General features: G+C 49.1%; 4 protein-coding genes and 1 long non-coding RNA gene across 6 annotated transcripts in view; 4 read left to right on the top strand and 1 right to left on the bottom strand.

Moving 5' to 3' along the window:
• Positions 1-17,153: 17,153 nt before the first annotated feature.
• Positions 17,154-30,754, top strand: PRDM12 (PR/SET domain 12; the record flags this gene model as incomplete). The annotated part of the gene is made up of 5 exons (XM_079111965.1): positions 17,154-17,376; positions 19,073-19,263; positions 20,701-20,856; positions 28,884-28,995; positions 30,342-30,754. The coding sequence occupies 5 exons, from the start codon at positions 17,154-17,156 to the stop codon at positions 30,752-30,754; spliced, it is 1,095 nt and encodes a 364-aa protein (XP_078968091.1).
• A 6,869-nt stretch (positions 30,755-37,623) lies between these two features.
• Positions 37,624-46,966, top strand: EXOSC2 (exosome component 2). Of its 2 annotated transcripts, XM_079111780.1 has the most exons (9): positions 37,624-37,780; positions 38,961-39,062; positions 40,773-40,818; positions 40,987-41,076; positions 42,113-42,178; positions 42,808-42,876; positions 44,658-44,834; positions 45,511-45,639; positions 46,514-46,966. In XM_079111780.1, the coding sequence occupies exons 1-9, from the start codon at positions 37,659-37,661 to the stop codon at positions 46,592-46,594; spliced, it is 882 nt and encodes a 293-aa protein (XP_078967906.1). In that variant the 5' UTR covers positions 37,624-37,658; the 3' UTR covers positions 46,595-46,966. The 2 variants fall into 2 exon arrangements, with proteins under 2 accessions (XP_078967906.1, XP_078967907.1); XM_079111781.1 differs by lacking the exons at positions 42,113-42,178; positions 42,808-42,876.
• A 4,040-nt stretch (positions 46,967-51,006) lies between these two features.
• LOC306644649 (uncharacterized protein) lies at positions 51,007-51,105 on the top strand (the record flags this gene model as incomplete). Its single annotated transcript, XM_079111790.1, has 1 exon — positions 51,007-51,105. The coding sequence occupies one exon, from the start codon at positions 51,007-51,009 to the stop codon at positions 51,103-51,105; it is 99 nt and encodes a 32-aa protein (XP_078967916.1).
• Positions 51,106-51,129: 24 nt separating this feature from the next.
• ABL1 (ABL proto-oncogene 1, non-receptor tyrosine kinase) overlaps positions 51,130-69,865 on the top strand; it is a 136,314-nt gene continuing 117,578 nt past the window's right edge. Inside the window, exon 1 of the mRNA XM_079111695.1 lies at positions 51,130-51,810. Coding sequence (XP_078967821.1) covers positions 51,675-51,810 — 136 coding nt within the window. The 5' untranslated portion in view covers positions 51,130-51,674. The remainder of the gene's footprint in view (positions 51,811-69,865) is intronic.
• On the bottom strand, positions 61,787-67,514 carry LOC306645145. The gene is made up of 2 exons (XR_013759552.1): positions 66,585-67,514; positions 61,787-66,482 (listed from the first exon to the last, which is right to left on the bottom strand). It is a non-coding gene; the product is annotated as an uncharacterized lncRNA (long non-coding RNA).

Below are 69,865 nucleotides of genomic sequence, written 5' to 3' on the forward strand. Positions count from 1 at the left end.
CGGTTTGTGCCAAGAGTCGTAAATGGTGCAGGCTTGCGGGAGGATGCATTTTCTTAAATGTATCGGTAAGTACAGATTAGCGCTTGTCCCCAGTGAAATGCCCATACTATAAATTATGGAAATCTCTCTCCCTTTCTCTCTGATGCAATCTTTTATTGGGGGGGTACAGCAGGAGGCAGGGGGAGTCTGCAAGCCTATGAAATTCGGCCTCTCATTAACATGGCGCCCGCCCGCAGAAGATGGTTTTCATCAGCAGTCTGCTGTCCTGGAAGGCTAAAGTGCTTGAATGTACCAAGTTCAGCGATTGTGTTCCATTAAGAAAGCTGCATGGTCATCACGGAAAGGGCAGTCTGTGCTCAGGGAGGCAGGGGCGGGGCGGGTGCCCAGTCTGTCTTCAGAACACTTGCGCCACCCCTGCCCTCCACCTCACATGCACTTGGTCTCTACCAGGCGCCAAGTTCAGTATGCACTGAGGGCCCTGCTGAGCTGCCCCATCCCCACCTAAAAGCTGGGGCTGGGGGTGGAGAGCTCTGGCTAACATGCCTCCATCAACACCTGTGGCCTCTCATCTGGTATCTTGCCGGTGTCCCTCAAAACTGGTGACCATCTGAGATGTTCCGTAGCCCCCACGGCAGGGTTGACCAGGGACACAGATGGATTGCCATGCCAGATCCAAGAGGGTGTTGGATACCCTGGAGCCCCAGCTTCCAGCTGGCTAGGGCCCCACTCTCCCAAGCCCCACTCACGGCCCACTGGGGCCCAGCTGGGGTCTTTGAAGATGGGCTAATGCAAATGGTCCTGATAGACTCTTAGATATTAATGGCCCGAAAGTGGCTTGGCAATTCCGCAGGGGTCTGCTGGCCCAGGGTCCACATCGTGTGTGGAGTGGAAGAGGAAGCAAAGACAGCCCTCATCACACTTGAAACAATGGTCCGGCGTGCTTTGTCTTCAGGGCTGGCTATAACAGCTACCAAGGGGTCCTGGACCTTTCCAGGCATCTCCTTTGATGGTGGAGCTGCACCCGAGGTAGACCGGACTGTTCTATCCATTTTACAGATGAGGGCTTAAGAGTCCAGAGGCTCAGTGACCCGCCCTTATTCGCTCAAGCATGGAGGGGCTAGTTCTGTGCTGAATCCCCTGCTGCACTTCCTCTGGGGCTTCAGTGGAGAGCATGGTTGCGTGACAAGGAGCTCATGGTGTCTCGTTGCCAGCACGTGAAGTAGCTGCTGTGATGGGGAAGCAGTCCTAGGAGTGAGTGGCAGCCCTGGGCCGAGCTCTGGGATGCGGCACAGTCGTCATTTTCAATTGCATGATTGCAAATTCACCGACTCACTAAGATTTTTTCCATATTTTTTAATTGGTGCATTATAGTTGTACACAATGGTGGGATTTGTTGCATACAATATAATAATGAAACGTGACCAGTATCATTCCTCGGCATTTCTCCTTTCCCTTTCCTCCTCCCTCCCCCTGATTTTCATGAGAGCTCCCACCTTCCTTTTCCTTTTATTCCTCCAGCTTCCACATATGAGAGAAAGCATGACCCTTGACCTTCTGAGTTTGGCTTATTTCACTTAACATATTCTCAATTTCCTGCAAATGATATAATATCATTTTTGATGGCTGAATAAAACTCCGTTGTTAGTAAAATTTATTTCTAACCTTGGGGTACTCAAGTTGTTTCGGCAGTCCTTTGAAACCAAAAATTTGAGTTATTCCATGCACGTTCCCAGCTGAGGCCAAACAAGACAATGCTCTGCCTGCCAATTTGGCTCATAGGGTCAACCTGCCGTGGTTTGAATACGATTTGTCCCCACTGAAACTCATGGAAGCTCATGGAAATGCAACTGCCTCATGGCAGTGTTGGGAAGTGGGGCCTTTCTGAAGTGACCAGGTCATTAAGAGACTGAAATCACTCCTGGGGGCGTGGGTTCCTTCTCTCCACAGGAGGTGAGGCAGCCCCCGACCCTACTTTGTTCCTCCCACAGTTGCCCAGTTGCCCTTTGACTCCGAGACCCTCACCAGAGGCCAGTGCCATGCCCTTGGACTTCCCAGCCTCCAGAACCATAAGCCAGAATGAACCTCTTCTTTCTAGCGGACCCAGCCTCAGTATTCCATCATAGCAACGGACAGTGGGCAAAGACTCTCCCCCAGGAGCCAACGTGCCCCGCGGATGATGCAGTGTCACCGAGACTTCACCGTCCCTGCTGTGAATGGGGGTCCAGGTCTCTGCCTTCCCTTTGAGGAACATGCTTTTCTTATCCCTATAGAGGTGAGAAACGAGGTGGCTGACAGGTCTTTTCCTTTGTGGTGCTGAGACTTGAACCCAGGAGCACTTCACCAGCAAGTTACATCCCAGACTCTCATTCTGAGACAGGGTCTTGCTACGTCGCCAGGCTGGCCTCAAGCTTGCCATCCTGAGTTGCAGGATTACAGGTGTGCACCACTGTGCCCGCCCTGCAGTGGCTTTTTCTGCTCCATTTGAGCATCAGGGACAAACTAACTCTGAAAATGATGTCAACCTCACCACTGACCCACTGGGCTCTCCTGCGCCTCCTCAGGTCCCAGGCCCAGCTCATCGACCCCAAGTGACAGCAGCCAAGGCACTGGGGAAGAGCAGCCCTCCAAGAAGCAAGCAAGGAACTCTGAGGAGCCACAACCGCCCCACATACTTGGTGTGTGACAGATGTGTGGGCCACTGCAGCCAGTGGTGGGATGAACCAGGCAGCTGAAGTCCGGCCCACAAGATGATACTTGAGAAACTCCTATTGCAAGCACACTGGAAACGTCTGAGAGCCTTCGGGTCACCATTCATCAGCCTCTAGTCTTGACTTCCCTGAGAAGCAGGGGCCTGGGCCCTCCAACAGCCCCGCTGTCACTCACCACCAGCCGTTCTGCAGAGTTCCCAGCGAGCCTCAGAAATCCTGGTATCTTCCACCCACTGGGTGCAGTCAGGCATTGGAAGCTGCAGCTATGTGTCTGGGAGGAAGAGGACAATGAAGACGCATGGTCCTGGGAAGGGGAGGAGGCCTCTGCCCTCGGGGATTGAACCAGGGGTGCTCGATCATTGGCTCCATCCTCGGTCCTTTTATATTTTTTTTATTTTGAGAGCGCCGAATCCTAACCACTAGACCACCAGGAAACTTTATATTTTTTTTAATTTTGAGACACAATCTCCCTAAGTTGCTTAGGGCCTAAGCTGCTGAGGCTGGCCTCGGACTTGTGATCCTCCTGCCTCAGCCTCCCACATTACTGGGGTCGCAGGTGTGTGCCACTGCACCCAATGAACAGGTCACATCACTTGATGTTAGTTTCCCTCCCTTGAAATTGGGTCACACCAGTGGTTCCAAATCGTGCTAGGCCAGGTCTGGTGTTCTACGATTGATTCAATGTTTAATAAAAGATTCGTTATTAAATGTGTTTAAACATTCTAAATCATATTTCATAACCACGCGTGTGCAGCTTAGTGGTGGAACATGTGCTTCATGCGTGCAAGGCCCTGACCCCAGCTCCAGGGGAGGCACTGGACTGCCGTGGGTGCTGTGCTTCATCTCACCCATTTGGCCTACCCTTGTGCCAATTTCATGTCACTTTATTTTATTTCATTAATTTGGGGGGGCACTACTGGGGATTGAGTCCGGGGGTGCTTAACCGCTGAGCCACATCCCTAGCCCTTTTTCTGTTTTATTTAGAGACAGGGCCTCGCTGAGATGCTGAGGCTTTTTCTTTTCCATTTGTTCTGATGAGTTGTACAAGGCAGCGGAATGCATCGCGACTCGCTGTATACACGTGGAGCACAACCGCTCATTTCTCTGGTTGTACATGCTGTAGTCACCCATTCATGCAACCAAATGTGTACACAGGGTACTAACATCTGTCTCATTCCACCATCCTTCCTGCCCCTGTGTCCCCTCCCCTCCCCGTGGCCCAATCCAGAGTTCTTCCATTCTTCCCTTGCCGCCCCACCCCAATATGGATCAATAGCCACATATCAGAGAAAACATTTGGCCTTCAGTTTTGGGGGACTGGTTTATTTTGCTTAGCATGATATTCCCCAACTCCATCCATTTACCTGCAAATGCCATCGTTTTACTCTTCTTTAAGGCTGAGTAATAATACCATAGTTTCTTTATTCATTCATCAATTGAAAGGCAACTAGGTTGATTCCACACTTTGGGTACTGTGAATCAAGCTGCTATAAACATTGATGTGACTGTGTCACTGTGGTATGTGGATTTTAAGTCCTTTGGGTATAAAACAAAGAGTGGGATAGCTGGGTCAAATGGTGGTCAGTTCCAAGTTTTCTAGCCGATTCTCAATAGCCTCAAAAAAAAAAAAAAAAATGCTCGGGAATCAATCTAACAAAAGAGGTAAAAACCTCTACAATGAAAACTACAGACACTAAAGAAAGAAATTGAAGACCTTAGAAGATGGAAAGACCTCCCATGTTCTTGAGTAGACAGAATTAACATCGTCAAAATGGCCATACTACCAAAAGCATTATACAGATTTAATGCAATTCCAATTAAAATACCAATGACCTTCCTCATAGAAATAGAAAAAGCAATCGTGAAATTTATTTGGAAAAAATAAGAGACCCAGAATAGCCAAGGCAATCCTTAGCAAGAAGAGTGAAGCAGGAGGCATCACAACACCAGACCTTAAACTACACTGCAGAGCAACTCTAACAAAAATGGTGTGGTATTGGCACCAAAGTAAACATGTAGACCAATGGTGCAGAATAGAAGACACAGAGACAAACCCACACAAATACAGTTATCTCATATTGAGGCTGGTTTTGAACTTTTAATCCTCCTACCTTGGCCTCCCAAACCACTGGGATCACAAGCATTGCCATGGCACCTGGCTGGCATTTTAATTACTTTAACTTTATAGTAGATACAAATCGACGTCACTGATTTTTATAAGATGACCTGGACTGCCCTCTGCCCTTTGCATTTGTATATAGATCTTAGGGTCAGCTTGTCAATCTCTTGCCCCCCACCATAATTTTTAAAACTTTCAGGGATTTTTGACTGTGAACACATCAAATCTACGGATCTATTTGGAGCAAATCGACACTCTTTAACAAAACTGAGCTTTCCAGTCCGTGGGCATGCAAGATCTCTTCTTTTGCTTACTTCTTTGATTCATCTCTATAATTTTAGTACTTTTTGGTAAAAAAAATCTTACACACCTTTCTTTTCACTTATTCTAGATTTTTTTTATGTTCTGCTTATTGGAAATGGTATTTTTATTTCAGTTTTTATCCCTTGGCTGCTAGTTCTAGAAATGCAATTTATTTTTACGCATTGCTTTGGATTCCAACAACCTTGCTTAAGTTCACTTATTAATGATAATAGCTTATAAATCTGACCTTTCTACACTCACAATCATATCATCCAAGAATAGTGATGGCGTTGCTTTTCCCCTCTCGCTCCTTGTGCCCTCTGTTTCTTCTGGTTGCTGACTGTCCTGGTTGAGACCTCCAGGACATCGTTGGTTGGGGGCAGGGAGGATGGGCGCCCTGGTCCTGTTCCTAATCTCAGAGGGAATGTTCTCACTAGCTGACTATTCACTGCGCCTGCTGAGTTGTTGGTCGCACACACTTGTATTCGACCAGGAAGTTCCCTTCTGTCTTTAGTTTGCTAAGAGCTTCATCATGAATCAATGTTTTCAAATGCCTTCTCTACATCTATCAGGAACACCAGCTGGCAGTGCAGTCCTGTGCTATAGCCTTTGCCTGGCAAGCATGAGGCCCTAGTTTCCAACCTCAGCACCGAGAAATCTAGAGAACACCACATGGTGTATCTCCTTGTTCACTTTAATACAGTGAATTACACTGACTGGCTTTCAAGCGTTAAGCCAGCCTTGCGTTCCTAGAATAAACCTCATAATGGCCATAACGTATTATCTATCCTTTTTCTTTATATAAATGGTTTGATTTGCTGCAATTTTTGCTTAGGGTCGTACATTCATGAGAATCACTGGTCTGTGATGTGTATCAGACTTAACCCCCTCAAGATCCAGAAGGCATGGGCTTGGGCTATGAGCTAACGGGTCCCTTGCAGGCCACTACGGATGGGGAACGTGCTGACGCTGGACCGGTCTTAAATTCAGGCCTGTGAGCATCTGCCTGGCAAAAGTGCACCAAAAGGTCCGTTACTCGTTTCACGGCTGAGTTCCGTGCTCAGTTCGACGCCAGGCAAGGCTCCAGCAAGCAGAGCAGCCCGCAGAGCACCCGCTGTCTTCCAGACCCAGGGCTCGGCCTGGGTCACAGACCAGGCAAGGCCACTTCTCCCACCACAGAGCTGGCCAGAGAGCGACTCTGATACAAAACGTTCTTCCCACACAGTTGAACCTTCTGGGTCAGTTTTTTAAAAATATTTTTTTAGTTGCCGATGGACCTTTATTTATTTATATGTGGTGCTGAGGACCGAACCCAGGGCCTCACACATGCCAAGCAAGCACTCTACTCACTGAGCCACAACCCCGGCCCCTGAACCAGTTTCATTAAAGAGTATCCAAACCAGGTGAAGCGGCACGTCCCTGTAATCTCGGGAAGCCAGGAGGCTGAGGCAGGAAGATTACAAGGTCGATGCCAGCCTCAGCAATTTAGTGAGGCCCTAAGCAACTTAGTGAAACTGTCTCAAGATAAAAAACAAAAAGTGCTGGGGGTGTGGCTCTTGGTCAAGCACCCCTGGGTTCAATCCCCAGCACCAAATCTTTTTGGAGTACCCAGGACAACAAGTTGAGCAGTTCAGAAACTGCCGTTGACACCTGCTTGTTTGTCTGAATCGGGCTCCTACCCACATGGGGTGACCAATCCAGGAGCGACTTGGATACCAAGGCTCAGGTGACACTGCCATCCAGAATCCCTTTGTTTTGAATCTGTCACCAACAAAACAGCTTCACTGTCTCCACCATGGTGGAAAATGGCAAGTGACAGCTCTAAGTGTGAATTTAAATATCTATTGTTGTCTAAATGCCACTCATATCTTTCTTTGGTTTGGGGCGATTGGAAGGTGTTGTGCTGGGTGTGTGTGTGTGTGTGTGTTGTTTTGGGTTTTTCTCTGTGTGGTGTTCTCTCAACTCCCTGGATCTGGGCTTCGCTGCCTGCCATTAATTTAAGGTTCTCAGCCATCTCTCTTGGGCTCCATCTCCTTCTGATACTCCGACTGTGCGTGTGCTATACTCGCTGAGATCCTCCCGCTGTTCTTGGATATCCTGCTCCGTTTCTTTCATTCATTTTCTCTTTACCATTCTGTTCTGGAAGTTTCTCCTGATCTATCTTTAAAGCCACTGATTCACAGGCCGCCCAGGATCCTGCACTTTTTTTTTTTTTTTTAGATGTTGATAGGCCTTTACTTTTTATTCATTTAGTTCTATGTGGTGCTGAGAATTGGACCCAGTGCCTCACACATGCCAGGCAAGAGCCCTACCACCGAGCCACAGCCCAGCCCCAGGATCCTTCCAATTTCTGATGTCCAGCGTTTGCTTTGGATGCCTCTGAGGGTGCCCATGTCCCTGCTCCCACAGCTGGCTACTCCTGCCTGCCTCCGCCTTTTCCTATCCCAGCCCCTAACACATCTGTCACGGTCACTTTCAGTTCCCTGTCTGATACCTCCAGCCTCTGTCACGTCTGAGTCTGATTCCCGTCCTGGGTTTGTCTCTGGATTGTTGTTGACATCCCTTGCAGTTTGGGGCTAAAAACTAGACGTGTGGTGTCAGGTGACCGGGACTGAGGTCAGGAGTCCTGGAGCGCAGCCTCCCGCCCCCGGAAGCTGGGCATGCTCTGTGTTGTGGTAGCTCTGGGCACCAGAAGCTTCGGTATTCTGCTGTCCTCGGTTTCACCTCATGACATGCCACTCCTCCTCCTCGGAGAGCCCACCTGGAGCTCTTCTGGCTGTTTCCCACCCCGGGATGACACTGCGCCCGAGGGCCTGCGGAGGTGGGAAGGTGGTGGGTCCCTCTCTGTGGATGCAGTATCCATCTTTTCTGGGCCTCAGGCTGGGACCTTCCCAGCGTCGCTGCAGAGGTGATACTCTCCCCTGCCTGGTCCTCCTTCTCCATGCCCCACGCCCCTGCAGAGCCTGCGGAGACTTTCTCTGGCGGGACCTGGCAGGGCTCCCACAGGGAAGCGGTGGAAGCTGACCCTCTCCTGGAGGCCCCAGGACTTTCTTACTTAGACGCCAGTCCACACTCAGCCTCCAGCAAGTGGTCAAAGTCACCCACCTTCGAAGTGTTCCCACGGCCTATGGCCCCGGGGACCTCGGCCCAGGCTGCGACTCTGGGCAGCCTGTCTGCCTTTCGGGCACCAGTCTGCCCACAATCTCGTTTCTCTGCTGGGCTCGAGAAAAGTTTGCTCAGCTTTCTCTTTGTGGCGAGGACGTGAACGATGACCTCCTGTCCTCTACCTGTCAGAGCTGAAACAGAACGTCAGCGTCTGTCCTGATGTGGTTCCTTTGTGAGCCGTCACCTGCAGGAAGCAGTTCACTGCCCAGATGCCACTGCACCCGCCTCCTCACCCACCCCCAGGACGTTATGGGGAACAGCTGAGCACAGTGTGAAGATGGCTTTAGGTAGCCCTGTGAGTGTTGAGGGCACCAGAGGACATTCGGTCAAGGACAAATGACTCTTTTTGAAACCCCACAGAGGATTCTAACCCTGGGCGAGCATTCCTCAAAACAGCCTGGTCTGACATGTGCCCACTCGCTTTGGAACATGAGCCTGCCACAGACCTAACCATCGGTCTTCTTTGTCCTCTTGTCTTGGAAGAGGGCCAGCACAACGCGAGTCCTCAGAGGGTGCTGGCTGAACCGGCTCACCTTTCCCGAGCGTCTCCAGGAATCGGAAGCTGCCAGGGCTGAGCCGACGTTGCTGGAAATGCTTTGCCCTGGCCTGGTGCCCCCAGATGCCAGGTCCAGCCTGACACACTGTGGGTATGCACCAACTATCTCTATGACAAAAATTTTAAAATGAGCTGGGCATGGTGGCACATACCCGTGATCTCAAGTCTGGAAAAGCATGGGTTCAAGGCCAGCCTCAGCAGGGTCCTAAGGAGACCTTGTCTCAGAATAGAGATGAAAAAAGAGCTGGGGTATAGCTCAGTGGTAGAGTGCCCCTGGAAAGAAAGGAGAGAGAGAGAGAGAGAGAGAGAGAGGTGTGTGTGGACTGAGATTCCAGAGTGTCCAGAAGTTTCTGAAATAAATACAACTGTAACTTGCCGGATAGTTGGAGCAGCAAATGTCCCCTTCATTGCAACTACAACTAATTGAACTGGTCTCTGGAGACGTCTGTTATCCCTGACTGCCCAGGGTGTGGATCCAGACAGGAGGGGAGAGTCGGGAAGCAGAAAAGGCAGAAAAATCATTCTAAAAGTTCCACTCTCAGGTTAGAGGTGCAGCTCAGTAGTAGCACATGTGCATGAAGCCCTGGGTTGAAGCCCGCCTTGCGATCAGTTAGTAAATAGCAGTCTTCATCAGGCCAGATCGCCACCCTTTCTTTCTCTTTTCCTTTCTTTTTGAGGTGCTGGAGACGGAACCCAGGGCCTGGTGCACAGTGGGCAAGGACTCTGCCATGGAGCCACAACCTAGCCCTTGACACGTGTTCTCTGGCACATGGATAGTTAAGAACACAGGACTGGCATGGGGCCCAGTAAGGTGAAGATGCCACCCAAGAAGGTTTACCCCCTGGGCTGTGGAGAGCACGTGAGGTCCTGAGGAGGAGGGCACAGGCTTGGGGGACATTCATTACCCTGCTGAACCCGCTTCCTCCTCCATAAAAACGACGACCGTGGACTCTACCTCTGAGGGTGGTTCAGAGCTGTCACAGCCTCGCCAACGTGCTTCACCCAGTGCTTGGCACAGGAACAAAACAGAGGTCGCGGAGAGCAGAACCCTGTAGCCACCAGGAGGCCAGTCCTAGCGCTGGGGTGGTAGGGATGGTAACGGTGCTCTGGGAAGAGGTTCCTCGTGGTGTGGGTGGGATTGAGGTCCAAGGAAGAAGTTTGGGGAGGTCTGAGACCCCGGTTGCAGAGGGAGAGAAGCCACGGTCGTTCGAAGGATACTTCAGTGGGCACCTCTGGCTCTGGCTCCTAAGTCTGTCCCCTCAGGTTGGGGCATTTGTGCCTGGGCCTCAGATCTCTCCCACATCCTGGCTGTGACCAGGGCTCGGGGTTTGGAGGATCTGGGCGCCCTGGCCTGCCACTCTGCCAGGAGGTGCTGTGTTTTCCAAGACTGTGGAATCTCCTTGTTGGGCACCGAGACTTCACAGGCCAGCCAGGAGAGGCAGGCCAGACTGGAGGCCTCGCTGTCCTGGAACGCTCCACCACCACAGCCCCCTCTCCCCCATCAGGCCCTCGCTGGCAGAGCACCCCCCAGTGTGCACCCCGGAACTGGCCGTGGGACCACTGGGACCAAGGGACAAGACCCTTGGCCTAGAGGTGCTCTCAGCCTTGAGAAGGGACCACAGAGATACCCACCATTGAACTTCCATGCTTCCCAAAACTCCAAGCGTGGCCAGGTGTTGTTGGCTTTTGGTTTTGGTTTTTCCTTTCCTTCACTTTTCTGTACCGGGCATTGAACCCAGGGGTGCTTTTCCACTGAGCTACATCCCCAGATCTTGTATTTTTTTTCCTGAGACAGGGTCTCACTAAATGACTGAGGTTGGCCTTGAACTTGCAACCCTCCTGACCCAGCCAAATCGCTGGGTCAAAGGCCTGCATCACCATGCCCAGCTCATGTGTTTTTTAAACGTAACTAAGTTGCCAATCCATCTTCTATCCTATGAACTTCCGCCTCCACCCATACTGGGAATTGAACCCAGGGGGCACTCCACCGCTCAGCTGTACCCCCAGTCCTTTTTATTTTGAGATAAAGTCTCCCTAAGTTGCCCAAGCTGGCCTTAAGCCTGCCATCCTCCCGCCTCAGCCTCCGGAATGGCTGGGATGACAGTCTTATGAGCTTTTCATGCTGTCATTTGTCCCTCACAACAGCCCAATGGAGGTTCTATTGTTGTCCCCATTTTGAAGATAAAGAAACTAAAGCTTGGAGAGGGGAAGGGGCACCTCTGTTCCAAGGCACATGTGAAGACCTCTGGGGCCCTGGGCATTTGCTTATGGGCCAAGTGAACACCGAGGAGGGGATAACTGGCAGCAATGGCAGCCTCCCACACACTCCAGGGTCCACTGCGTGGTTCAGCTCGTGCAAGCTCCATTGCAGGGCTGGTTCTTATTCCCACTTTGCAGATGAAGAATAAGGTGCAGGGATGGGAGCCCTCCCAGAGAGCCGTCTGTCACTGGCAGAGCACGCATTATGTCCAGGCCCGCGTAGTTGCCCAAGAGACCAAGGTCAGGTGGTGTAAGACAAGTTGTCACCACCTCTGGCTCACCAGGGTGCACCCTGGCAGAAGCTGGGCAGAGAGATCAAGGACTGGGTTTGCCCTGGTCACATGGTGCCCAGGGTCCTGTAGAGGAGGTGGCACACATTAGGTACTCAGTAAGCATTTATAGGACAAAGAAGTGACCGGAAGCCTCCAGGACTTGGGGTGAGGCAGGGGGTGGTCCATATCACAGCAGTAAGGGCACCATGATCGCCCCCAAACCCCTCTGCTGCCCAAAAAACTTCAGAAAGGCATTCCAGGCAGAAGGAAGGACAGGCCTGAGGACCAAGAAGCAGGAAACCTTGGGGGCCCAGGAGGTCACTGAGGAAGCAAGGAGACTGTGCAGGTGGGAGGGGCTCTGGTGGAGGAAGGGGTGTGATGGTGGGAGAAGCTCCTCTGGCCACCCCTAGACTCTCAGGAGCAGCAGGCAGCTGGGCAGGTGAGCCTGCAGCTGGGATGCAAGGCTGGGAGGCCTGTGGCTGATCCCTCTTCCTCCCTGTCCTCCCTAACTTCAGTCTCCCAGGCTCTTCTGCAATCCCCCTGCCTCAGCCCCTTCGTCTATCTTCCTCCCTCCTCTTCTCATATTTTGACTGTATCCGATCTTTCCACGTTGGCCTCTATTTAAGTCTCTCCACCTCCGGCCCCTCCGCCTCTTGCCTCGACTCTTCTCTCCAGACGTCCAAGCCTGACCCAGCGCCCCTTCCCTTGGTCAGGGCAGGGCTGTGGCACTGACCTCCGCCGGCCTGGGGAATGGGGCATAGGCGATAGTGGCGAGGGGGATGTTTCGAAAGGCACAGGGGAAAAGCCACCCTCCCTGGGTGCCCAGGAAGTCTCGTGTGCCATTCACCTGCCGGCCCGGGCCGCCAGCTCAGAGGTCGTAGGCTCGACGTGGGCGCCCCGGGCCGCGCCTTTGTCTCTCCCTAGGCCTCCAAGGCTAATTAGATAGGGTAAGAGTGAGGCTGCGGGAAAGCGGGGACCGCTGTTCCTATTCATCGCTTCACCGCCGAGACTCAGCCGGGCAGCCCGGTCGCAGGCTTGGCTGTTCCCATGTCACGTCTATTGAAGCCCGTCCAGCCGCCCAAGGTCCCGCACCACTTCCGCAGCTCTGTCCTAGCTGGCGGGAGCGTTCTGGAGCCTTGCATCGTCCTACGGGAACCCGGGAAGGATGGGACCGGACACATGGGCCCAATCAAGGAGAGAATTTCCCGGGGCCACCGCGGGAATGGAGAGGAAAAAGACTGAGACTCGTCAAGGGAGGGACGTGGGAGGAGGAAGCCGTAAACGTGTGAGAGAGCAGGAGAGGATCATGAAGCGCCGGCGAAAGAGGACATCGCAGAGGAAAGAACCAGAAGAGGAGACGGGGGTAGGGTGGGGAGCGGGGGACAAACGGGGTTGGGACAGCGCGATGGCAGCAAGCGCATCTGGAGCGCCGGGAGCAGACGGAAACCCGCTCCAGAAAGGACCCAGTCGCGGGAGGGGCTGCCGAGAAGCCACCAAAGGGGGCGGGACGCGCGGATGGCGCAGGGGGGCGCGGGGGCCCCAAACCCGCCGCAGGGCTGAGGCGCAGGGGCTTGGGGACCCGAGTGGGGGTTCCGGGCGCGGCGCAGCCACATTCTTCGCCTTTTTTCCTCGGGCTCATTCCGGTCGATCGATACCTGCGCGGGACCTGCCCCCGTCGCTAATATCTTTTTAATGAGTTCGCGGGGCTTAAAGCCAGAGAGATCTGCCCTCCAGGGTGGATTTTCCCCCGGCAGATGTTTCGGGAGGAGGAGGCTCGCGGAGTCCCCGGGAGGGAGGGGACAAATCTCTCCCTCGGAGGGGCGAGGGCCGGAGACTTTCTTCTAAAGTTCAAAAGAAAGGGGCTTTCACTCAGCCCCCAAAAATGTATTTCTCCTCGGACAATGGGCTTCTTTCTGCGCCTCCCAAGGCCGGCGGGCGGTAGGGGCGGGATCCGTGCGCTTTGGCCCAGCCTGGTCGCCTCGCGCCCCCCAGCCCCCGCACCCGGCCCGGCCGCCCTGCGCGGGCGCAGGAGCCGGGAACCGGGCCTCCCCTCCAGACGTCCTGAAGCGTGCGTGCGGGGCTGAGCCGACCAGAACCAAAGTGCCCCGCCGGCTGATCTGCCGAGACTGGGGGCCTCGGGCTGCTCCCCGTCTCGTGGGCTGACCCCGGCCTGAATGGGTGCGCGCTGGGGCCTCTACGGGAGGCAGGACGCGTCTCTGAACTGGGGCCACCGGCCGGTCCCCTCGGCACTCCTCCCTGCGCTAAGCAACAAGTAGAAATTAGCGGGCGCCGGGCGGCTGCGGGGCCCTGAGCCCTGCCATCCCTTTTGGTCGCCCCGGCTCGTTTCCACACCCGCTCCCGGGTGTCCCTCAGTCCCTGGGTCTGTCGGCCTGCCTCTGCCTCCCTCTCTCCACTCCCGTGGGCTCGGGGGGAAGGGGAACCGGGCGGTGAGGATGACCTCCGAAGAGCCGCGGCCGATTGATTCGTTCCGCTCGGAGCCGGGACCGGGGCCGGGCGGCGGCGGCGGCGGCGGGGATAAAGATGTTCTCCCTGAAAGGGGGAGGGGGCTCGGAGCGGGAAGCGGGGCCATTCACTCCTGGCCCGGCCCCTCGGGAAGCCGTGCCGAAGAAAGGGGGCCGAGGCCTATTCAAGCCCTACGAGCCGCCCACAATGGACCGATATACTGGGGGCCTCTCTATTAACGCCCATGAATATTAAAGAGATCGCGGGGCGGCGGCCCGTGGGCGCGAGGGTGGGGGGCGCCTGCGAGCTCCGGCCGGCCGGCCCAAGGGAGGGGTCTTCTGCGCGGGCACACACTGCGCCTGGGCGGCTCATTCGCTGGAACCATCGGAACATGCGTTTTCTCCCCTCCACATCCCCAGGCAGGGAGCTGCGACCTCAGGGGTCTTGCGCCCCAATCCCAGTGGACCCCGAGCTAGGAGCTCCCTTTCTGGGGGGCGCCCAGGTGGATGTACTCTTAGGCCAGAAACTCAAAATGCCGAAGCGCGGCAGAGACCCGGCATGCCTGCTGGAAGGTTGTTCTGACCCTTGCTCCTGGCCCTCCCTCACCGCCAGGTTCGCTGATTCCGAGGAGAGCAAGGGAATGGGGCTCCCTTGCCACTGCGGAGCCCTGGGTCCTTGCACCTTCTGACCCTAAAGCTGGGGTCTGGGACCCAAATACTATGCCACAGAATGGAAGGATACACAGAGACCCAAGGGCTTTTCTCAGTGGGGAGCGTCATGGGAATTGTCAAAACTCCTCAGGATTTAGGGGAGGGGAAGTGACCCGATCCAAAGAGAAACAAGGTGGGAAGAAATCTCAAAGTCCAGCCCAAACCATCACACAGACAGGAACACGGAAGCCTAGAGAGAGAACTGCAGCTCTTGGGGTGGGTTTTTGGGCTTGAGAGCCGAGAACAGATTGGTGGCACTGCTCCCCGCCTAATCTCCTCTCCTCAGGCGCATTCTCCTCTCCATTTAGTCTGGTTTCTACCAAGGCCCAAGCGCCGGTCAGGTTTCCTTGCCGTGGACCATTGGATTCCCATCACCCCCTCAGACTTGAGCCCTCAGGAGTGAGCTAGCTAGGGAGTCCTGCTGGCGGCATCTGGAAGGGAGTGGAGGTTCTGGGACCCTACCTTGCCAGCTTCCATTGCTCCTCCGCAGGGCTGCCCTCTGCTGGCGCCCAGCCCGATGGTTCTGCTTTCTGCCTGGTGCACCCTACCCTGGACGCCAGGGTGGAGAGGATCTGGGTGCAGGGTCTGAAGACTGGTCACCTTCCTTGCTCTGCATTCCCAGGCAGGACTGGAGATGTCAGAGATCACTGACCAAAACTGGAGTGTATAGTCCTAGGATCCATGGCTGCCAGGTGTGAGGCAGATTAGTCACGGCCCAGGCGGGTTATTTTCCAAAAGGCATGGAGACGGGGCCTTGCTTATGGGAGTACAGCCAGGTCCCCAGATTTCAGAGAAGGCCTGAGCTGTCGGTCATGTCCAGTAGAGACCTATCCATGAGACCAAACTAGCCGGGAGGGTGCAGAACACTTTCCTCAGCAGCATCTGAAATGAACCTTCACAGGTGGGGAGGGTCAGTTGTGGGAGATGTTCCTAGCGTCCCCCCAAACACCATGACGAGGTGTGTCTGGAGCTGGGCTGGGGGATTGAGGCTAACCCCAGAGGCACCAAGCCTCCAAGAAGCTGTGGCTTTCCCACCTTGGTTTGGGCTCAGTAACTCCGGTTTCAGGAGAGGTGATCCAAAGTACCACAGAACCATGGAGCCAGAAAGTCTACGAGTGGGGAGTGGGTGAAGTAGGAGAGGGGGAAGAGAGGAAGGAAAAATGGAGTGGGCCGAGGAGAAAGCGCTAGGAGGCAAGAGGGAGAAAGGACGCAGTCGGCTTCCCTAGGAGGTAGCCGGAGAGGCTGGAGTCGCCAGCGAAGCCGGCACGGCCACCCGTTGCCCGGCCGCTGGAGATTTCAGAGGGCGTTCGCTCGGAGGCACTGCGATTCCCACCCGAGATTAGTCCAGGAACCCCTTTGGGACTCCTGGTATCCCACAGGAAAGCCTTTTGCAAGCAACTGGCAGCCAGTATGAATTTTGGTTTACCGTACCAGACCCCCAACCTAGCCCTTCTAGGGCAGGAACCCAGGCCCGACGGCAGCAAGGGCCCGGCCCGGCAGCCCTCAGTGTCGGGGATGTTTTGTACCCGGCTGCGTGCACCTCGCAGGGCAGTTGGTGCGGCCGGCCCGTTTGAAGCGAAACGCAGGCTTCTGCAGCGCGGTGTGCGCAGATCAGCGCGGTCCGAGTAGGAGCTGCGGGCTGCCGGGCGACTATTGCAGCCTGGGGCGTGGAGCCCCGCGGAGTATAGGGTCTGGGAGAAAGGCGAAGCCCGGGTCCTGGCCAGGGAGGGGAACGCGGTGCTGGCTGAGCCGCAAGGGAAGGGCAGCGGAGGGAAGGTGAATGCCGGGCGGGATGGCGCGCAGGGATCTTGCCTGGACAGGAGGTGAGCGCTGGGCCCGCGGGGCCGAGGCCGTGCGTCCCCTCCTGTCCTGTCCAGTCCCTGGAGTCCCTGAGAGCCTCGCCGCGTCCCCTCCCCTGCTCCTACCCCTCCTCCGCTCCCTAAGGGCTGAGCCTCCCTCCCGGCCCGGCGCTTCCCACGGGGAGAGGAGGAGGAAGAGGAGGGGGAGCAGGACCTGGAGGGGAGGGAGATGCGGAGGGAACAGTTCGGAGCAGTCCTCGAGCCCCCGCCCCTCGCGCTCTCGCGGCGAAAGCTCCTCAGAGCCAGGCCGGGTACAACAAGTCTGTCCTCCGACGTCAGGGGGTCATTAATAACCAATTAGGAGGGTCACTGCGGCTCCTATAAAGGCTCTGAGATTTTGCCAAGGGGAAGACGGTCCTGGCTGGGTGTGCAGAGGCGAGCGCGCGTCCGAGAGCCCCTCGCCGGCATTTCTCTGCATCCATCCCTCCCGCCTACCCCGCACCCCCAGCACCCGCCTCTCCCTCCACCCGCGTCTCTCCAGCCCTCCGCACCGCCTCTGCCATCTCTGCAGATTTCTCTATCTCTCTGCCTCTCTGCCTGTCTCCCCCTCGTTCACTTTCCTCCCAGCCACCCCCTCGCCACCCACTCCCTCCTGCGTCCTCCTCCTCCACATCCTCCCCCTGCTCCTCTTCCTTCTCCTTCTCCATCTCAGCTCTTTCCTCTGCTCCCCTCTCCACCGCCCACCTCCGCGCATCTGTCCGACTGCCCTTCACCGGCGCCGGCGAGCCCCGGGCCGCCCATGATGGGCTCCGTGCTCCCGGCCGAGGCCCTGGTGCTCAAGACGGGGCTGAAAGCACCGGGGCTGGCACTGGCCGAGGTCATCACCTCCGACATCCTGCACAGTTTCCTCTACGGCCGATGGCGCAACGTGCTGGGCGAACAGCTCCTGGAGGACAAGAGTCACCATGCCAGCCCCAAGACGGCCTTCACTGCCGAAGTCCTGGCGCAGTCCTTCTCTGGAGGTAAGTCCAGCCGTCGAGGCTAGTCCCGTGCCCTCCTCCGGGGGACCCCCAATTCCCAGGATGGCCAACCCGGGAAGACAGTGGGGACAGCGAACCTGGTGGCAGCTGGAACAACCTGGGTGCTGCCGCCACTTAGTTTCCCCCGGTCAAACCAGGGCTCGAGCAGCGACGCCAGGGCGGGGCTGGGGTCAGTCCAGAGCCCGGCGCTCTCAAGGACCGAATCCCAGCCGACCGGCCCCACCGCTCCCCTGCCCTTCTCTCCTCACCCCACCCTCCGCCTTGAGCGGGCGGGTTCCCGGCATTTAAAGCCTTACTAGGCGTGTAATAGCAGTTGACTCAAAAAGAAGGGGTTTTAAATTCATTTAGTTAACTTGGGCTTGACCCCCGAAAGTTCCCACTTAAACCAAGAACTTTAAAAGGCAGCGGGGGCCCGGGAGGGGGAGGAGGGCGGGCGGGCCGGGAGAAAAAGCCGCAGAGAGCGAGAGAAAGAGAGCGAGAAAAGTTTCTTTTCTTTAAGATGTCTCAAGTTCTTATTCCTCATTCATCAACCCACAAACAATATCTTTCCCCGGCGCTGGCATCTCTGCGCGTCGCCCTCTCTTCCCCCTTTACGATTTCTGTTCCTCTCTTAATTTACCGTGAAGACTAATTCCACTTCCATTCACGCTATGTCAACCATCTAATCCCCCCTTTTTGTAAGGGGAATTCCTCGGCCCCTTTTAAACAAGTCCCCTCCGCATTGAGCTACAATTTACTGCTACAGCATTCTTCCAGGGCTAATGAATTTAGAATTAGCAATTTCTTTCGAATGGAGCCGAATGAATGCGATCACTTTAACAGCGTGACAAATTGCCAGCCGCGCCGCAATGGACACCGTTTAACCCCCCCTTTCAGCCGGTCCGCTCTCCGGGTATTTTCCCAGGTAGCTTAGAGGGGAACCTTGTAAGACACGGAGGCCGCCCCTGTGTGCCTCTCCGCTCCCATCCCAGCCGCAGAGGCCCGACAGGGGGACCCTCAGGAGGTTGGGGGCCGCCGGCTCTTCCCTGCCCGAAGAGATGACTTCAGAGCCCGCCTGGGCCGGGCGCCGCCCTCCCAGGCACCCTGGAGCCTGGGAGCAGGGAGGGGCCCAGGCTTGCTCGGGGTCACACAGCTAGAGCCCAGGCCAGCCCCTCGCTGCCGCCGTTTCTTTTGCGCTTCTGCGGTCTTGGAGATCTGTCCTCAGTGCTGACCACGTCTGGGCTGCTCCGCGGGTTACGCGCACTGAGCGCGAACTGACCGGCGGCAACGCCTGGAGCAGGACCCGGCGAGAGTCCCGGATTGGTCGTTAACTCTTCGAGGGACTAGGCCACGGTTTTCTCGTCTGTAGATCCGAGCTCTGCAGTCGGCACAGTAGTTCTTAAACCTTTTCGAGTAGGAAATGTTTTGAGAATAAGTGGAGACTAAAATCCTCTCCTAGAAATGAACCCCGACGCACCAGTTGCTTTCGAGGGCACGAAGGATCCTGGGTTGCAAGCAGAGGAGACTGATCGCTGAGCCTCTGCACTGCCCCCTCCTCCATCACTGGAGAGATTTCTCCGCAGTTGCCGCGGCTTGGGGTTGGCGGGGTTGGGCAGGTCCGGGACTGGGGTCCTCAGCCTGGAAGGGCTGGGCCTCCCCTGCGAAGGCTTTGACCAGATTCCCCTGCATCCGGCTGCAGAGGTACAGAAACTGTCCAGCCTGGTGCTACCGGTGGAGGTGATCATCGCCCAGAGTTCCATCCCTGGAGAGGGCCTCGGCATCTTCTCCAAGACGTGGATCAAAGCAGGCACCGAGATGGGCCCCTTCACCGGCCGAGTCATCGCCCCAGAGCACGTGGATATCTGCAAGAACAACAACCTGATGTGGGAGGTAAGAGTGGACGGGGTAGAGGGCCAGCGGTAGGCAAGGGTCGCTGTCCACTGTTAGGAACCTAGCGTTTGACCCGGCTGCCACCAGTGTTCTTGCTGGAAGCTGAGGTCGCTGGCAGGTGGGAGGCCCCTGAAGAGGACTTTAACCCCCCTACTCCCCCCCCTGCGTACAAGAAGCTTTCTCCTCTTGGAGGTCGGTCCCTGGCACCGTCCTGGGTAGGCCATGGTGGGGAAAAATCTCACCCTCCTTCCTGGCTAGCCAGGAGCTCCAGGACGTTGGCTCCATTTCACAGGCGAGAGCGCTGAGATGGATCCATGTGGCTCACCCAGGGTCCTGAGGCCTGGGGAGGACCTCCCCACCACCACATTCCTTCTCTGGCTACAGAAGTAGCAAGGGAAGACCCACAAGGCCAGCCCAGGCCTGGGGTAAGGTGTGTCTGGAACAGAGAATGATGGAAGTCCCTACTTCTTGAGACTGGACTTCCCCTCTCCAGGCAGAACAACATCCAAAATGATCATCGCTGGTTGGCATTGAGTCAGGGTCTGAATCCCCAGCCAGCAGTTGGTGGAGTATCTCAGCAGCCCTGTGAGTTATTATCTCCATTTTACTAAAGGCAACTGAGGCTCAGAGAGGCTTCCATTGCAGTCCTGACCCTACCCCACCCTCACAGTGCTAGATGCCGGGAGGGCACCCTTAGGACAAAGCCACTCCTGCAGTGATGCCTCTTCTGGGACCCTTACCTGGTAGAAATGGTGCACTCCTCCCCTAGCCTACGGCTCCCCGAAAGCCCACCTGGCAGATCCTGGAGGAGCCCAATGTGGCAATCCCGTAGCTGGTCACAGGAGCAGGAGGAAGAGCAGGGGCGTGACCCAGAGACCTCTCCTCACTTAACTCCTTTCCTCTTGAGGCCTGGGCTGGTGCTTATCTTTTCCAGTTGTTGCCGGGTCAGAAAACCGAGGTGTAGTTTGACCTCCGAGTGCTCTTGGCAGCTCCCACAAAAAAGCTGAGGCCAAGCAGTGCCACAGTGAGCCAGCCTTCCCCTCCAGACTCCTGTGTCCTCCTCCAAGGTCCTGGCCAATGCTCTGGGGAGTACCTCCACGTCCCCAGGAGAGCCCTTGGAATGACATCTTGGAGACCCCCTTTTTTCTGGGGGTGGGGTGCGCCTGGCTGCAGGAGCATGTGGTGGTCAGCCCGTAGAGCCCTGGAGACTGAATCCATGTTGACCACTTCTAGCCAGTGAGACTCAGGCAGATCACTGTGCCCTCGCCTCCCTTTCCTCAGCTGGAAACAAGCTGATGTCTGCTTTATCCACTTCCTGGGGCCACTGTAAGAGTGGAGAGCGTGTGTGCATATACTGGCCTAGGGTTTGTCCTTGACCACAAACCACACATGTGGCACAGCTCTGCCTCACCTACTCCCCACTTCACCTGTGCCCAGGTATTCAATGAGGACGGCACAGTGCGCTACTTCATTGATGCCAGCCAGGAGGACCACCGAAGCTGGATGACCTACATCAAGTGTGCCCGGAACGAGCAGGAGCAGAACCTGGAGGTGGTCCAGATCGGCACCAGCATCTTTTACAAGGCCATCGAGGTGTGTGTACTGTAGTGTAGGGACCCTGTGGGGGAGTGCCAGGCGGTTGCCTCCTGAGACCACAGAGGACTGAGGGGCAACAACACAGGCCCAGCTGGTCCCGCCTGGCTGGAGGGCTGAAGTTCATGCACCATGGTCTTCAGGAGCATATTCTGATGGGGGGCTTTTTGCTGCAAATCAGAAAGAATAGAGATTTGAATGTTACGAATGTCCCAATGATCTCAATAGTGAGGTCTTGGGAATCAGTGGAGGGTGCGCTGGGCTTCAGCAGTCACAGAGCTACAGAGAGCAAGATCCAGAGGGGAAGGCAGGGAATGCATTTGGGTGGGAGGGGGTATGTGTGCCCAGCATTTAGCTGTGCATCGCCCCTCCTCCTGCATGCACCGGGCGATGACGACAGTGGATCATGACTCTAGTGTCAGCAATAGCTCGCTGTGTCAGGCTTCTCCCAGACGCTGGATATGCATTATCACATCTAATCCTCACATGACCCTGCCGGGAGACTTGAGATTAGTAGAGTTTACAGACACAGAAACCAGGTCTCACTTGGTGGCAGGCAGAGCTGGGGGCTCTCGCAGGGACTCTGGGGGAAATGGCAGCACTAATGACTGTGCCGTGAGCCTTTTCAGAGAAGCGAAGAAGGTGGCAGATGGACAGATGCCGCTTCCCATGGTGTTCTGGGGGCGTCTGAAGGGGGCGAGGGCTAAGCCAGGGGCAGGCAGCACCTGGGAATGTCAGGAGGAGGATGGGAAAGGAGGTACTCCTGGCAGTGGGAGACGCTTGGCAGAGGAAGGAAAGCTCAGGGCTCGAGGGTGAGGAGCAGCAATGCTTATGGCAGAGCAGGCAGAAGGGTAGCAGCCGAGGTGGGTTGTGCCGGGCATTCTCCCTGGTCAGTGTCCCTGGTGGGGAATTTGGCTGTCTGGCCCCGAGTGCCGGGTGTGCCTGAGTACTATGTGGCAGAGTGGGGCTGTCCTCCGACTCTTCTCTGCACCTCATGCTTCTGTTCCCACGTGAGGGGCAACAGCCTTGTGATAGGGCTGAGGCTTGGCTGAGTTTTCAAAGTGGTCTGGAAGAACCAGAGAAAGACTTCCCTTAAATCCTCCTTCCTTTGCTCCCTGGGACTCAGAGCCTCAAGTTTTGTTTTTTTTTTTTAAGGATACCCAGGGCTCTCAGGCCCAGTAGTTTCTGGACTCATTGCCCCTAAATAACCAATCCCGGGGACTCTCCCAAGGATGGTAGCAGGACAGCCTTTGCCTGGGCCTGATGTGACCAGGAACTGGGTTCCAGCTGAGGAGTGACCCCAGAGGACCTGGAAGTGGAGGGTAAAGAAAGATGAGCGGGTCCTCCACAGAGCCCTGAGAGCCAGGATGACGGGGGTGGCCTGGGAGGCCCAGAGAGGCTGAGGCAGGGCCGGGTTGCCCCTGTGACCATCCTGCTGCGCCACTACCTTCTAGCCTTGGGATCAGGAGCAGCTGAACCCCACTTTTGCAGAGTGTATCCTCCTAGTGATCACCCCCTCCCAAGGCTCTCTCTTACTCAAATACACTGCCACCGTCACCTGTCTCCCAGCCACGACAACAGAGGGTGCAGTCATCCCGCCCCTCCCACGCAGACACATGCTTGTGAACCCAGGAGACTAGCCAGCAGTGCCCGTGCCATTTTGGCAAGAGGACTCCCGGCTGGTGCAGACGTGGGGGGCTGACTCTCACGTTGCCATGCAGAAGCAGGAGATTCAGACGGGGCCTGGACACGTGAATAGATATTTATACGGAAACGCAGAGTCCGGGGACTAAGTGGCTGGCAATGTCTCCAGGGAGGGATTGGAATTCATATGACGGGGGAAAGTTCATCTACATTTAACCAGAAATTTAAGGCGATGGAGGATAAGATGGATAAATTCAGATGTACGATATGTATGCTACAGAGAGATTCCTCTGACATGGCTGTTAATGCTTTAGAGTCAGACAGCCTGCTCAGAAGAAGGAACTGTTTGAGTGAGGGACAAGGAAATACAGAATGCCCCCAAATTACTTTTCATGAGTGAAGTTGGCCACTTTTTTCACGGTAGCAATTTTCTCAAACCATTTTGTCAAATTGTCTACCAGATGAATTGTGTGTCGGGACACACATGACCACCACCCGGGCAGGGCCAAGGTGCGGAGCTCACGCTGCCCTTCTGAGCTACATCAGACACATTGCTGCTCACTCGGGCCACTCCTCAGACGTCTCTGGAATAAATCGGCTGTTTGTTCTGTGCATGTGGGGGGTTAGCCAAGGAGAGGGACCTTTGCTGTGATCTGTTTTCTTAATCTTTCTGCCACTCAGAAGTGCTATTTATATTTCATAACAGTAACCCGCTACTTGCCAAAAAAGGGGAAGGACATCTTTATTCAATAAGCAGAATATATTATTGCTATGCTAAAACTTTCCCAACACAAAGTCGCAGCCCTCCAGAAGGAGACAAAGGCTGTGGGGTTTCCAAGTGCAGGTGAATCTGTGGGAAAATTTTGCATCTGACTGGATCTACTCCCACGTTATCCCTGCCTGGCCACCCCCTTGGCTTACTTCAGTTATAGAAACTTACCCCAGCCTCAGGTGCCTAAAAGGGCCTTTCTAGAAAGTGCCCAGCACATAGCAAGGGGTACTAAATATTGAATATCTTTCTATAGGTGATGGGGGTCAAGTCAAAAGAGGTACCCCCAAGAACCCCATTCTTCCAGAACAAGACCATTGACCCAACAAGCAAGACTAACCTCAAAAGTCAGCACTAGGAAAGGATTTAGGAATAAGTTGTAACCATTTTGGATTTTGTCACTGGGAAGAAAATTCTGGGTCTTTTCCCTCCCTACTTTTTGGCAAATTAATGTGTCCTGAAATGTAGGTTTTTCCCTTCTGCCATTTTCCTTCTCATCTCAGGCAGCTGACCTTTTAATTTCCTCCTAGAGCCCCATCTTTCTTTTCTTGGCTCTATGGGGACAAATACCATTTTCCTTTTGACCTTGCTCATTGGTGGGTGCACTTAAATTGCTCTGATTAGTAATAGTTAGCATCACTAATAATGTTACCATCTGTGGAGCATTTACCATGTGCTGGCACTGTGCGAAGTCCTTTTTAAAAGGTCTTAGCAAAGTGTTTTTTTTTTGTTGTTGTTGTTGTTGTTTTTTTTTTTTTTTGGTGCTGTGGACTGAACCCAGGGCCTTGTGCAGTCTACTCCTGAATCTGCTCATCTCTGCAAAGGGCTGTTACCACCCCGGTTTCATTTCGTTTTATTTCTTTTCATTTATTTTGCAGTACTAGGGATCAAACCCAGGGCTTTGCCCGTGCTAATCAAGCACTCTACCCCTGAGATATACCACAGCCCACTCTCCCCATTTTAATGACATGAAACTAAGGTTTGGAGATGCTGGCGCCGGCTGTGCTGTGATTTGAACCGGGGCGCTCTGGCTGCAGAGCTGGAGTGCTTGGTTGCCTGGCCGTGTGGCCTCCCTGGCCAATATCTATTTGCTGGAACTCTATTAATTGGTGTGTCAGGACATCTGTGTACAATGGAAATTGATGTTCAGCCAGATGACACTGAGATCCTTGTACGCCAGAGCTTCTGCCCATGCGGGGACGGGGAGGGCCTCGGAGCCTCCTGGGAGCGTGTTCAATGGTGTGTCATGAATTTGTATTAGGAAAACAATTTAAGATAAAAATGCAGAAAGTGGAGCAGGATAGAACTGGACTGATCAAGAAGGTTCTTGAGAACGGGCTGAGAGGTCTTAGAATTTATCAAAAAAAGATTCGGGTGCAGATAGTTCCCCAAAAGTTTTTCGATGTTGGATTTTTATGGCACAGGAACTGGTTCTTTTGGGGATTGTTTTATTCATGGTGTGTCTGAGCCAATCTCTGCTTCCCAGAAAGGCGAATGAGCAGCTGGTTCTGGTTCTCTGAGCCCTAGTGCAGAACCTGACCTGGACCAGCCTGTTAGCAGTGACAGCACTCACAGGGGCCTACAGGGAACCACGGGCCCTCCCTGCACTTAGACAGTAGGTTGGCGGGATACCGAAGGCCTCTGGACTGTGGTTTCAGCATCTCAGAGAAGCTGCAGGTTCCACGGCCTCCTGGGCTTGATCACAGGAGTTTGTTGGACCACAGGATACCTGGAAGCAGTTGGAGCCCAGAGGCAGGGTCCAGGGCTCTGAAGGGCAGAGGACCCCTGATCCCCTTCTCTGTGCAGATAGGGCTGCCTCCCCCTCCCCCAATTCTCCACAGATATCTTGCCGTTACCTGGAAGTATGTGTCTTGCTCAGTGCCTGTAGGTTCTTTGTGATAGATTTTCCTTCTTTTAAAATTGTTGTTTTGTTGTGTGTGTGTGTGTGTGTGTGTGTGTGTGTGTGTGTAAGAAATATGTGCTCATTGCTTTTTAAAAAATCAGATGAATCAAGTAAAAGTGAAATCACTCTGTCCCAAGATGCTTCTCTGCTCCAACCTCAAATCAGCATTTTTTCATAACAAATCCTTCTGGGGAAAGAAACCTAGAGAACCAGCGGCAGCAGCTGGGCATCCAGAGTGGGAGTTACTTTTTGTATCTACCCTGTTGTACACTTATACATTTATGCCCAAGTGCTTTTAATTGTTAAGTTAATGAGTAAAATTAATTTTAGTACATTAAAAAATCCTAGTAAACATATGAGTCACCTTATATTACAACAGTCACCATTGAAGTGCTTATTTTAAAAATAATATTCCAAACAATCATTTTGAATAAGAATACTCAACACTTCAACTGAGCACTATGGGGCATGCCTGTCATCCCAGTGAATTGGGAGGCTAACACAGGAGGAGTGCAAGCTCAAGACCAGCCTGGGAAACAGCAAGACCCTGTTTTTTAATATACTCCCCCCAAAATTGATTAGGATATAAAATATTTACTAATACTTTCGTAGAAAGTGGGAAACATATATTTTCCTTCCCATTTTACAAAATGGTTTTAAATCAGTATCTGAGAAGGTCCCGACTACAAAACCTCTATTTTAGTTAGAAATAGAATTTATCCTTCCATTAAGAAAAATACAAAAATGACTTCACAAGTTAAACTATGTCACTTAAATAGTATTCTTGGGTTTTGGAGGTAGTTGTTTTGGTTGTTGTTGTTTTACTCTTTTAAAGGGCCAAATTTCCTTGTCAACATGCTTACTTTCCTAAATATGAGGATTATATGGTTTTTAGCAAGTAAAATTTTATCTAACAATAGTACAAACTATTCCTCCAAACAAAAAAAACAATTGAAGGTAAATGAAGCTAAAAAAAAAAAGGAGGAGGAGGAGGAGGAGGAGGAGGAGGAGGAGGAGGAGGAGGAGGAGGAGAAGAAGAAGAAGAGGAAAGGAAAAAAGAAAGGTGGGTGGGTTGTGCTAGGGATGTTGCTGACATGAGTAGGTACTCCTGGGTTCAATTCCCAGTGCTGAAAAAAAAATGAAGATTTGGTCAAGATGTTCTGGCTCTGATCTTCATTCGTCATTCCATTGTCATTATTATTACATTTATTTTGCTTTTAATAACAGTCTTTATTTTCAATTAAAACGAAAAGGCCAGTGTCAGCTTAGTAAGTGATTCCCAGATCCTAGGTCTGGAGGTCGCGATGTCACTCGCTGGAGGATGGGCTTCTCGCCCTGGGAGATGGAGCCAGGAACCAAGGCACTGGTGCGGGGGCACTGGTGTTCTTAGGGCATTTGGGCACATGGAAAGCAAAGTCCCCAGTTACCCTGGGCTTTCACTGTGCCAATAGCCCCATGCCGTGCTGCAGGCTCTGGAGGCACCACTATAGGGACTCGAGGTGCCAGATCACCGCCAGCCTCTGAGACTGGCCAGCCAGAGGAGATGATAACCGGCCCTCACACGTCTTCATTGTGCAGGGCTTCACTGTGAGTGGCTCTGTTGCCCCAGCAACCACGCAGGGAGACTGGGCAACGTGACTGTCCCTATTTTACAGTTGAGGAAACTGATACCCCACGACGCGAAGCTACCTGCCCAAGCTCACTTACTTAGCAGGTGGGGAGCCGAGTGGACCCCGCCAGGCCTGGCTCCAGGGCTGAGCCCAAGTCCAGTGGAGTGTTGTCTCGGGAGGGTGCGTGCAGGTGGTCTGAGGGGCTGACTGTCTGGAGGAACCGTGAGGCAGTGGGGTCTGATTTCGGCTGAGAGTCAAAGCCGGGGGGTGGGACAATGTTGGAGGTGACTTACTATCAGAGTTATAGGGTTGGGGGACCTAAGGCCCGTGTTCCTTGACACCCTCATTTTAGGAGACAAACTTAGAAAGGCAGAGTGACTTGCCTGATGTCGTGCAGGGACCCAGGGACCTAGAGCCCATCTACACATCCAGTAGAATAGCTTCTTACACAGAGTATCTTCATCATTTGGGGTCTATCATCCACTTTTCTGAGGGGTTCAAAAACCTCTTCCTTTCTTGTTCTTTTTCCATCAGGGGCCTCCAAATCTGACCCTCTGGTCTCTTGGACAGCGGCCATGGCCAGAGAGGCCATAGGGACTCTGGCTGTGGTGCCAAATTCTAATCTGCCGGCTTCCTTTGAAGCACTGTGTAATTTCCCTCAGGTTCAACACTGGGCTTTTCCACATTTAAATCCGAGCAACCACAGTTGGTGTGGTGCTCTCTGCTGGTGTCTTGTCACTCACTGGTCATGGGCAGGGAGCCCTGTGGGTCACAGGTTGAGTGGGAAGGGGCATGGTGACCCTGGGCTGAGTCTCAGGAGGATGACATTTGCCAAGGCCCTTATGCCTCCCTGCCCCCACTGCTCCTCTCCTGGCTCTCCCCTTTCAAGGTCAAGCACAGAGCTTGCAGTGATGGTCTGAGTGTGGCAGGCTCTGGAGGCTGGACCCAGACAGAAGAGGAGGGGGCCTACTCCCAGGCCATGAAGACCAAGGGGGACTTCAGACACCCCTATGTGGAACTTCAGGTGACATTTTTGTGCTTCAACGAGAAGAGGACCAGGCAGGAGAACAACACAGCTGTTGCCTGGGGGCATCTGGGTTTCCCTGGGCACCTCAATAGGGAATCCCAGGGCAGGTGCTGCAGCCAGCATTTCTGGGACCAGTCCTGAGGAGAGTGACCAGTCCTGAGGAGAGTGACCAGTCCTGAGGAGAGTGACCAGTCCTGAGGAGAGTGATGGGCTGCCCTCCTCTTGTGTGTCTGGCCTAAAGGGGCTGAAGGTTCACCGCTTGGGAAAGGTAACTGGCTTTCACTAAAGGCCAAGAGGGCCCCTTGGGATGTACCGTGTGCTGACTCAGGAGCAGGCCTCCTGGCTTCCCTGGCTGGTCACTGTGGCTGACTAACAGCCACTATCCCGGTTCTGGTCCTCCCCCGGGAGCAGCTGAGTCCTATTATCATCAGTTGTGGGGTTCTTGGTCATGGACCTAGGACATGCTGAAATAAGGTTGTGTAAGGTTGTATGTACCCCAGTATTTCCTGCAGTGGAGGCGTTTGTCAACCTGAGAGTTGCTTTTTTAGCATCTGCCAAGTGCATGGAATCATGCAGGGCCCTGTGCTGGGCTGGGAAAGTACGTGTGGTATGGTACTGTGAGTGTTTGGGATTAGAGATGTTTCCAGAACATTATCAGGCAGGGTGTAACCAAGCACCACGGGTGCCCTCCAGCCCACGCTCCTCCTCCAAAACATCTGGCTTAGCCCTGCAGCCCTGGGCTGGCCAATTTTGGTTTCCCTGGATAAGAAATGAACTTTTCTGGCTTCCATCTTCCGTTACTTCTGCTTGCCGCGAGGCCTCTGTTGCTGTTAGCTTGAACGCTCTGGTGTGGTGGCGTTAGGACAGAGATGTCCAGGAGGCTTGGGCAGGGAGAGGGGAGAAGAGTGGCCCCACGTCCTGGGACCTGCCAAATCTGTGTAGCTTGCTGGGGCAGATCAGTGGACATGGACGCAAGTGTGGCTTTCTCAGGCTGAGGCTGGATGCACATTTCCTGGCCGTGAGGGGATGTTTAGAGACCCCTGCCTCCCTGACCTCTCACCTCCATCCCTGCAGATGATCCCTCCGGATCAGGAGTTGCTGGTGTGGTATGGAAACTCGCACAACACCTTCCTGGGCATCCCAGGTGTGCCAGGGCTGGAGGAGGAGCAGAAAAAGAACAAGCATGGTAGGTATTCCCCATGGGTCCACAGAGACAAAGACCATTAGAACACCTCACATTGCGGGGGAGGGGGCAGGGAGAGCTTCCCGGGAACTGGCTTAACCTCCACCAGCATCAAACAGATGGGATCTGCTGATCTAATGAGGCTGATGCCCCTGGAGTGCCCACCATGGTCCAAGTATGGGTAGAAGACAGTCCTCTTGCTTTCTGACCAGGACAGGTAGTCTGTGCAAGAGACCCCCAGAGAAGCAATGGGATGTGGCAGGAGCAATTGACAGGGCAGCAGGAGCCTGTACTGAATTCTAGTTCTGCTGTTCAACCTTGGGAATGGCTCTGTGCCTCATTCTCCTCATCTGTAAAGAAAAGGTGGGCAAGGAGCTCTCTAAGTTCCCTTCCAACCCTGCACATGTCCTGTCCTGCCTGGTTCCCGGTCCAGGACCGGGAACAGAGTAGCTGCTCAGTATGAACTGCTGGAATGAGGGCAGAGCAAACAGCCTGTGTCTGGGGACACTGCTCATCACAATAGAGATCATTTGCTTGAGATTTGTGTTGTGCTAAGCTTTGGACCAGTCCCGGTTTCCTTGGGTCAGAAATGAAAATCTCTGATGAGCATCATTCCACTGGGGCCTTACAAAACTTGTGAAATCTGATTGTCCCTAATTTTAGACGACGAACCTAAGGCTCATGAACTACTGTTTATGGAACAATTGTTCTGCAGCTAATGTTTTACAAACATTCATTTCTGATCCTTACCACCAACTTAATGTGGGAACGCTATTACTATTTCCATTTCAGGGTGGCAAAACTGAGGAGCAGTTCATGGGTACAGAGGGCACTCAGCAAATATTTGTGAGATGAATAAATGAAAGATTTTTTTTTTTTTTTTTTTTGGTGGGGTGTGGCATAGTTGCTACCCTTTATGGACGGCCTACTATGAACAGGTCACACGTGGGCTGAGGCAGAGAGAACTTAGCAGAGAAAACTTAATAGACGTCAGTTTTCCTGCTCATTTCAGGAAATCCCGCCTAGCTGTAGAGACAGTACCAGGTTTCCATATTAGGGATGAGTAAGTTGAGGTTTAGTGAGGCTGAGTCGCTAAGTCAGCCTGGTCTCCCAGCATGATCTGAAATCCAGCTCCTATTTGACAAAAGCCATGCCCTTCGCTGGCCCTTCGTCGGTCCGCAGCGCAGGGCTCCATCCGTCCGACCCATGCTGCATCGGAGGCGCGGGCCGTGGCTGGGGAGCGCGCGGGGAGCGCAGGGCAGGGGCGGGAGCGGATTCTAACAGGGCTGCTTCTCTCCTCTCCCCTCCCCGCCCGCCCCGTCGGACCCGCGCCCCGCTCGCGCGGCCAGAGGACTTCCACCCGGCGGACTCAGCGGCGGGCACCGCGGGCCGCATGCGCTGCGTCATCTGCCACCGCGGCTTCAACTCGCGCAGCAACCTGCGCTCGCACATGCGCATCCACACGCTGGACAAGCCCTTCGTGTGCCGCTTCTGCAACCGCCGCTTCAGCCAGTCGTCCACGCTGCGCAACCACGTGCGCCTGCACACGGGCGAGCGCCCCTACAAGTGCCAGGTGTGCCAGAGCGCCTACTCGCAGCTGGCCGGCTTGCGTGCCCACCAGAAGAGCGCGCGCCACCGGCCGCCCAGCGCGGCGTTGCAGGCGCACTCGCCCGCGCTGCCTGCGCCGCACGCGCACGCGCCCGCGCTCGCCGCCGCCGCCGCCGCCGCCGCCGCGCACCACCTGCCGGCCATGGTGCTGTGAGCGCCGCGCCCGCGTCCTCCCCGCGCACCCGGGGGCCCCCGCCGGGCGGGCCTCCGGCTCTGCAGACTTGACCCCCGCCGCGCGCCGCCGCAGACACATCCGTGCCGTAGTTGCGCCCCAGAAACGATCCCCGGAACACTCTTCGCCCAGTTTCTCGATGAGGACGTGAGGGCTACATCCTTTTTCCAGGCCTCCCAACTGGTGTGGTTGCTTGGCGCGCCTCCTCTTTGGAGGTGTCGCCGCGCCCCGCCTCACCCTGGAGTCTCTCTCCTGCGGTCAGCCCAAGCGGGCATTGCATCGGTGGGTGGCAGGAGAGGGGACCGAAAGTCTCCGAGGGCCCGAAGCTCCCACCAACCCCATAGAGAGCTCCATGCTTCAGAGTGAAGGGAGAGCGATCATCTCGGCCTCCTGGGATCGGGGTCCTGGGGTGTCCGGAGGCAAAGACACAAACCTTGAGAGTTGGGAGCTATGGGGGCCCGGGGGCAGCCAGCGGAGACCGGAGAGATCTGAGATTTCCGGGCCCTTCTTTCCTTTAGTCCACCTTATCCCCAGACCTGACTCCTGGGGATGGATGAGGCACGAATACTTCGCAGTGTGCCAGGCGGGATGGGAGTGCGGACACTATGAATTCGCTGTAGGGCCTTCGGGACAAGACCCTACCCCTCTTTGGGCCTCAGTTTCCCCATGTGTAAAACGAGGGAGTTGGACGAGCCTCCCGTTCAGCTCTGACGTAAAGCTTGGGAAGGGAGAGGTACCCACATTTTTACCCTTTCGCGCACCTTCCATCAAGAGCAAGGCAAGATTGCGCTGCTGCCCTGGAGGCTGAGTTGACGTCTCTGCCTGGGAAGCAGTTCCGAGCTGCGACGGATCCTGGGGTGGGGGTGGGGGGGTTGCGCCCCGCCTACCCACACTTCCCCTGCCCGCTGCCCGCGTTTTCTCCGGCTCCGGCCGTGGGCGCCCTCTGGTGTCGTCTCACACCTTACAGAATTCCCGTAGGGGATTTTGTAAAATGAAGAAACTATAATAATATTAATAAAAAGTATAAAGTGTATAGAGTTTTCAAGAAACCGTGTCCTAATTCCAGAAAATGGTCACTTTAACTTTGTAAATATTTATCTTAAAATGATATTTACAAAACTGTGATATATATTATTTGATTGTATATGTACAACTGTAAATACATTTGTACCTCTCTTATATTCTAAAATAAAAATTACTTGGAACATTTATCACCTGGCATCCGAGTGGGTGAATACTTTTGTCTGCATGAGAAGGAAACACAGAAAGTACTCAGAAGTTGGAAAGGGGGTTGGTGAGAGTCGTTTCACTTACTGGGGCTGAATCTACCACTGTGCCCTTGGTATCACACTGCGGCAGAGCCCAAAGAGAAGAGCCCCAGTGCACATCTGGAATTCATAGAAGGCACCTAGCAGATTTCATTTGGCTTCCAGCTGACTCCCCTATCAGTGCCTTACTTATTTCCCCCAAAACTTCACTTATTTTTAAAAACTTTTAATGATCAAATTGAAGGGGTTCAAGGAACCAGTGGGGGTGGACCAAAATGACCATCGAGTGCCCTCCCAATGCCTAGACTTTCCACATGCCCTGGGCACTCATTTCCAGAGCCACCTAAAAGAAGACCAAGGAGCAGGTAGGTCTGAGAGGCTTCATGGACAATAGAGGGCCAGGCCTGGCTCTCCTCTCCAGGACTTTTGGTCAGGAAGAGTTGCACAGGCTGAGGAGTGTGAGTGTACAGCTGTGCTCCAGTGTGTGACACCCTTTCAACCACTGGGTGCCCAAGCTCCCACAGACGTGCCTCTCTGCTTCCTCATTCAGCTGTGCACTTGCTGAATAGCCGCAGATACCTGCAGACACTTGGGAATTCACACTAGCACACACAGAGGCCATCCCTGTTTGAAAGTTCAGGTGGGTATGCCCCAAATTCTCATGCCTTGGGAGATTAATCCTGCATCCTGGTGGAGGGGCACAGGCAGAGAAGCCCACAGGCGGGTCCCCATCATGGGTTTGCTCCTGAGGCTCAGCAGCAGAAGTCACCGTTGGTTCTCCTCCTCCCTCCCAAATCTTTGCCTCTCCTTTGAAGCTTCACCATAAGGATTCCAACGCCTCTGGTGGCCCTGCATTACCCTCCTTCCACTTCAGTACCTACCCAGGTCTCTCGTTTCATTGATCAAAGCTTATGTGTTCTGAGTCCCTTTTCCTCTGGATGTTGATGGGTGAAGTGGAATTAAATACCCTCCTGGCCCACATATGGGTCTCCCAGCGAGTAATGCTGACGTCCAGAAGAAGGGCCTGCAGGAGTCAGACAGCAGAGAAGGCAGTGGGCCCTTTGAATAAAAATCTAATTTGTTCTCTACAGATAATTCTGTCCCATGAAGTCGCAGCTATCAGATCACAGGGGCCACACCCAGGACCCAGGACCCACCTGGTGACAATCTGCCATAATTGCAGCCTTAGTCCTCAGGGGTGCATACTGACCTGCCTGCACAGAAGAGTATTGCTGTGTGTGCTAGGAATTGTGTTAGGGACATGGAATGAGAAGCTGCGAACCGTGGTCCTGAGGAGTCTTCAAGCGGGAAGGAGGGCTGTGCGAAAGAGCCTGCCTCAGCCTTAGCTTGCATTTCCAGCAGAAGCCTTAAGCCCCCTTCTGGAGTGCAGCACTCCCGCCTCCTGACAAATCTTTGAAGCAATTTCTGTGCACAGGGTATAAACACATGTATTGCGTATTCCCATTCACTAATGCTCCACAACTTTTTCCTGGATGCTCTTTTATTTAATGTCTGTTTGAAGTAGAGAAAATTGAGACATGGGGGAGTAAATCATGTGTCCTGGCCCTCAGTCACTGAATGGCAGAGCAGGGTTTCTGGTGTTTAACTCCAGAAGTCATCAGTCCATAACACCTTCTGTCCAGTCTGAGGATTCAGTCCAAAGGGCCTTTGGCATGTCCCCCGAGGATGCAGTATCTTTCAATCTGGCAAAAGTCACTTATGACAACACCTTGTATATTCCTTAGGACTTTGTACGTGACCATATTGTCAGTGAATTAAGAAGCAAACATGCTTTGCTGCTATCCTTCCCTTCAGAATGCCTTCATTTCTTTTTCTTGCCTTATTGCATGGTTTAGGACCTCTAGCAACAGAAGATTCTAAGTAGAGACCACAGATGTGGATTTGAAACTCTGCCCTGCCATTCATTAACCATGTGACCTTGGGCAAGTCAAATAACATCTCTGTGCCTCAGGCTTTCTCAGATGGAAGGTGGGATGACAACTCATAAGGTTATCATAAGAATTAAAACAGCGTAATGTATATAAATAAATAAAGCTCTCCACATAGTAAATAATAAATGGGAGCTGTTGCTAATACGATGCTGTCCTTGGTGAGTGAGAAGGGTCGTAGCAGCTTTTCTGCCTGCCCTCTACCTCCCAACTTCCTTTCCCCTCTCTGAATATCTTAACACCTTGATGACTGCAGTAGTAGATGACCCAGCTCTGTGACCCCACAGCACATAGTGGGTGTCCAGCAAATGTCTGTTGAATAAGTTTATTCATTCATTCAACAAAGATTTATTGAAGGCTGTTTTAAGGGTCTCCAGGATTTGTTTCAATTAGTTATCATAAGAAGGCAGGCATGAAAATGACTGTCCTGAAAGAAGAACTTGGTTACAACCCATGGGTCCCTGGAAACAGGAGACAGGACACACAGGTCCACAGGGGAAGCCCTGGGGCTGGTCAGGAGGCAGAGGAAGCCAGGGAAGAATGTGGGCGAGAGCCTTCCTTGTGCCTTCTGTGGGAAGAAATGGGTGTGGCAAGATAAGCAGGCCCAGGATTAGCTAGTTTGGATGATTTCTGCAAGCTCCAGGGCAAAGAAGCTGTCCCAGCTATCTGGGACCTGGCCCTGGGTGACTGGGGCAGGTGGCTAGTGGCCCCAAGTGAGAAAGCCCAAGAAAGGAGGTGTTGTGGATGTGGGTTTTGCACTGATGGGCTGTATTGGAAAGACATGTTCTAGGGTGAGTCTTCACCATCCCTAGCAAGTGGTTAGCCCTGAAAGGGACAGTCCCTGCAGGGTCAGCAAGGTCCCCAGAGTTGAAAGCGTCAGTAAATGAAAAATCAAAGGGATGGTTAATACAAGGGCCTATCATGTATCAAGTACAGTTCAGGGGACTGGCCAGCGACCAAATAGACCAAGTCTGGGTATTCATGGGGCTCCGTGGAGGAGACAGACAGATGAGCAAATAAATAAGCAAACATGTTTTCTTAATATATCTTATTTTTCCAACAAATATTTTATGGTTGCTCTCTCTAGATGTGATACTTAAGGCTGACACCTTTTGAACCAAATAGTCTAAGTCCTGGTTTCAGAAATGGTCCCTGTCTCTGATGCGGGGAGACTGCAATAAACAAGTAAACAAGAACATTCAGTGATGAGAAATAAAACAGGATCAAGAAGGGATTGGAGAGTTTTCCAGATAAGGAAGCCAGGGACAGCTTCTGTGGGGAGGGAATATGTGAACAAGGTGTGCATGAGATTGAAGGTGTCGACCACCAAAGGCCTGGAAAAGAAGACTCTGGGCTGAAAGGGCCAAAAGCAAACTAATCCTGGGGTGGTGATGAGTGTGGTTTTCAAGGGACCGAGGGGAGGACAGCGGGTCTGGCTGCAGCCCAGTGAGTAATGGCAAGGGTCAGGAGGAGAGTGGAGTCAGAGACAGGCAGGGGCCTCAGTGATGAGTTTGGACTTTATTCTTAGTGTAAAGGGAAGTTGCCAGAAGTGTTTTAAGCAGGGAAGTGATTTAATGTGATTTGTTTTAAAAACTCCCTCTGGTTGCTATGGTGTGTGTGTGTGTGTGTGTGTGTGTGTGTGTGTGTGTGTGTGTGTGTTTAATGTAAAAATAGGGAGGTAAGAGAGGAGGTTGTTAAGAGTTGTCCTGGGGAAGATGCTGAGATCAGCTTCTGGAGACACACAGATGTGGGAGGAGCTGGTGGTTGTTGGACCTCCCCCTGCCACTGAAATAGCAAGGGGGGTTGAAACTCACCCACGGACTTCCCAGCCTTACCTTTGAAGAGGCTCAATGTCTGAATCTGGCCTCAGAAATCCGTATGCTTCCCAAACCACCCAAGGTGGTTCAGCTTTTTCTGGGGCCCACCCCTCTGCTTGGTGGAGCTGTCAGGGGAAACCTGAGTCTTGGATTCTAGTTCTAGCTGCAGGTCCGTTTTAGGAACTCGGGGGCCCCAAACAATCATCAAGAATAGCAAGGTGTGCCTCCTAGATGGGCCGACTGTGAGGAATACATGGCCCCCTGTTTGTGAAGCACTCAAGAAAGGACCAGCAAGGCACTCGGGACGTGTGGTAAAGGCGCAGGCTCTGGCGGTACAGCAGCCCCTGGAACAAGTGTCAGCCTTACTGCCATCCACTACGTGAATTCTAGTCCTTTTGGGACCTCCACTGCTTCCTGGGTGAATAGGTATCCACAATGCCTATCAAGGTGCCCTATGATAGGGTCAGGAATGTGAGTGCCGTGGGTGGGGCTAAGGTTATATCTCTCCCTGGGATGATTCCAGGATTACACCCCTCACTCTAGGTGTTACCTGGGCTGTGCAGCCAGGGCTATGCTGGTTCAAAGGACACCATCGCCCTCTTATGGCCATAGCCAGACGCAACAGATGGGTGGTTCTTGCACTTTCTTGGCTCCAGTGTCTTCTTCCAGGCAGGCAGAGAGATGATGTGTCTGCCCACTTACTCACTCAGAGACCTATTATGGAACTCTAGCATTTATGTCATCCACTGCCTGGCAGGATTGGCTTTCTTCACAAGTGTAGTTGTGAGCCTTGCTTAGGTGAACGAAATGCTGTTCTTATGGAGATTTATTGGTCCGATGAATCTTCAGGACATAATGTACTTGATTTACCTGATTTCCTGGCCACAGAGTGGAAGTGTGTGGCTGATGCAAGCTATTTAATTTAATCCTCTTTAGAGTCTCTGGAGAGAATTATCCTAATTCCCTGAGGTTGAAATTCAGTTTGCTGTAAACCTTGCGGGGAAAGGGAAGGCAGAGGATAGTAGGAGGCCAGGAGAAGGAACTAGAGGAAAGTTCCTATTAGGAGCCGCAGATAAAGCCACGGGCACCTGTCTTTCCATGCTGAATCTTTAGAACGGTACCCCGAGCGCGGAAAGCGCTCCCGTTTGCTGTTTGAGTAAATGCAAGCGAAGATTACTCTCCCTACCTGATATACCTGCCTTGCAGGGTTTTGCCGACTTTCTTAAATGGTCTCCCCACCATCCCCCCCAAAAAATGTTAGAGTAAGCCAGTGCACTCAGAAGAGGTTGTTAGGAAAGCACAGCACAGTGAGAGGGATCGGGAGCGCTGTTTGGGGGTGTAAGCGGTGGCTGGAATGAACACCCACGGTGGCTGTAATGCAGACCATTGGGGCCACTAGGAATGGTCTATGCAATGGGCTTTCGGTTCAGAGGGAGTTTTCTGTAGATTCCACCTCCCGATCCTCCTGAGCCCTCTTGTGCAAAGTATCAGATTATAGCAACTTGAAGATGGACGAAAACTCTGGGGACTATTTCTCAATAACCTCTAACCCTGGCAAACAATAAATGGAATGATGAATACGAGACAGTATAGGTAAAAACTCATAGGCCACACAACCTGAGATTTTTAGTATTCCACAGGTGAGTCCTTGCCAATAGTAAACATGGCAACTTGGCTCCCTCATTTCCTTCAAGTTAACCTAAAGTGGCCAATAGTCAACATGGCCGCCAGACCGTGAGTTCCCATTGGCCTCCGCCAAGAAGCTCCGCCCCTCTGAGCGTCCCCAGCAGTCGCTGAGCGGAGTATTGCGGCTCGAGGCCGAGCTGCGCCTGCGCAAGTCATTGGCGCCAAGATGGCGATGGAGATGAGGCTGCCGGTAGCTCGCAAACCCCTCAGTGAGAGCCTTGGCCGCGATACTAAGAAACATCTGGTGGTGCCGGGGGACACGATCACCACGGACACGGGCTTCATGCGGTACGTGGGGACTTGGGAGCCGGGGCCGCAGGGGGCGGCAGCAGGGCTCTGCACGTGGCCTCCTGGCCCGAAACCTGGGCCTCTTCCCGGCGCGTGTAAGCCCCGCGCGATGCATCTCCGGAGCGAACCTCGTGCTCCTTCCTTTCTGCATCTTGTGTGTCCGGCTCTGAGTTAGTCGCAGCCCCCGGATCCTCCCTTCAGAGGTCTGGCGGCCGTGACTTTGGGATCCTCTGCCTGAAGACAGATCTTGAGCCTTTATCAGGAGAGGAAAATCGGGGAATATTAGGAGCAGGGGCCCTACGGTTTCCGCTGACGGAGGGAACTGTGGGCACTCTGTCCTGGACTCCTCTTCAGTGACACCTCGGAGCCAATAAGTGTTGGATTTGGGGTAAACAGCTATACTGTGCTACTAGCACCCAGTTATACAAATTTTGCATGTAAGGGTGGAACATGTGTGGTAGTTAAGAGGCCGGCTGTTGAGTCAGACAGTGGGGTTCCAGTGGTGTTGCTGCCTCACATTGTTAGCATTACCTCTGCAACCCGAGTTTCTTCATCTGTAAGATGTCGATGATAGTAACTATTTAGTAAGGTAGTGAGGATTAAATGAGATAATAATGTAAGAAAAGAAGCAAAATCCACTCATATCACCATCATAGTTTAGCATCCCCCTTTGGTACACATGAATATATATATAAGGAGGAGTACATAAGCTTTTAGTTTGTTACAGGATGCTAGAAAATCTTGGCATTCATTTGTTCATATTTTCAACATGTTTATGTTCCGTGTGGTTGGGGTATAATAGTGAACAAAGTGAAAAAAATCTTCCCTTGTGGAGATTATGTTCTTACAGGAGAGACAGATAATAAACAGTGCAACAAGCAAGTTATTCAGAACGTTTGGTGATAGGTGCAATGGGAAAAAAAGTGGAGCAGGGTAAGTGGAATGAGGCTGGGAATTTGGTGGGATGGTGGCAGTAGGGTAGGGTGCTGTTTTAAATGGAGTAGTGAAGGTAAGCCTGCTAGAGAAGGTGACAACTGAGCAGATGTAAGATGCAGATGTCCAGGTAGCTTTCTGGAGACTTTAGGCCAGGAGGAGCCTGTTGGACATATTGTTCTTGATGGGAGAGGTCACTTCAAGTGTTAAACGGGTATCCTTTCTTTGTATCCTTGTCTTGCAACAGGGGCCATGGAACATATATGGGAGAAGAGAAACTCATTGCATCCGTGGCTGGCTCTGTAGAAAGAGTAAACAAGTTGATCTGTGTGAAAGCTCTGAACACCAGGTGAGAACAGAAGGTGTGTATTTGTTGCAGCATTGATATTGTACCAACAGGTCTTTCTGCAATTTTGAACGTGACTTTAAGAATGGTGGTAGAGATCAGTACTTCAAAGTTTCTCATTGTCACCTGGCCTCTCCAAGATTTGGTTACTTCCTCTGCAGCGTGGAGACAAAATAAATAGCATGACCTGCCTCAGGATTTTTGTGAGAATTCAATGAGATGGTATATGTAAGGTATTAGCACAGGGCTGCACACTTGGAAGTGGTCAATAAAGCCTTCCCAAAAGGGAAGCCACTGGGAGAGCAGGGGCTGAGGCGGGTGCAAGGTTGACCTGCTTGACAGCCATGGTGAACATTTAGTTTTCTACTCTGTGATCTGGGAAGCTCCTGGGAGGGGTGCAGCAGAGGAGAGCTGTGATCTGACCTAGGTTCTCTGAGACAGGGTCTTGCTTGTTACCCAGGCTGGTTTCGAACTCATGGACCTAAGCAGTTTACCCACTGCAGCCTCCAGAGTATCTGGAACTATAGGTGTGCTGCTTGACTTAGGTTTTAATCAGATCACTTTGGCTGCTGTGGGGAGGAGACTGAAGAGGATAGGAAGAGGTTTAGGGAGATGGATTAGGGGATCATACTCATTATCTGAAGTGAGGACAGCTGGATTAAGATAGCAGTGTGAAAGGGGAGTTGTGATTAGATTCTGCATATATTTGTTTTCTGTTTTCTGATGTTTTGTTTTATCATGAAAGGGTACTGGATCCCAGTTCTTTCTGATTATAGGACCATGTGTCATCTGTGAATAGAGATGGTTTTGCTTCTTCCTTTTCCATTCAGATGCCTTTTAATTCCTGCACACATTTTAAGGGTAGAGCTAGTAGAATTTACAGCTGAATTTGTCTCAGTATGAAAAAGAGAGAGAAATCAAGGGTGACTCTCCAAGGTTATAGTCCTGAGCAACCTGAGGTACAGAATCACTTTTTACTGAGCTGGGAATGAATGGGAGAGGGGCAGCTTGCTATGGAAGAGGGGAGTGGACTGTTAGAAAGCATGTTTTAGGCTTAATATCTTTGAAAATGTCCATGAGGCATCTTAAGTGGTGATGATGGGTAAAACTAGCAGTTGAGTAGGATCTGGGATGTCGGGGAGTGTTGCAGTCCTCAGTGGCATTTTAAAGCCACTACTTTGGATGAGCTCATCATGAGTGAATAAGGTGTGGGTGGAAATAAGAAGTGATCTAAGGCCTTGGCCTTACTCTGGAGCACCTTATCCTTAGAGTCCAGGATGAGGAACTAGCCAAGAGGCCTGAGTTGTGCAGACAGTGGCGGGGAGCTGGCAAGCATGGGCCCCTTCAGATGGTGACCTGTTTCCAGATCTCCTTTCTCCTCCTTTGGCCTGTTCAGAACCCACTGTGTTCTACAGGAAGATACTCCATGCTTTCCACTGTCATGTGATCCAGCAAAACAGAGACCTTAGGCTAATGGAAGTACTTGCAATGAGTGGCTTGTTTAAGGATAATCAGTGGAGATTTATATATGTTGGGATGTTTGAAGTTATTAATTCCTGAAAATAAGTCGAAGCAGCATAATTTTATGGATTTGCTAAATGTGGCCCTTAATCAAATTCTTCATCTTGTTTAACCAGAATCTCAAATGGTGCTTGTTTAACCAGAATCTCAAAGACTATTTATTGATGAATGACCTTTTGTTTTATCTTTCAGATATAATGGTGAAGTAGGAGACATTGTAGTGGGGAGAATCACAGAGGTAAAGTCAATATCAGTGAAGGCCAGCTGGTGATTTAAGGAGTGGGTTAGTGAATACATTTGGCTATTTTGTGACCTGTGGCTTGTTAAATTTGGGATTATTGGTCACTCTTGAAATTAGCTCTTGCCCTTGGAGCATGTGTCCAAGTGTGGAACTTTTTGTTTGTAGGTTCAACAGAAGAGGTGGAAGGTGGAGACCAACTCCAGGCTGGATTCAGTCTTGCTTCTCTCATCCATGAACCTTCCTGGAGGAGAGCTGGTAAGGGCTGCAGCTGGGTCCTGGAGGTGTGCACTTGGCTCGTGAGAGCTGCAGTGTCCTTTGCCCCACCAGAGAACTTTGCTGTACACTGACATCTGTCGTGAAGTTTGCTGCCTGGGTGTACGTGTAGGTTTTTCACCTGGCGCAGGTCTTGCAACATAGGCAACAACTGGCCTGTGGTAAAGTCAGAAACATCCATGGCGGTGCGGGGCTGGAGGGGAGGAATCCCAGGAGAAAGCTGGAGAAAGAAACTTTTAGATCGTGGTGCTAATAATTTTCCTAGTCTGGGTGTATCAACTTTGCACAGTAAAGGTATTCCTTGAAGAGTTGTTTTTAGATTAGTTTTTTGTGACTCGAGGGGCATTTGGTTACTCCAGACACCTGTCACTAAGCTGCAGCTTTTTGTACAATACCATGGTCAGTCAGTGTATATTTACAGAGAGGCCCACTGTGCTGGGTCCTGAGGAGGATGCAGGGTAAAAGGGGCACAATTGAGTTCCTTAAAGACTGTACAGACCAGTGGGTGTGAGAGGTCTAACCCACACACCTGGCAGAACACAGAAGTATGTGGTACAGTTATTAATTTAGTGAGAGAAGCTCACAGGAAGGACTAGCCTTGCAGTTGATCCTTGAAGGATGGTGAGAATTTAATGAGCTAGAGAATCTGAGATGGCAGGAAATTTGTGAGCAGAGTCAGCCGAGCAGGAGGTAGTCTGGCCTTGCTGGAGCTTGGGAGCTGTCATGGAGGGTGAGTGGGAGCAGTAGGCTAGGCGAGATGTTTCCCTGATCAGATAAGAAGCTTGAATGTTACTCAGAGGATAGAGAGGGAAAGGAGAAGAAGGAGAGAGAAGAGTTGGGAATCATGATGTCACTGTTGTTCCCCTCCAGTGGCTCGAGTTACCTCCTCTTGCTGTGGTTCTTTAGTGTTTGAGTATCATGTCGGCTTCAAAGATCTCAAGATGAAGTGAGAGAAATGGAGAGAAATCTTCCTCAGGATCTGGCTTAAGTAACATTGTTGTTTCCTTGTGTATTTCAGAGGAGAAGATCTGCAGAAGATGAGCTTGCAATGAGAGGTTTCTTGCAGGAAGGGGACCTTATCAGTGTATCCTATATCTTGTGTTCCACCCTCCTGGTGCTCTCCAGTGGGGCTGGACGTGGGACTTAGGTTGAATCTGATGGGAGGAACTTAGAATCCTTGAGTCCTGGGTCAAGTGGCCCAGCTCTGCTGGGGCCTTTCTCTCTCTTAACTCAGGAGGCTTCCCTAGCTCTTGTTCACACCTGCTGTTGGCTCATTTCCGTGGGTCTTGTAACTCATGGTGGCCAAGCTATAAGCTAGACTCAAGTTTCTTTTCTTTTTTTCCATTTTTTTTGGTTGTAGATGAACACAATACCTTAATTTATTTTTATGTGGTGCTGAGAATCAAACCCAGTGCCTCATGTGTGCTAGGCAAGTGCTCTACCACTGAGCCACAACCCCAGCTCCTTAAGTTTTCTTAATAGTGTTAACTTTTATCTTGGGGAATAGAAAAGATACTGTTCATATTAAGATATTCTTGTTCTTGTCAACCAAGAGGAAAGTGAGGTCACATTGAAGTCCTCTGGGTCCAACTAAGACATCTGACGTGGATTATTGGCGCTAGGAGGCAAAGATTGAGGCATGGGACCAGGGAGGCCAGTGACATGAACGTGGGCAGCTGAGGCTTCTGTTTGTTCCTTCATCACCCTGGCCAGGCTGAGGTCCAGGCAGTGTTCTCTGATGGAGCTGTCTCTCTGCACACGAGGAGCTTGAAATATGGAAAAGTAAGTTGGGCTCTTGCTGTTTCTGTTATCTTGCTGTTTCTGTTAGCTGACTGAGACTTGGAATCCATTTCCAAATCCCTGTAGCTCCCTGGCATGCTGACCTAAAGAACCTGAGTAGTGGGCTGGAAATGTCACTCATTGGTAGAGTGCTTTTGTCTATCATAGGTAGTAAGGTCCTGGGTTCCATCTCTAGCACTGCAAAAAAAAAAAAAAAAAAAAAAAAAAAAAAAAACCGGCCTGGGTAATTAAGCCCTAGCCACTAGCATCCCATATTCTGCTGGTGTCCCCAGAGCTCAGTGGGAAGAAGGTGGTTTTTATGGGTCAGGAGCGTTGTAAAGGGAGGTGACTTTTATCCTTTTCCATGTGAAGAGCCCCTCTGCCCAAGGCTGTTTGGCTCTCTGGTCTCTGCTCCGTCTGGGGGATGCTGTAGCTTGGCACTGGGGCCAGGTCAAGAGCTTGTCTGCAGAACAAAAGGAGACTGAGGCCGGCAACACAGGCAGTCAGTAGTCCAAGCAGTGAAGTGGATGTTATTGCTAGCAAATAAAGGGATTTTTACTGCTTTCCTTCCATGAGGTTATAGACCTTCTAAATGAAGTTCCATTGCTTTAGAGACTCTAAATGAAACTCACTGTTTTTCTTACATGTGATTACATTACTATTATTTTATAGTATTTTGTAATAATTTGTGGTAATGGGATGCTCTATCACTGAGTTACAGTCTGAGCCCTTTTTATTGTTTGACACAGAGTCTCACTAAGTTGCTGAGGCTGACCTCAGACTTGAGACTCCCCTTCCTGGGGTCACAGGCAACCTTGGACTACCTTGTCCAGCATGAGGTTACTTTTTTTTAGGTGTTGATGGATGTTTATTTTACTCATTTATTTATGTGTGGTGCTGAGAATTGAACCCAGAGCCTCACACATGCTAGGCAAGTGCTCTACCACTGAGTCACAACTCCAGCCCATGAGGTTACTTTTTTGAGGCTATTTATTATATTTACTTTTTGGGATACTGGGGATTTAACCCAGGGGCAATTTACCACTGAGCTGCATTTCTCGTCCTTTTTATTTTTTGAGACAGGGTTTCGCTGAGTTGCTAAGGCTGGTTGTGAACTTGTGATCTTCGTGTCTCAGGCTCCCAAACCACTGGAATTATAGGTGTGCACCACTGCATCTGGCAGAGGCTGTTCAGAGACAGCATACTCCCTAAAGCACATTATGATTTATTAGTCTCTTGGCTTTATCTGGGTGAACCTACCCAGGTTCTGAGTGGGAAAACATCTTTTCCCTTGTGGCTACCCACATTCATGTACATGAAGTAGGAGGTGAACCCTGCACAGGCCTGGGTGCTACAGGGTCTTTCAGTATAATGTGGACCTGGAGCTGGCCTGCCAGCACCAGGCATGGCTTTGCACGAGCTCTTCAGTGGTGCATATCTCATGGGCAGGATGGGTGTTTGTAATACAAACTAGGGTGGAACAGGACAGTGTTCCTGGGCAATGGGGCACTCCATTGCACATCCCAGTCAGCTCTAGCTTCTTGAACCAGCACACCTGCCCCAGGCCAGACTGTAATGATGACAGAGTATCAGTAGCTACCTTCTTTTGAAATATATAAATAGCCTGTGGATCCAGAAATGTTTTCTATGAAAATTTGTACTCTGTATGTACATGTAGATGACAGGACTGATTGGGGTATAACAGCGACGTATGTTCTATAATCTGTTTTTCAACATCTCACCCACAATCCCACAGTGACCTAGCCTGTGATCTTTTTCTTTAGCTAGGTCAGGGTGTTCTGGTCCAGGTTTCCCCCTCCCTGGTGAAACGGCAGAAGACTCACTTCCATGACTTGCCATGTGGTGCCTCAGTGATTCTGGGTAACAACGGTTTCATTTGGATCTACCCAACCCCTGAGCACAAGGATGAGGATGCAGGGGGCTTCACTGCAAATCTAGAGGTGAGTGAATATCGTTGTGCTGTTGGTGGGTGAGGACGCTCAGTCTCTGCTGTGCTTTTTGTGGCAGGCAGAGTCTGTTGCCTTATTTTTGGGGGGTGGTACTGGGTGTTTTACCACTGAGCTACCTCCCCAGCCCTTTTTATTTTTTTGAGTCAGGGCCTTGCTAAATTGCTCAGGCTGGCTTTAAACTTGCAGTCCTCCTGCTTCCCGAGTCTTGTGCTGCTTAGTGATGGTGTTTTGTTCAGAGAAATGCAGCGTTAGGTGACTATCATTATAGGAACATCGGACTATGTACTTATAAACTAAGATGGCTCCAGCGTTTCTAGGTGGTTTAATCTTGGACAACTCATGCAATCTGTTGAGGACTGAAGTGTCACTGTACAGTGCATGACTGCATGTTGTTTCTGTAGACTGAGTTTAATTTCCACTAAGGAAATTTCAATTCATGAACATCGAATTGCCTTCTCTTTTCTGAAGAGTTGGGCTCAACAACTGGTTTGATCTTTGCAAAGGTTCAAGGTAATAGCTAGAGCCACTGAAGAAGCCACCCTCTTTATCTTCCTTGGGGGAGTCCCAAAGTGATGCCGAGTCATGCATGCATCCCTTCTGTTAATTTACTGGAACTTCTCACATTTTTGTTCGTATTTACCTTCCCTACCTCTTGAACCCCCTGTAGCCTGTCTCCCTTGCTGATCGAGAGGTGATATCCCGGCTCCGGAACTGCGTCGTCTCATTGGTCACTCAGAGGATGATGCTGTATGACACCAGTATCCTGTATTGCTATGAAGCATCCCTTTCACATCAGGTACTCCACCTGGAGCTCCCCTTCCCTCACGCACCTGTGAGCTGCTGCGGTGCTTCCTCAGTGTTTAAAGTCTCATGTCCCCAGGACTTCTGCTGTGTTCATCAGTAGGGACTGTCCTGGAGGACAGCCTTCTGAGTGTCTGGCAGATCTATCTGGAGGCCCCAAGCAACTTGGTGAGACCCTGTCTCAAAATAAAAAAAATTTAAAAAGGGCTGGGAATGTGGCTCAGCAGTTAAGTGTCCCTGGGTTCAATCCCTGGTATAAAAAAAAAGATAATGGCAATATCTTCCATGTCTAGTGTCTGGCGAAGGGTTTGGAATGGAGGTGCCGGGTGAGACTCTTTTATGGTAGTAACCCTCTACCTTCTTGACATCATCTGCCCATCTCAAATCTTAGCCTGTTTTTGTTTTTTGTTGTTTGTTTTTGTTTTCTTGTTTTTTGGTACTGGGAATTAAACCCAGAGGTGCTTTGCCACTGAGCTACATCCCTGGCCTTTTTCTTATTTTGAGGAACAGTGCCATGTTCAGTTGCTTAGGGCCTAAGTTGCTGAAGTTGGTCTTGAACTTATAATCCTCCTGCCTTAGCCTCCCGAGTTGCTGGGATTCCTCCCAAGTTGCTGGGATTACAGGCCTGTGCTACCACACTCACTTAGTGAATGTCAGAATACCTTTGTTGTCAGCCATGTCCCAGGGAACCTTGATTTCTTAAGCTGGTACTGGCAAATCACATTCCATAGCACGGAGTGAGTCTCTGATAAAGGAACAAAATGCAGGTTTATGTTAACCGTGCTTAGTTGTTGTGTTTTGGATGGCTTGATGGTCTGCTTAATAGTTGGTTTCTTTTTAGAACACATACCTTTTTTTGTCTTTCTCAGATCAAAGACATCTTAAAGCCAGAAGTCATGGAGGAAATTGTACTGGAAACACGCCAGAGGCTTTTAGAACAGGAAGGATGAGAGGCTCCTGAAGATGGGTCTGTGCACCTCGCTGGAGTGGTTCTTGGAAGTGAAGAGTCCACTGTGGGGTCCCCACATGTGGGCCAGGGAGGATCCAATAGACTCATTATTCATCTGCATTGCAGCTGAGTGGCTGGAGGGCTCCTGGGCCTGTTCTCTCCTGTTCTGAGATGCAGGCTGGGGGGAACTGAATAGTGCCAGCGGGGTCCCAGTGTGAGGAGGTGGTTTCAGGTCTTTTATAGTGTTGAGGCCAACAGCCTCCCATCCTGGAATAATATGGAGACTCCTTTGTCTTCTGCTCACCATCATTCATGAGGCACAAAGCCCCATTAGAAAACAGCATCCCTGACCCCTAAGTAGTGTGTTCCGGTCTCCACTGTGAAGAACACAGTGGTGAAGTGAAGCCGAGTTAGGGGGAAGAATAAACTTCACCCAGCTGCCTTTTGCTTCGCCAGAATCTCATTTCCCACTGTACGTTCCTTCCACTGGGACGTGAGGCGTCGACACCAGGTGCCTCACTTAACCTGTTCTGCCTTTGAGGGTGGTTTGTAAGACGTTATCACTAATAACAGAATAAATGTTCTGGGCCCATTGCACTTTTGGGTGCTCTGATGAACATGAAAAGAAAGTGAAGAAAATGCAGATTGGAAAGCAAAGCTGTTTTCTTCCTATAACTGAAGAAGTGACACTTCTTTATTTTTGAATAATTTACAGTTAAAAGATAAAAAGATACTTAAGTTCTCACTGAGAAATGTCAGAATTCCTACACATTGCTTTTCTGATGACTGTTTAAAAATGGCGCCCTGATTTAGTTTTGAGAAACATTTTTTAAGGCATTGTATATGCAAGTACTGTCTTATTCCACATCTGTGGTGAACTACTTTTTGATATTTATAAATGTGTTAATGTTGGCTTCTGTAATTGTGAGCTGGGTAATGATTAGCTGAATGCAGTTGAAGGAGGGCTCAACAGACATAACTGCCAGTTGACAGGCCTATCTACCCTACTTGGGCCTTTTAAGTAAAACTTAAATCTAGACTGTTTCACTGATAATAACTAACCACTGCCTTGGACAGCTCTGAAATACAGTTTGACTCTTTTTCATTAAATAATGTTTCTTTATAACTCAGTTGACAACTTTTTAAAATCTCATTTTATCCCGTGTTACCTGTTTTGAGGAATGTGCAGACAAATGAATGTTCAAACTTTAGGCTATGTTGCATGGTTAGGTTGGTTCACCTGTCGTGTTTTTATGAAGATTTTCCAGGCTGTATGCCACTTGGGAGAAGGGAATGATAAAAAGTGGAGCCTATATCTCATGCAAGCTTGTTTATCCTCACCTGGTTCTCTCACACTGCCAGCCTGGCTGGCTCTTCACTGGCAGCACAAGCAATACAAAGGTCTGAAAGCACCTTCTGGTGATAACCTGCTTTCGACGGCCCACTAGAGGGCGCCATGGTTAAGTGTAATTCCAGTAGGCATAAGAAAAGGAATAAGCTGAAATTTTTACACTTAATGAACTTTGCTTTACAAGAGTGAAGACAAAATTAGACTCAACTGTATCACTGTTAATGAAAATATATGAACTTAAAGAGATTTCTTCAACATTGGACATTTGCTTGGCTCTGGATTCTAGTTTTATGTCCTTAAAAGTATCCTTCAGGGATTAAGAGTTCAGTGCATCTTTAGAAAAAAATACAGTCTGGGTTTGGGGCTCTCCTAAAACCCAAAAACAATGGAAGTGAAGAATGGAGATTAGGGGTAATACTTTAGATCAAGGGCAGCTGACCTGTACTGTGACTCCCACGAGGTATATCTCCAGCTTTGTGGAAAACCAAACAAGGTCTGGTCTGATTCGCATGATAACCTTATAAAGTAAGCAGCTAGGAACCCCTGCTTATAGGTGAAGAAGTGAGGGAAGTAGGGTGACTTAAGCTCATGAATGACTGAATCAAGAACACATTTAAGCTCTAGAGAGGTGTCAGAAAGCAGTCCTTTAGAGGACAAGTAGGACTGGCTGAAAGGTTAAGTAAGGATCCAGAGTCTAATTTCCAGCACTGAGGCTATCTTTTATCTGAGTTGTTACCTGTTTCCTTATTGCCCGTCTCATGTATGCTCCCTGGGGATAAGGCAGTGTTTATCCCCCACTGTTGTATCCCAGCACTTAGAACTGGTGCTCAGTAAATGCTTGTCAAATGAATTGTGAAGCGTAAGAGGTGTGTACTAGAAAGAATTCTGATCTGACTGCCCAATTTTAACCTAGACCTGAGAATGCAGAAAGCAGATGTGGAGGAAGCAATTAAAGCATGAATAGGAATAAAGTAAATTGTCACAAAAATTGAAGGAGTAATCCGGATAAGACATAAATAAAGAACAAAGGCATTGAAGTTCGAAGAAAGTGAACAAAGCTAAATCAACATACAAGTTCATGAATTCCAGTTCTAAATCTGGCACAAATTTTTACATGCTTCCCACAGAATTTTCAAGTGACTATTTTCCTCTTCAGTAATCAAAGTACTATTATCAAGAGTGAGTGCCCTGTTTCAATATGGCAGAAATATTTCTAAAATGCTTAGCTGAATGTACTAGCACTCAATGCAGTTGTGGGGCCCCCACATCAGTAGCAACTGCTGAAAAGTAAGTCGTCTTAACAGTTCAACAGTAATTTGATAGTGAGTGGTGTTGTAGGAATACCATGTATTTTGAAAGGCCAAACTGAAGTAATGACTGTCACATATTAGCCAAGTGGCCCTGGGTAAGTCCCCTTTCTGATCGGGTTCCCCATGTGTATAATGGGGAACAATGTATACCTCACTGGGCTATCCTGAGGACTAAATGAGAATGCAGTCGATGAAAAGCGCCAGCACTGCCAGGTGTGGAGTAGGTGCTGTGGTGAGTAGATCCCCTCGGAAACGGGTGTATCCTGGTTAGGTGCTCCTTTGTGGAGAATGAGGACCAGGTACTGTTTAGCCGCAGAAGACAGGTGACAGGTGCGAGTCTGTGTATTCAGGTCGTCAGCTGGCTGCAGGCCCGTGAAGCCTAACAACACGGGGATCTTGGCTAACGTGGAGCGAGGAAGTTTTATGCGAATGCGTGTTCACCTGCGAAATGGTACCCTAAAGAACATTCTGGCAAACATCCGATTGCACCTGGCACGCCCTCAGAACAAATGCTGTTGCTGTAGGAAGACAGCCTGCAGATCCCCCAAAGAAACAAACTATTGGATTCGTCAGCAGTGTGTCGGATTTCTTTAGTTCCAATATTTCTGCTTTTGGGGGAGTGAATGGGATGAAAGGCACCAAATACCTTGGTTTTCCAGGATGAAGCCAAATTCCCTCAAGAGGCTCAAGGAAGTAATCCATCTCCGGCTGTGGGAAAGTCCAATCCGCAGTTTCCCCATCGCTCTGGCTCTTCGGCTGAGCTTCGGGCGCAGGGCAGTGCGGGCCGGGCCGGGCCGGGGCGAGGCCGGCGGGTCCCCGGGCCCCCGGGCGGGCGGGGCGGGGGCGCAGGAGCGGGGAGCCGAGCGCGCGGCGGGACCACAGCTCCCGGCACGCCCCGCGGCCGCGCCGAAGCCGGTTGGCTGGCAGCGCTGGTCCTGCTGCTCGCACCGGCCAATGGGGTGGAGGAGAGGGGCCTCACCCGGATTCCCGGGGACCAATGGCAGTCCAGGGGAGGCGGGCGCTTCCTTACCTCTCACTTTGTGCTCAGGAGAGCCGGATTAAAAGGTCCTACCGGGCCGGGTTCTCGAGGCACCGAGACCACCGCAGAAGGCGCGGCGGCGTCGGGAGAAGGCGGCGCCGGAGTCGCCTGGGCCCCGCGAGGCGGGCTCGGCACGTCGCCGGGGGCGGGGCCGGGGGCGGGGCCTGGCCTCGTTGTGGAGCGGCTCCTAATCCATGATGGCGGCCGCGGGGGTCGGTGTGTGTCCCTGAGCGGCGCCGGCGCCGGTTCCCGGGTCCTGCGGCTGAGGAGCCCCTCCCTGGTCCGCGGCCCCCGCCGGCGGGGGGCGGCCGTGCCTCGGCGGCGCTCGGGGGATGTGACTGCGCGGCGGCGGCGGCGACGTCCGGGGCCGGGGGAGGGGGTGTCTCGAGCGGAGACCCCGGGGCCCGGGGCAGCCGCGGCGGCCGGGCCTCCTCCCCCCGTGGCCGCCCCGCCTTCGGGGCCGCGCGTCCTGCAGCCCGTACGGCGCGGCCCCCGCGCCGGGGCGCGGGGCTGGGCTCCCTTCCCCGACCTGGGACACCGGTTTGCTGAGGCGAGGAGGAGCGTCGTCCCGAGTAAGCCGCCTGTGCCGCGCCCCGGCCGCCCCCGCCCGAGCCCCGCCGCGCAGCCCCGCGCCCCGGAAGCCCCTCCTGCGGTCGGGCGGCCGCCCCGGCCCCAGCTGCTCCCGCGAGCCTCCGATGCCCTGACTTCTTCCAATGTCACCTCCGGCCCCCTTGGTCCCAGCGCAGCCAAAAACTTCAATGCAAAGGAAAAGTCTGGATTGGTTTCACAGGCCTTTTAAAAAGCGGACCTAAAAGTCGCTGGCAATGCATTCCTTCTCGTCAGTGGAGGCAAACTCTGGCTGAAATCAGGGTGACCCGTGTCCTTTCCGGAGAGCAGGGTAGGGAAGGAAGAGGGGCAGGAAACTTGTTGGAAGATGGAGAAACTAAGATAGGGGGTTGGTGACTTCCACAGGGAAGGTATGGAAGCAGCATCCAAGGACGACCAGCGTTTCCTTTTTACATGGGAATGGAAATGATGGTAGGACTGCTGACCTAGCATCGCCTGTGAATATTTCTGTTTTAAGTTTTTTCTACTTGGGAGGAAAAAAACTGTATTCATCCCGTGAAATATACTTAAAATCAAGAAACTTAAAATCAAGTTAAACTGCGAAAATAATTGGAACTCCTGTTTACAAGTTTCAGCCTAAAGCTCCGCTCCCTTTTGTCACGGAAGGTACCTTTCTGTGATAGACCTCAACGACCGACTTGGGGAGATGCAGTGAATGTGAAATCCCACACACATGCCCTTTTCCTTCTAAGCCCACTCACCGTTCTGGAAGATCTTGAACCCTTTTCTGGAAAGGGGTGCCTATCATTGCTTTATGGGGCAGCAGCCTGGAAAAGTTCTTGGGGACCAACGAAGGCCAAGTTTGCCTGCCCTGCACTTTATCAAAGGAGCAGGGAAGAAGGAATCATCGAGGCATGGGGGTCCACACTGCAATGTTTTTGTGGAACATGGTGAGTTCGTTTTCAAGATTTCTGGTCACGTTTTCCCTTACACCTTCAGCTTAGGCTGTTAAGGGACTTTTTGAAACAGCAGTACTTGTGTCAGTTCCTTCCAGTTCTACTTAACATTTTTGTTACTGTAGTTATCTCTTAGCTGTTGGCAGAACTTTCTTGGTATAAGAAAATTAGGACTTTATTCAAAATCTGTTTGAGTTGCTTAATTTCTTGCTTGATTGAACTTCTTGTTCACTGTTGACCTTGGACAAGCCATATTACAGTTCGAGGGCCTCAGTTTCATGAGGGGGTTGGACTTAAGTGGCTTCTTGGTATTCCTAGTTCTGTCAACTGCTCTCACTAACTGAAGGCACAGACTTTTCCTCTGACTGCATGCTTCCTTTACTACTTTTTCTGTAGAGAGCTTTTATCATATTCCAAAAGTGGTTTGTGTTCCAAAAGATTAAGAACCACATCCGAGTTGACAGTAACAGCCTTGGTTTTTTTCAGTCATAAGTAGGACTTGAAAATACTTTGGTACTCCCTGGAAAAAGTCCAGCTGGGAAGCAACATTTCCCATGAATTGAGGAACACATCTTCTAATTATTTTACCTTCCATAAGGAGTAACTTTCCCCACTGATGATACTTTCATCTCCTCTCTCCCTATTTAGAATGACATTTGGGCAGTAAAGATTGTCTTTGACATTTTTATGAACATAGTTGGCATTGAGTGCTGACAGTACATGTTACATTGTTCACTTCCAGTAATCCTGTGTGAAGTTAAGCTGAGGGTCGGTTTAGCTCATGTCTGTAACAGAGGCCAGCCAGGAACCAATTAATTAGGGTTCTGTTTGTGCTGCTATTTTTCAGGCTGTACTTGATATCAAGGTATCAATGGAGCCCACCTGTCCCATGAGTGGATGTGCAGTATGTGCAGATGGCATGCACTTTGAAATTGAAAAATACTCACTTCATCTAAATTAATCTGGATTTTTCTTCACCTTGAAACATCAGTTCTACTTGTGTATTATTTTAGGCAGGCAAATGTGGTGATGATCATCCCAAATTTAGGATTTAAAAAAGAGATTGTTTACATTTTAACTAGTGGTGATCATTCATGCAGCCTTAGATAGTGAAAATTGCTACAGACTTTGGAGAGTTTTAGCTGAATTTGTATGCCAATGACATAGCGATCTCACTTGAAAACCAACATTTTGTCATTGGCAAAAAAAAAAAAAAAAAAAAAAAAAAAAATATATATATATATATATATGTCTAAACTACCATTATCTTTCCTTTCAAGGGAAGCAAATGATAGTTGTTTTTTTGTTTTGTTTTTGCCAATGATAAAACATAGAATACAAAAGTTTATTGATGTGGTTTCAGATTCTACTTGGCAACCAACCTTTATAAAGCTACCACGTACAGATTTTTGGTATATCATAGAAGAAGGATATCTGTAATTATCCATAAAGTTTGCTTTTCTCAGGGAAAACATAATAAAAATATTTGTTTTAATTTCTAAGATGGGAAGTATTGATGAGATAATTCATATAAACTAAAGTTCTTTGCGGTCATCAGTAATTTTCAAAAGTGGAATGAGGGCAAAGATTAAAAAGTTTGGGAACCATTATTATAGGAAGTTCATCCAAGGGCACACAAGGATGTTTATTGCTGGTAGACCTTGAAGGACTAGCAGTGAATGATGTCTGTTTCACGGTAAGTGGAAAGAGACCATCTGGAGATCTGTCCATATAATATGACCCCATTTTTGGGCCATAGAAATGGCCCAAAAGACAGAAATATCTATTGATTTATCTGTATGCAGAAAAAAGTATGAAATTATTTTAGACCAGAGTTAGCTCCAGGGAATTGAATTTAGGCAGAATTGGAGAAAACCTTTGACTCTTTACATTTGTGATGTTCCAAATTTGTTTTTACAAAAAAAATTGTGTTATTTTGTAATAAAATTGAAAGATTTAAAAACTGAATTGATGACGGCTGGACCAAATAATCACTTCTCTGTTGTACCTGTTCATGAAAGATGGTCATGTTTAAAGACAAGTCAGTTTCTTTGGACCTTGAGGATTCTTTTTCTGGAGAAATACAATGTTATTTTTGTGTTACAGATTGTTCTTGATCTTTCACAGGCTGATCTTTCAAGAGTTGGTTAATGTCCCTGTACTCTGAATTGAAAAACTTGAAGCCAGAAACACAGTGTTGGACCAGGCATGAATCTGGAAGCCTAGAATGATGTTGGTGTGGTGGTGAATTTGAAAGGAGTGGGCAGATGGCAACTTTTGCAAGGTTCATTCGGGGTCAGACGGGCCTACTCATATGTACAGTGTGTGTGTGTGTGTGTGTGTGTGTGTGTGTGTGTGTGTGTGTGTGGGGTGGGGCATGGTATTATTTTACACCCCATGCTCTGTTCACATTTTAGTAGCTTGATTAAGAAAATTCACTTAGGAGAATTGAAAGCATTCACTAGTAACACTTTTTCTTAGTGTACCTTTTTTCTTTAACAAATATTTATCGTGCCTATACCATGTGCTAGGTAGTGTTTTGGCGAGTGGTGATACATTCATGAAGAAAAAAATATCCTGTCCTCTTAGGACTTACATTCTAGTGGAAGTAGACAAACCATCAATAAACTAAGTAAATAACTGTATTTCACCACGTAATAATTGCAGAATGTTTTGTTCTTTTTAGTCACACATGACAGTAGAGCGTATTTTGACAATCATGCACACACGTAGTGCAACTTCCATTCTCTGGCTGTACATGATGTGCAGTTACACTGGTCGTATATCATTGCAGTTTTTATGCCAGTTTTTTAAAAAAGTGAGATGTGACCACTGTGAATTTTTTTAAAAAATGTGCCAGAATTACTTAAAAATCTTTTATTATTATACTATCTTTGGTGCAAGATTAGGGTGCATGGAATATTATTGAAAAGGGTTATTCAAGAGTATTGAGTAACCTATATTCAAGAGTATTGAATGGTCCAAATCGACATACATCATAAGAAAGTTTAGTAAATGCTTTTTTGGTCTGAAAAAAAGGTAACATATTAATTGTTACTGTTTTGTGCAGTATAGTTGAAATATTACATATGAGAAAATTCACTACAATGTTTCAAAACATATACTTTAAAAATGTCATCTTCCCAGTGTGAGATTTTGCAGTTCTGTCCTTGGTTTCCTCATAAGGCACAGTCCTGTGGCCACTTGTGTAGAGGTGTACAGAGCAGCGGTCTGCAGTGACTACGGAGATGTACAACCAGTGAGCCTGGAAAATTCTAGGTGCAAGAATCCAGAAGCATGATCATATCCCACGGGAGAATTCATTGTGGCTCAGGTTACTTTTTAAGTCATGTGAGGAGCAGTCATCCTTGGGAAATTTCACAAGGAAAGGTTATAAACCAATTTTCAGACTGAAAAAGCTGGGTATGATGAGTATGCAGTGAAATACTGTATAGGTGTGTTAGTGGTGGTAGGTGCTAAGGACAAAATATAACCCAGAGTGTGTGTGTTGGGGGGTGTGATTTTAGTTAGGGTAGCTAGAGAGGCTCACCTGAGAAAGCGACATTGTAATAAAGAACTGAAGCAGGGAGATGAGGAGCAAGCTGTAATAGAAGTAGAGGTTACAGTGTTTCAGGCATGGGGAAGCAGGTGCAAAGGCCCTGAGGCAGAGCTTGCTTAGCATGTTCAAGGACCAGCCCAGAGGCCGGTGAAGCTGGAGCAGAGAGAGCAAAACGAGGATTGTAGGCGGTAAATTGGGAATAAGGGGAGGATAGAAGAGTGGGGTCTTGTTGGTCATTTCAAGGATATTGACTTTTACACATGTGGTTAGTGAAGCTCTTGGAACCTTGGAGAACTCTGGACCTGATCTGTTTTTTTGTTTTGTTTTGGTACTGGGGATTGAACTCAGGGGGCACTTTACTACTGAGCTACATCCTTCCGTCCTTTTTGTTTTGTATTTTGAGGTAGGGTCTCATTAAGTTCCCGAGGCTGGCTTCCAACTTAGGATCCTCCTTGCCTCCCAAATTGCTGGGATTATAGGCATATACTACTTTGTCCAGCTGAAGCTTTCTAAAAATTTTATTTAACATCTTGTTTCTGTATTTTCTAATTTTGAGTTAGTACATCTGTGTCCTTCAAAGTTATTTAAGTTATTTATATCCAATATTTTATTATAAGTTAACTAAAAATGATAAGACATTGTTTACTATCAGTTCAAAGTTACTTTAAGGTTCTCAAATGATACTTTAGGTATTAGTAGTAGTACATGATAGATCAACACTGTGATTCCTTCACTGTTAAGTTATATTAGGAGGTAGAATAGTGCATCTGTTGACTCCTACAGGCATTAAAGTTAAATCAATCAGATTTTTGGTTTTTTGATACTAGGGATTAACATGCATTGTGCATGTAAGGCAAGAGCCCTGCCATGGCCTTACACCCCGAGCTCTTTTTAAAATTTCATTTTGAGTCAGGGTGTTGTCTAGACTGGTCTCAAACTTGCAGTCTGTCTCAGCCTCCCTAGTAGCTTAGAGTACAGTTGTATGCCACCAGTCCCAGCTGAGTCAGAGTCCTAAAGAGGTTGCTTGGAGAGATGATAGCTTCCTGTTTAAGGGATCGAATTGTGGTACATGAACTATGAAAATGCAAAGTCGTGTATATTTATGTTTTTATAGGCACCCTCTTATTTCCCATAGTCTAATACATTTCATATGGCCTTTTCATTTTTCATAATACTTCATTGACTGTTTTAAGAAATATGCTTGTGATATAGAAGAAAACAAATTTCTCTTGTGGGGTAGGTAAAGGAAAATGACCAAGATGATTTGACCAAGAGTTTTACCTGATTTGACTAAAGTAAAGCATCCTCTCAAATAAAATGTTAGAAGTTAGAATGTAAAATCACATCACATTGAGGACTTTGAACACAGTAGAAATAGGGTTTTTTTGGTGGTACTGAGGATTGAACCCAGGGTTGTTCTACCACCGAGTTATGTCCCCAGCCCTCCCACCCCCATTTACTTTTTTATTTTAGAAGAAGGTCTTAAAAAGTTGCTCAGGCTGGCCTTGAACTTGATGAGCCTCTTGCCTCAGCCTCTCTAGTAGCTGGGATTACAGGCGTGTACCACCGTACCCAGCAGTACGTGCGTTTTTCAGGTAGGAGGCAGAGGGCTGCCTTATCATGACTGAGCTGGGAATTATACCCACAGAAATGTCGGGGTCTGGGTGTGAGAGATTCAGGTTGCTGCTTAGAAGATGGGCTTGGGTGAGAGGGCGCGCCCCAGGCCTCCTCAGCTGTCCTTGCGGTGCCTGACTGCTCGGTTCCTGCAGCTGATGTCACTGAGTGTTCGAAACCCACCTACTACATACCCCGCTCCAGTTCCCCTCCTTCCCAAAACCACATTGGACATCCGAGGTCCTATCGGTTTTTCTGTTACTTCTGCCCCACAGACTTCTGCAACACAAATGAACACTTAACCACTTGCTATTGTATTTACCCTGTAGCATTTCCTAGTGGCTTCTTGTGATTTGGTTCCTCAAGTGAAATGTAAGTGTGTGCAGGCAAGGTCAAACTCCTTTTCTGTTCTCTGAGCACAATGCTGAATACATAGGCCCACAGTAAAAATTTCTTGTTTAATAAGAATTAAATGCACTAAATATCCACTTAGAAGAAGTGGAACAAAGAAAGTTCGAACAGGTAATTTCTTTCCTTATGGATCCAAAGATTTTTTAGGGCGGTGGGGTACTAGGAATTGAACTCAGGGGCACTTGACTACTGAGCCACATCCCCAGCCCATTTTGTGTTTTATTTAGAGACAGGGTCTCACTGAGTTGCTTAGCACCTAGCTTTTGCTGAAGGTGGTTTTGAACTTGAGATCCTCCTGCCTCAGCCTCCTGAGCCACTTGCACTGCCATGCCTGGCCCCAAGGATGTTTTGATCTAGTAATGTTCTGGATTTCTTTTCCAATGAGTACACTTAGGTTGGTTTGTTTGTTTGTTTTTCCCTTCTTTTCACTTATTGTGGTGAAATATATGTGTGTGTGTGTGTGTGTGTATAAAACCTACTGGTTTAACAGTTTTAATATATAATTCAGTGGCAGTAAGCATACTTACAAGGATGCAGCCATCACCACTGTCCATTTCCCGGGTTTTTATCATCCCAAACAGAAACTTCATATTCATTAAAAATAGCACCCCATCTTTCCTTTTTCCAACTCTTGGTAACCTCTAGTATATTTTCCATCTCTGAATTCACCTATCAAGGCCTTCATATAAGTGAAACTGTATTTGCTCTATTCTCTGGCATATTTCACTTAGCATATTTTTTAAGGTTTATTCGCTGATTTCTATGCTGATTTCCTTCCTTTTTAAGACCGAATAATATTCCATGCATATATGTACAGCATTTTGTTTACCCTTTGATCTGTTGGTGGAACTTGTGTATGATTTCTAAGATAATTTTTAAGAATTATAATGTGCATACAGAAAGGGACACAAGTGGTAAATGCACACCTTGATGAATGATCCCAAATAAGTACCTCTGTGAGCCCATGTCCTGGTCAAGAGGTAGGAAGTCAGTAGTACTCCCCAGAAGACACCAGACCTCCCCAGTTTCGCCAGCCCTTGCTGCTCCTCAGAGATGATTAATACCATCATTGCTGTGTTTTAACATTCCCCTCTCCTTGTAGTGTCTTCAGGCTCTGTGGTGATGGTTCTTTCATTCCTGACGGTGTTCATTTATGCATTCTGTTCTTCTTTGCCTCCTTTGGCTGGTTTTGTTGGGAGTTTATCAATCTTATTAATCTTTTCAAAAAAAACAACTTCTGACTTTAACTTTCTCAGTTGTCTCCTATTTAATTAGTTTCTGTTCTTTTTTATTGTTTTACTTTGACATTAATTTGTTCTTTTCCCTAGCTTGTTTTTTCCTTTTGTGCAGGAATTGAACCCAGGTGTGCTCTAGCCCTGAGCTACACCCCCAGATCTTTCTATTTTTTTTTTTTAATTTTGAGACAGGGTCTCACTAAGTTGCCAGGTTTGACCTAGAACTTGCAGTTCTGCCTCTGTCTTCTGAGTTGCTGGGATTGCAGGCACTACACACCAACTTTTTTCTAGTTTCTGAAGGTAGAAATTTAGATGATTGAGTTTGAACTTTTCTACTTTCCTAATACAAGCATGAACTTTTCTTCTTAGTATAAGAATTTAAAACTGAGTATTTCCTTCTAAATACTGCGTTAGTGCCATTCCACACATTTTGATAGACCTTCATGTTATTCATTTATTTATATGTGATGCTGAGAATTGAACTCAGTGCCTCACACATGCCAGGCAAGTTCTCTGTCACTGAGCCTTGCCCTTTTTTAATTTTTTGTTTTAAGATAGGGCCTTTCTAAGTTGCCCAGTCTAACCATGAACTGCGATCCTCATGCCTCAGCCTCCCAAGTGGCTGGGATTACAGGCTTGTGCCATCAAGTAACAGGCTTCCCTTACTGTTTATTTAATTTTTATTTGTGCTGTTGTTACATATTTGTATATGTGTACAGTGCAATAATTTGATTTGGCCAATACCTCACCCCCCAGCACTTGCCCTTCCCACCGGTGCCTCCTCTCACTCGGTTCCTTTCCTCTACTGATCTCACTTTGACATTCATGAGATCCCTGCCCTGCCACCTTTCTTGGCCTTTTTCCTCTCTAGCTTCCACATATGAAAGAAAACATATGATCCTGACCTTCTGAGTTTGGTTTATTTCACTTAACATAATGGTCTTAAGTTCCATCCATTTTCCTACAAACGACATAATTTCATTTTTGTTTTGGCTGAATAAAACTCCATTGTGTACATATACCACATTTTCCTTATCCATTCATCCACTGACGGACATCTAGGCTGGTTCCATGGTTTGCCTGTTGTGAATTGTGCTGTTATAAACTTGGGCCTTTACTTACTTTTTATCTGCTTAATTTATATCTTTTATGAGTTTTTTTTTTTTTTTTTTTTCTTTTTTGGTATCTTTTTTACTGAGAGAGAATGTTAAAATTCAGTAGTCATGATTATAGATTTTTTTCCCCTTTAATTCCATCCATTTTTTTTTAAGGCTTAAAAACACTTATTAGAAAATAAGAAAAACTAAAAACAAAACAAAACAAAAACTTTAAAAACACTTAAACATTTAATTGAAGAAGCCAGAAAAATCAAGTAATCCCCATGGGTACCTAGGATACCAGTGATGAGAATCAGGGCCCAGTCCCTGTTCCCTGATGTGACGATTGAAAACCTGAGAAACACCAAGACAAGTGTATAAAGCAAGTTTTATTTAAGGGATAGAATAGAGAAGGGCCCCAGAGCTGGGTGTCTGAGAAGGTGGGGGTATCTTGCCCCTTCTGTAGGTTTTAGATTTCCTTTGTTCTCATGCTCTTTCCTCCTCCATCCTGTCTATGTGACTAGTGACCAAAAGGTGGGCCAAAAGGTAAAGTCATCCAAGGGCAGGGATCAGGGGACATTCACTAGCAATTGCTACAACTCCCCCCAGGGAGGAACCATCCCCTGGAGGAGGTGACCTTGGTAACCGGTGGGCGAGGTTGGGGAAAGACTCTAGAGGTATTAGCATTTTTTTTCCTTTCCTTGGAACCAGCCCCCATCTTCCAGACCTGACCCAATTTATTACTTACACTGACTGTCCTTTTCCCCCCATAAGAGAGTAATAAAATAAAAACAAATAAAGAAATGGAAATGAGCAACAAAACCAAAAGCTGACTTTGAAAGAGAAAACTAGTGAAATAGACAAACTCCTGGCAAGAATGATGAAGTAAAAGGCACAAATGAGCACCATTTAGAATGAAAATATAAATATTCTGTCAGTTCTTGTTTAATTATTTGGAAGCTCTGTTTAGATCACTAAAACTTTTTCTTTCTGGTTTTTAGTTTGGTTATTTTCTGTTGGTTTGTCTTCAAGTTCACTAACTCTTCTGAAGTTTCCATACTTTAATGTCCTGTAAAATTCTTATTTCAGATGTTACACTTTTCCATTCTAAAATTTCCCTTTACTGGGAACCAAAAGAATCATGTCAAATACTTAACTGTTGTGGACCACTGACCTTGGGGAAATTCAGGCCACCTTTGTCCTGGCCAGATCAGGTCTGTAGAGAACTGAGGAAGGCTCTAGATCATGTTTGACCATTGGTGTCTCTGTTCCACATCTCCAGTTGTGGGGCGGGTCCTGATGTCACTGCGGCCCTCAGGAAGGGCAGCTATGTGATGCAGACCTAAGTCCAGTGCTCACAGTGCCTGAGTTATGACTGACAACTCACTTTAAATGAGACTGCTGTCTCCTAAATGTACTTGAGCACTAGCTCTTCTTTTGTATGGGCACATATTTGCAATTATCTTCTATGTTTGGTATTCTGCAAAACAATAGAACAAGACCTGGAGAACAGTAAATAAATAAAATTGCCATTCGAGACTCTGTCTCACTGTTTCCCAGCCTGTTCTCAAACTCTTCTCCTAGGATCAAGTCATCTTCCCACCCCAGCCACCCTAGAGGCTGATGCTACAGGTGTGGACCACACCTTGCTGGTTATTTTTTGTAGTCTGTTTTTTTCTGGAAAAACAAAACAAAACAAAACAAAAAAAAACCCAGAAAGTTTTATAATAAAGACCTTGTGAAAATATTATAATAAAGACCTTGTCTGCTATTTTATGCATCTGGGTAATCTTTGGGTCCATTTTTATTGACTGATTTTTCTCTACATTATGAGTCACATTTTCTTCTATCTTTATATGTTTAATAATTTAGATTTTGTGCCACACATGTGGATGTTACATAGTAGGGATTCTGAATTTTGCCTGTCTGCACCCCCCCAACCTCCTTCCCTACTGTTCCCTCCTCCTTTCCTTGAGATTGAATCCAGGGTGGTCCTACCACTGAGCTACATCCCCTGTCCTTTTCTTTTGATGCAGTATCTTGCTGAGTTCCTCAGACTGGCCTTGAACTTCCAACCCCCGCCTTGGCCCCCTGAGTCACTGGGATTACTGGAGTGTACCAACCACCACAACTGGCCTGGACCTTGTTTCTTTAAGAGCTTTTCATTTTGTTCCGTCAGGTGGTTAAATTATTGGCATATTCTTTTACTCTGACAGGCTTGGTTTTATGGTCTATTAGTTAGTATGTATTTATCCTCAGGCCAGTGCCTGGTCCTTGTCTAGAGGGTGTTCTTTTGCCTTCTTGCTTGACTTTTTTTGGGTTTCACCAGAATGACAGGCACTCGTCAAGGCTTCTCCCCTCCGGAGGACTGGCTCTTACTGTCTGCCAGCACTGTGAAGCTTTCTCTCTGTAGCCCATCCCTTGTGAGTCCAGAACCTGGGACCCAAGGACAGCGCCCACCCCCACTTGCCCTGCCCTTCTCCCCCAACCCCTGCACAATTCCTTCCTCTCAGGTTCCCTGCCCTGCAGATCCCACCTGCTCATACCCTCACATTCCTGTCTCCGCTCACCTAGTTCAGAGGACTGCTGCCATTGCTTTGGGTTTTATCTGCCTGCACCTGGCTGGAAGGTGCCCCAGGCAGGAAGTTGGAGTGTCGCATAGTTCACCTTGTGTTTTCCTCTTCTCTCGGGATCATAGCCCTGCCTTGCCTCTTATGTAATGCCTAAAAACTGTTGGTATCAAATATTTTGTTCAGGTTTTTTGGGGGGCCTGGGGTACTGGGAATGGAACCCAGGGGCACTTTACCACTGAGTCACATCCCCAGTCCAGCCCTTTTGATTTACTTTTATTTATTTATTTGCGGTACTGGGGATCAAACTCAGGGCCTGTGCTTGCGAGGCAGATTTATTTTGAGACAGTTTCTCATAGAGTTGCTGAGGGCCTCACTAAATTGCTGAGGCTAGCCTCAAACTTGGGATCCTCCTGTCTCAGTCTCCCAAGTCCCTGGGATTACAGGTTATGCACCACTACACCTGGCTATTTTGTTCAGTTTTACAGTCACTTATTGCAAAAGAATAAGTCTGATAACCCTTACTTCGTTATGGGTTATGGGAAGCAGAAGTTTGGTTCTTCATAGTTTCCACCTGTACAATATGTATTTTGTGGTTTGGCTTGTTTCACTGAACATTACTTTCATAAGCTCTATCGAGTTGCTGCATATATCATTAGTAATTTGTTCATTGTTCACTGTTCTCTGTGTGAATATCTAAGAATCCCTTACCTATGCCAGCTTGGTCTCTTTACAGATAATGTTGCTTTTTCATTTTATTTTCAGACAGGGTCTCACCAAGTTGCCCAGGCTGGCCTCCAACTTGGTGATCCTTCTGCTTCAGCCTCCTGAGTAGCTGGGATTACAGGCGAGCGCAGTAGTGTGTGGGTCTCTTAAATGTTAGCTTTTTAGTGGTGGTGCATTGGTATGACCTGGTTTTAATTCACGCTTCTTTGGTGGCTCATGAGCACATCCTGAGTCCTTATTCCTTTCTCCAAGATTCCTGTGCTGCCGTAGTTTGTTCTCTCCACTTAGGGTGTTGCTGCAGGGAGGTGTTCTTGTGACTGTAGTCTGGCCTTCCTTCGCTGTTCACACCTTCCAGTTGTGGAGCCTTTCCTCCAGCCTGCTGAAGGTCCCTGCCCCCTGCGTCTGGTGGGTCACGCTCGTTTAGATGTGCAGTGAAGCTGATGTTACAGCAGGGCCTTTATCATGTCCACCTGTTCGCCAGAGGAGCAAAGGCTGGCGTGATCTTTAAATCCTCCCTCAGAGCCCTGGGTTTCTGCCAGGAGTTCTTGACGTGTCATTAGGTTAATTGGTGTTAACATTGGTAGGGATTAAATTTGGGAGTCTTAAACAACTTCTTAAGAGTCCTTCCTTCCTTTCTTTTTAAAATTTTTTTTAATGTTTGTTCTGCAGATTGAACCCAAAGGTGCTCTACCACTGAGCCACATCCACATCCCTTTTTGTTTTTCATTTTGTGACAGGGTCTTGCTAAGTTACTTAGGACCTTGCTAAGTTGCTGGCTGGTCTTGAACTTGTGATCCTCCTTCCTCAGCCTCCTGAGTGATCAGGATTACAGGTGTGTACCATTGTGCTGGTCTTGTTAAGTTTTCATTTTTTGAGAAGTAGAAAACAGAAAATAAAATTGCTAAATAGCAAAAGAGTATACTTTTATTTGTTTGAATCGAGGGCCTGTGCATGCTAGGCAGGCACTCTACCACTAAACTACCCTCCCAGCCCTTTTTATTTTATTTTGAGATCGGATATTGCTAAGGCTGGCTTTGAACTTGTGATTCTCCTGCCTCAGCCTTCTGAGTTGCTGGGATTACAGGCATGTGCCACCATACCCCTTGGCAAGAGCATGTTTTAAGATAGAGACATTTGTAGAAGAATGAGAGTATATGACTATATTCTGAGGATAATTGTCTTAGTTGCTGTTTGATGTCTTTGGGTCATGTGTTGTTTACTTCCTCTGCAAGTTGTGAGTTATGAGGAACTGAATTTATAGTGCTCACTAAACTAACTGGAACCTTCACTTAAATAGAATTTATTTTTGGCTTATCAATCTTGTGAGAAAAAGAGGCAGCTGGTCTAGTATCCAGAGTTTAGTTAGCTGGGCATGGTGGTGCCCACCTGTAACCCAGTGGCTAGGGAGGCTGAGGCAGGAGGATAGCAGTTTGAGGCCAGCCTCAGCAACTTAGCAAGGCCTTAAGCAACTTAGTGAGACCCTGTCTTAAAATAAAAAGGGTTGGGGATGTAACTTAGTGGTAAAGTGCCCCTGGGTTCAATCCCCAGTACTAAAAAAAAAAAAAAAAAAAAAAGAAAAAGAAAAAAAGAAAAAACCCAAACCAAAACAAAATAAAAAAGACTTTAGTGACTAAACAACTCCCAGATTGGCCCTGGTATTGAGTAGATTCAGTGTACCTTCGTGCTTCTACTTCTGCAGTACAATATAGTAACTCTTCATTTTATTGGCAATTCCATAGCACCCTGAGTAGCAGAGTCCCTTTTCTGGCTGTGACACTCAAGCTTTAAATATTTTAAGAACACTCTAATATCATTTGTTTGTCTCTGTGCCATATGAAGGATAGACAGTATTCCTATTTTCAGAAGGAACACTGGTTCAAGTTAGCTGTTTTTAGGATTATATTGCTAATTATATAGAAGTTGAGTCTCTTGATAGCTTGAGTATTTTTTCAATAGAAAACATTGCTTTTTGACAATGAGCTAATGCCTTTGGAAAGTGATCACAACTTTGAAATGAGAGGGGTTTAAGTTTAGAATTTAATCAGTTTTAATTTTTTTCACAGCTTTGTGGTATATGTTTTTGATTAAATATTGAATATTCTTTTGATAACGATATTTGGGGAGGTAGTGCTTGACAAACACCTTATGCTTTATAATTTTATACTTTTATAAGATTATACTGATTATAAGATTATAATTTGTAATTTAAAAGATCTATACATTGTCTTAACAAAATTTATTTTAAAATTAAATTGAATTATTTTGACTAGGTAGTACATTTCCTGATTTAAAGTTCAGAACAGTACAGACGTGTGTTCTGCAGGACCTGCTTCTGCCTTGCCCTCTCACCTTCTCATTCCACTTCTCTGGAAAGCCATTTTGTAGTTTCTTTTTATCCTTTCAGTGTTTCTTTTTTGCAAATATAAGCAAATATTTAGTATACAAAGGATAGCATACAGTATGTGCTGTTCGTGCATCTTGGTTTTTGTCTCAGTCGATCTTTAGGATGTCTCCGTGTTGGAATACAGGTGCCTTTTTTTTTTTGAATGACTGCCTTGTGGCCACTAACCTGGAAATATGGTTTGTTTCTCAACCAGTTCCCTGTTTCTGGACGTTTGGATTATTTTCAGTGTTATAGCTGTCACAGACAGTGCTGCAAGAACAACTTCGTATGTGCCATTTTATACTTATGCAGCTGTGTCTGGGGGAGGGCCTCCTGAAAGGAGGAGCAGGTGACACTAATTAATGGACATCCACTAATTCATAGATACTAATACAGGATCTATATTAGTAGATATCCCAGATTTCCTCCTATAAGCATTCTGGTTTATGCTTCCACCACCAGTAATGCAGAGGGTCCTTGTGTCCCCAAAACCTAGTTTAGAAAGTGTGCTGTTGCTGGGTGCAGTGGTACACACCTGTAACCCAGCGACTCGGGAGGCTGAGGCAGGAGGATTACGAGTTCAGGACCAGCCTCAGCAACTTATCAAGACCCTAAACAACTCAGACACCCTATCTCTAAATAAAATATAAAAGGACTGGGGATGTGGCTCAGTAGTTAAGCACCCTGGGTTCAATCCCCAGTACCAAAAAAAAAAAAAAAAAAAAAAGAGAGAGAGAGAGAGAGAGAGATGTCAAATTTTGGAACTTTTCCTAATCTGTTAAGTAAGAAATAGTATGATTTTGATTAGTAGTTCTCCTGTGAGTGATGTTCAGCATTTTAACACATTTAAGGGACATGTGTATTTCTATCAACCATCTCGCCAGGTTCTCGGTGTGGAGATATTTAAGTAGGTCACTGTGTAGAGTCCTGTTGTTGACTGTGTGGCCTCCACTGCTTTCTGACCCCTGCCTGCCTGTCTCACAAGGAGCTGGCTGTCATAAGCTACAGAGGACTTTGAGAAGGCTGTTCAACCCTGGCTGTCCACTACCATCTCCTCAGAAGCTAAAAGACCTATGTTCAGATTTTTTTTTTTTCCCACTGCTGGGGATTGAACCCAGGGCCTTACGTTTGCAAGGCAAGCACTCTACCAACTGAGCTGTATCCCCAGAAGACCTATGTTCAGATCCCATTTCTGGGGTTGACTTAATTGGCCTAGGGAGAGGCCTGAATATCAGTTTTGTTTGTTTTAAATTTGCATTTTTGTAAAGACTATTTAAAAGAATTTTTTGCAGCCAGGGAAAGGTACTGTTGCAGTGGGGAGCACACTCTGACCCCACTGTCTGCAAGCATGTCCTTGTTTGGGTTTTTAATGCTCCAGATTGTTCTAACAGACAGCCAGGGTGGAGAGTCATTGGTCTGAGCCAGTCATAGTGACTCCTTTGCCCTGGGCACTTCTTTTGGTTCAAAGTGGGCATGAATCCTAAACTGACCGAATCTTTTTGAAATCAAGGCCTTTCATTCTCTGGCACTGAGGGTGACGTGTCTTTGCTTCTGGTAGACAGTATAACACCCTGAGGCCAGCCAGCAGGAGGGGACCTGAAACACTGGGCAGGCAGAAGGGTAAGCGGGACAGCATGGGGCCATCGAATACGCCGCACCTCTGGACTCTGACTTGTGAGCAGACATGTCCGGACCGTGTATGCCACTGCAAGTTGGGTTTGCGTTACTTGCAGCCACCAGGGCCCTACGTGAAAAAGCCCTACATTTAATCCCCATCATGGTTTTATTCTTCCCATTATTTGGGAAGAACAATGGCAGATTCCATTGACAAATGACATTACAGTCTTTATGATATCATTTTTATCTGTTTAACTTGGATTAGTTTGCATGCCACTTTCACACTTGTTTCTGTTGTGAAATTGGCAAAATCCCATTTAATGAGGTTGTCCTTGGCTCTCCCCCTGCAGTGTGCTGACCATATTCCAGGGTAGATGGCTGGAACTGCCTGTGGTACTATCATTGTTAAGAGATAGTACATCACTGACACTGTCTTCTCTTTACATTTATATTTTTAATGGTCCCATGCCATGTTTTAACTCAGGTATGCATCGTGTAATCGGGCTAAACCCGTCTCCTCAAACCTTTTCCACCTCTGTGTGGTGGAAACTTTCCAGCTCCTCCTGACAGTCCTGCGCACTGGGTGAGGCCACTGCCTCTTCTAAAAGAGGACTGACTTTGGACCTGCCAGTCAGGCCCTCTGGTTGCTCTTGCCACCTGACTTGTGCCTGGAGTTGGTGCCTTAAGCTCTCCTGCTAAGCTCCGCCACCTTTAGAGATCGCCCCGCTGGTTCAAGGCGCTGTGTGCTTTGTCCAGACCACATGGCAGGGGAGCCGCAGGCACAGTTGAGAAGCTGCTGAGGCTGAGGTGGTTCTTGCCGCCACAGGGGTAGAGACTGGTGAACAAGTCCCTTGGGGGTGTCTCCCCTGGTTCCAGGGTCTTCCTGGGAGTTGGCCTGTGACCATTATCGACCTTCTTCGCATAAGTGGTAGAATGACCTCGGCCTCAGGACAGTGTCCTGCCCTGAGTGAGGGTCTGTTAGGAGGAAGCCAAAAGGCAAGTCCCAGGGCACATAGTTCTAAGCCTGTTGAGATACACAGGCTGTCGCTACAGGGACACGGACATCTGTTGATGTTGCTGCTGCCTTTCCTTAGCAGGCTTGTGTAGGGACTGGTGACTTTTTTGAGTGCTTACTGTGTTCCAGGCAGTACTCTAATAACTTTTAAGATATTAAGTTATTTAATATTCACAACAGCAAGGAAAAAATGGAAACTTAGGATTCATTATTAGCACATCTGGAGGGTTTTTCTTGAGAGGCGCATTTGAGGTAGTTGCAGGAATGAGGTAGCTTGACAAGAACACATAAAAATACTAAAACATGGGGCTGGGGTTGTGGCTCAGTAATAGAGCACTTGCCTGGCATGTGTGAGGCACTGGGTTCGAGTCTCAGCACCACATATAAATAGATGAATAGAATAAAGGTCCATCAACATCTTTTAAAAAAAAATACTAAAACATGGTATGAGTAATGGTGACAGTTACATCCCCACCCTCCAGTTCAAAACAGAATGTTGTTTAGTGGGCATAATGTATAGAAAGACATTTCTCTAGATAAATGGGTCTTTGTGGCATGTGAGCCTTCTCAGTCCACTGTGAAAGGAGGCTGACGGTACAGAATTGTGTGCACTCGGTGCTGGGCTGCCTCTTACTTGCGCTGGGACGTGTGCAGGAGCATCCTCCCTGTTGTTGTCCTATTTATATTATGCTGTCATCAAACTAAATGCATACTGTCTCCTGATGTTTTTTTTTTTTTTAAGAACTTTTTGGTTTTTTAGGTTTGAGATGTTGGTACCATGGAGACAAGCCTTCAGGAAATATGAATACAAAGTTAGACTTCTTAAATAGCTATATTGTTCTTTATCAAAACAGGATATATTTCTGCAACTTAATCAAGGAAAATTTGATTCAGAAAGTCATTTGAAATTCAGTCAACATGATCAGTGATACTTTAACTCTCGTTCAAATGAAAATTAATCCTTTCCTGTCCAGGTAAGGGGAGTGCAGCAGCCTGAGGGCATTTTTTCCAGAGTGAGTTTGATTAGAGTGCTGCCAGATCAGGACGTTGTAATTATTAGATGGGCCTTATATCGTTGAAATGAAGTTTGTTTCAGTCGGCTTTTAGAGGAATTGTCAGTAAATGCTAAAGAATGGCCACCACAGACTAAAGGAGCACCATTCTTGCACCTGGCATCTTTGATGGCAAGGCTGGAAAGGACCTGGAAGTCTGCTGCTTTCCCTGCTTTCCTGCGCTAAGGTACAGAATTGCTAGGCCAAGGCGTTGACTCTGCTATGGATGACTGCTAGCCCCCAGCTCCCAGAGAAGCCATGGCAAACCCAGGAGAGGGAGGAGGGTGGGAGGACACGTGACCATGAGAGTGCGTTTTGACTGAGACCTCTAGTTTGGAAGGAAAAGAGCAAGACCACAGCCGTCCTCAGAACCAGGTAAGAAAAGTGTAGCGAAAGGGAAATTGGGTGAGGGCCTAGAAAAAGGGATGAAAGGGGCTGGTTGGGGTTGGGGAGTGCCAGTTCTGCCATCGAACATTACAGTGCTGTAGTGCATCTGGCCCAGACCGTCTCAAATGGGACCTGGTGCCCTTTACAGACCAGTTGTGAAGAGAGGAACCTGTCGCAGCCATTTGTCCCTAGCCTGTGTTATGGTGCAAAGCTATTTCTGTATATTCCCTTGCCGCCCTGGTTTGGGCTGTACTCCTGTGGCCATTTGTGAGGAGTGTTGGTGCTTTTTACCACTTTCTGGTGGTATGGATATCATTTTGAGGATGTGTACGTTGGGGAGTCAGATGAGATGCACAGGCAGCCTTTCTGTCCACACGCTTCTG

Source organism: Sciurus vulgaris, assembly GCF_902686455.1.
Source record: "Sciurus vulgaris genome assembly, chromosome: 15".
Classification (NCBI taxonomy): domain Eukaryota; kingdom Metazoa; phylum Chordata; class Mammalia; order Rodentia; family Sciuridae; genus Sciurus; species Sciurus vulgaris.

Excerpts from the sequence above, each read along its gene's own strand:
- EXOSC2 (XM_079111780.1), top strand. The coding sequence starts at position 37,659 with ATGGCGATGGAGATGAGGCTGCCGGTAGCTCGCAAACCCCTCAGTGAG. Across the intron at positions 39,063-40,772 it reads GTGAAAGCTCTGAACACCAG|ATATAATGGTGAAGTAGGAG; the intron begins GTGAGAACAGAA and ends TTTATCTTTCAG. Across the intron at positions 45,640-46,513 it reads AAGCATCCCTTTCACATCAG|ATCAAAGACATCTTAAAGCC; the intron begins GTACTCCACCTG and ends TGTCTTTCTCAG.